General features: G+C 42.1%; 1 protein-coding gene across 2 annotated transcripts; it reads right to left on the bottom strand.

Annotated features, from left to right (window-relative positions):
* Positions 1–5774: 5774 nt before the first annotated feature.
* On the bottom strand, positions 5775–50956 carry bnip2 (BCL2 interacting protein 2). 2 transcript variants are annotated; one of them, XM_020040490.3, is made up of 11 exons: positions 49859–50956; positions 42818–42913; positions 36867–36943; positions 27597–27791; positions 22505–22687; positions 22274–22376; positions 21777–21908; positions 21365–21451; positions 16599–16697; positions 9975–10010; positions 5775–7847 (listed from the first exon to the last, which is right to left on the bottom strand). In XM_020040490.3, the coding sequence occupies exons 1-11, from the start codon at positions 50254–50256 to the stop codon at positions 7784–7786; spliced, it is 1470 nt and encodes a 489-aa protein (XP_019896049.1). In that variant the 5' UTR covers positions 50257–50956; the 3' UTR covers positions 5775–7783. The 2 variants fall into 2 exon arrangements, with proteins under 2 accessions (XP_019896049.1, XP_019896050.1); XM_020040491.3 differs by lacking the exon at positions 9975–10010.
* Between the last annotated feature and the right edge of the window lie 9992 nt (positions 50957–60948).

The following is a 60948-nucleotide window of genomic DNA, read 5'->3' as shown; positions in this document are numbered from 1 at the left end:
AGTTGAAGACTGGAAGAATGTTGCCTGGTCTGATGAGTCTCGATTTCTGTTGAGACATTCAGATGGTAGAGTCAGAATTTGGCGTAAACAGAATGAGAACATGGATCCATCATGCCGTGTTACCACTGTGCAGTCTGGAGGTGGTGGTGTAATGGTGTGGGGGATGTTTTCTTGGCACACTTTAGGCCCCTTTGTGCCAATTGGGCATCGTTTAAATGCCATGGCCTACTTGAACATTGTTTCTGACCATGTCCATCCCTTTATGACCACCATGTACCCATCCTCTGATGGCTACTTCCAGCAGGATAATGCACCATGTCACAAAGCTCGAATCATTTCAAATTTGTTTCTTGAACATGACAATGAGTTCACTGTAGTGAAATGGCCCCCACAGTCACCAGATCTCAACCCAATAGAGCATCTTTGGGATGTGGTGGAATGGGAGCTTCGTGCCCTGGATGTGCATCCCACAAATCTCCATCAACTGCAAGATGCTATCCTATCAATATGGGCCAACATTTCTAAAGAATGCTTTCAGCACCTTGTTGAATCAATGCCACATAGAATTAAGGCAGTTCTGAAGGCGAAAGGGGGTCAAACACAGTATTACTATGGTGTTCCTAATAATCCTTTAGGTGAGTGTAGATGACAGTAATGAAATAGGACTCGCCAGGAGAATTTGAAAATACCAGATGTGATGTTGATGAAAATCTCTTGCCAGACCAAGAAGAGCGACAGGATGTCCACCAAGAAGATGGGCATTTGTAGTGTTATGTACTGTGAGGAGGTGCAATTTGTTGGTTTTTATAGAACTACCGCAGTAGCAGTTTTTTGTTTTCATGGATGTCATTTTGTGGTGAATTTTCAGTTCAATATACAGCTCTGGAAAAAATTAAGAGACCACTCCTAATATTTCTTAAATCAGCATCTCTACATGTATGGCAGCCATTCCATTCCAGTGTCTGTTAAATTCCGACACAGGCACACCTCATTTTACTTAATGAGGTACTGATTAGGTGATTACTTGAACCAAATCAAATTTAACAAGGAAAAGTATAAAAATCACTGCTCACTATCCTCTTGCAATAGGACCAGCTGGATGGCAAAAACATAAATATTCAGCATGAAAAAGAAAAGAAAAGCTTTGAGTGAGGAAAAGAAGGGTTAAATTCTGGCTTCACTGGCAGAGGGATACAGTGAGTGTCAGGTTGCTTCCATCCTGAAAATTTCAAAGACGGTGGTTCCTAAGAACAAGGTCAAGCAACAGACATTGGGGACAACAAAGCTGCAGAGGGTGAAAACGATTGTCCACTGACCGAGATGACCGTCAACTCATTTGAATGTCACTCAACAACCTTAGGATGACATTAAGTGACCTACAAAAAGAATGGCAAACAGCAGCTGGGGTGAAGTGCACGGTGAGGACAGTTTGAAAGAGGCTCCTAGGGACAGGGCTGAAGTTGTGCAAAGCCCTTTGTCACGCACACCTCCCGGAGGAGAGAGCGCAACACCCCGCTACACGTAAAGCACCCTAGGACTTGACAGAATGGGTATGGGGTCGTGGGTGCGAGTATGGACGACAGAGGCAGGACTACCGTTTTCAGGACTATTTAATTAACGTAACGGTAATTCAGGAAAAAGGGGCTGGACGGAACCAAAGCAAAGAACATAAAAGTAAACCCAAACCCTCTAATCCTACCTTACCTGTCAAACCGAGATCTAACCTAACTACCACCTCTTGCGCTGGTACTCTAACCAAACTACAGGGGGTGGTTCGGCCAGGTCTGACCTAGTGGTTTTAGATAGAGTAAAGCTACGGGAGGTGTATGCCCCAGGGCCTCTTGCCTAAAGCACAATGGCTTTCCCCTTCCCCCTGGAAACAAATGAAAAAGAGTTGAACACAAACACCTGCCACAACACACAATGTACTTAATCATTAATCACAAATGTTCTTTCTACCTCACAGACTGAAAGCAACAGCAGGTGTGACTCTCCCATGAAATACCAGAACTGTGGCTTATATGCAGGTTAAACCAGCTGTAACCACTGACGAGCTGGCGTAGGGGCTCTCCAATCAGCCCAAAACCGACCAATCAGCTACAACTGGCGACCAGGAAGCCAATTAGCCTGCAACCACCACATAGAACACCAAGGGACAAAAACACATACGAACACAGAGCAAAAGAAAGCACTGGGGACGTAACACCTTCGTCAATGAGAAGCAAAGAAGAGCCAGGCTGAAGTTTGCAAAAGACCATAAGCATTGGACCATAGAGGAATGGAGTATGGTCATCTTGCCTGCCAAGTTTTCAGCTTTGCCCAACACCTGGTCGTCTAATGGTTAGACGGAGACCTAGAGAGGCCTACAAGCCACAGAGAGGCCTATTTCACCTACTGTGAAATTTGGTGGAGGATCAGTGATGATCTGGGGATGCTTCAGCAAGACTGTAAATCTGTTTAAAACTTAGGAGGAGATCAGGTCTTGGCCCATACCTCTGGAGTACCAAGGTCGAGAGACTCGTTGCGGTCTCTGTCCAAAGTCCTCCTGGTTGTGTTGCAGATCGAGATGATACCTGATGATTCCAGCTTCCACTCTGTTGACCATTCCCCTCCACGGGTTGTCCCTGTCCTTGTCCATCTGATTATGCTTCTGACCTGGATGAGGTTTTATAGACTCAGGACACAGCCCCAATGCATTTATAAATTATTACAACTTGTACTCTTAAAATGTGGACCCGGGACATACAGAAGAGGATTGGTCACCCCTCCGAGCCTGGTTCCTCTCTAGGTTTTGTCCAACATTTCGGCCCTTCCAGACCTGTCACGCACTGAAAACATTTGGCGCATTATGAAACTAACCAAACTGTTGAGCAGCTCAAATCCTAAATTTAAATAAAGAGAGAAATTATTTGCACACTATTGCATTCTTTGTAAAATGTTCTCAATGGGTGACAGGCCTGGACTGCAGGAAGGCCAGTTTAGCACCCAGACACTTTTACTATGGAGCCATGCTGTGTAATACAAAAATTGAGAAAGGGCCTGCACATACAGCTCCAGAAAAGAGACAACTGCACCTTTCCAAAAAAGTCGAAAAGGAAGGTTTTGAGTGAGGAGCAAAAGTGTTACATTTGTAGTGGTCTCTTAATTTTAACCCTTCTGTTCCTCACTCAAAACCTTCCTTTTCGACTTTTTTCTGAACTCCATAGTCAACCTCACCCTGTCTCTAGTCCCTTCCTTCTTTAAACAGACCACCATCATCCGTGTACCGAAGAAACCTTCCATTACCTGCCTGAATGACTACCGCCCTGTAGGACACCATCATGAAGTGCTTCGAGCTGCTGGTCAGAACCCACATCTGGTCCACCCTTCCTGACACTTTGGACCCCTTTCAATCTGCATACTGCCCCAATAGATCTACGGACGATGCCATCGCCCTGACGACACACGCCCTCTCCCTCCTGGAAAAAGGCAACACATAGTTGTATGTTATGCACCACTCATGAATCTATAATATTCAATAACTCCACCAATTGCTGCTAGTTCACACTTATGTATATTACTGCCATACTTGCCATTTCTAAATGTTCAAACACTACCCAGATTGCTGCTATAATATTACCCAAATTGCTGCTATTTACAGTACTCTTTGTTTAAACTGCTGCTAGTTTACAATGTTATGATTATTGTTGCTTTATTTTATTATTATTTTCTGTCTAGCTATATCTTTGCATATTTATTCTTCTTAACTCTCACTACGTAGTTGTCGGGTGCCAGGTCACAAGAATCTCATTTTGTGCAGGATGACTCTGTGTTGTTTGGTGCATGTGACAAATAAACCTAAAATCTTGGAACTTTCATATGCATTTTACCCAGTGTCCCAAATTTTAGGGAAACAGGGTTTTAAATTATTCAAAATTTGTTGTCCAGAATGAAATTCAGAATGGGCCTACACATATAAAACTGAGAATGGGCCTAGGCATATAACCCTAACCGCCAGGCCTTTCATATCCCCAGTATCCGCCATTATGACATTGGTCATTAGCATACCAATCATCCCTATTAGCATGGACATTCTCCCCCACAGCATCACCTTCTAGCCAGAGCATCAGTTCATCTACTGGGTCGTTTTCAAACAATATAGCAAATATAGTAAACTATATACAAACAATGAATTGCAGCATTAGTATTAAAAGTCTAATTTATTTGAAGATTACAATAATGTGGTTGTACTGAATGTCTTATCATTCGAATACAAATAAAACGACTATTTCAACTTGAGTATTCAAAATGAAAAGTAGCCTACGCCAAACTAATATTAACCACAGAATAATCCATTCAAATTGTGTTTTTACTTTAATGTTTTTTTGATGATGTTGAAGGTAAAATAAGAAACATTTTTAACCAATTTGCGAAGATCAGCGGATGTACGCATGATTAGCCGTATATAGGTATGAAACACGGAAACTTGATAAACATGATACATTTCAAAGGGTGAATAGCACAAAAATAGCCTAATGATATGCATGTAAACACATTATAAATATGCATGTAAACACATCAAAAATTATTCACAGCAGCCTTTATAAAATATACTGTTTCAGCAAAAAATTCAGACATCATAGGATTTTTTAAAAATTCTCTCTCCTATTGATAACAGTTTTGTGTGATACATTTGTTGAATTGTCGAGTAGCCTATATCGTTTGTATTACGTTTCAATAATAGCCTAATTAATTTGTAACGAGGGTGTAGCTTCCAGGATGGCAGTTTTTTTGGAAACACTTTATTTGAAGGGGTGTGCATAAGAGTGACATAATATTTTCATGATACTATCATAACCATGACATGCCACGTAAGAATCATTATGAACGTTTGTGAATGTTGTCATTAGTTGTCATTCGGTTGATTCGGTCGGTTAATTTTAATGCAAGGTTGACATTGTTTGGGATGTCTTTGTTATGACAACTTGACATTAACTGGGACAACATAACATGCCAATGTATTTTTTATGACAACTTGACATAAACTGAGACAACATAACCTGTCATAAACATGGGCCAGATTATCAAACTAGAAGAAACTATTTAGCCAGTATTCTGTCTGCCAAAAAAGGAACTTTGCTGATCCTGAGACTGGTGTTCATACTCAGCATATAGAGCATGCATGGCAGAAATACAAATTCTGCAGGACTAGTCTTGGTATCTTCATGTTAGCTAACGAACCCCACAACTACGGTGGGGATATAAACCAGAGTAGGGTTTGGGGAAGCTCTCCCTTACCTTTTCCTCACCTCTCCATGCATCTTTGCACTTGCAAACATCTTGAATCTCCAGAGAACTTTGATCTTAGATACTTGTACTGTAATTGTAATACTCTTGTTACATGTTAAATTAATTTGTTCAATTAATTCAGGAACAGAATGGTTAAAATCAAGAGACCACTCCAAATTGAACGCTTCTGTTCCTCACTCAAAACCTTCCTTTTCGACTTTTTTGAAAAGGAAAGAAAAAGGTGCAGTGGTCTCTTAACTTTTCCCAATCTGTACATCAATATGAAATGTTTTGGGTTTGTTCAGGTAATGTATTTCTGATGACAATCAATCAATCAATCAAATTTATTTATAAAGCCCTTTTTACAACAGCAGTTGTCACAAAGTGATTTTACAAAAACACCCGGCTTTAAACCCCAAGGAGCAAACAACAGTAGTGTTGAATTTCAGTGGCTAGGAAAAACTCCCTAAAAAGGCCAACATTTAGGAAGAAACCTAGAAAGGACCCAGGTTCAGAGGGGTGACCAGTCCTCTTCTGGCTGTGCCGGGTGAAATATTAAGAGTCCAATTGGAATAACTAACAAATGCGGGCTAAATCCAGATGCCCATTGTACGTGCTTTCCGCATTGGACAGGGGTCACATGGGCACCCTGACTGGTCTGCAGCTACGCAGCCCCATACGCAACAAACTGCAATGCACTGTGTGTTCTGACACCTTTCTATTAATTGCTATGTTATATGATATGTTTGTTTGTGCTAATGTTATTGTCCAGCAGCACCATGACAGGTCAGTGTCTGGACACAGTTGTAAACTTTACAGGCATAACATTTTATAGAAGTTCTGTAATCGGTGATCTACAATGAAAGGGTAAATGTAGAAGCAGCTAATTGTTCCTGTTTTAAAGAATGTTTGAGTAACACTAAGTGGTTGTGAGTTGCTTGTACATGTGCATCCAGTCATATTGTACCATGAATGTGCTTCTATAGTATGTCAGACACAATTTGGGAATAATACACTTACTAACAACATCTGGATTTGTAAATTTACTTGTGATAAATAATGTACAATGTCCCATCTAACAACAACATCTGGATTTTAGACAGACTGGCTTTACACATATGCTACCTCAACCAATGTCTTTAGATTGTCCTGTTTTCACATAAAAAGCAAAGACAATGTGCCCCCCCCTAGACAGACATTTCTATTCAAGGGGGCGGGGGAGGAGTTGGGACAGTGTTGTTCATGCAGGATTCTTACAAAGGCCTTTTATTACAGACTCCTTGCATCCTGGCATCGTTCTCCTTTGACTGTCTCCTCCAACGGGTTCAGAGAAAGAGGCCAAAGTGAAAGGAGAAAGAGGAATATGCAATTAAGAAAATACATCAGAAGTAAACTTTCCAGATTCTGGGAAACCTGCACTAAACAGTTTACAGGTCCAATGAAACCTGCTGTAAACTTTTCAGGTCCAGTTAACCTGCACGAAAATGTTTGTTACTGCAGTGAAACCAGGTGCTATGTAACATCTCTGTGAGGAATATGTGACCTAAAATAAGGATCAAATCAAAGCAACCATAAAAATATATTAATCTTTGTCTTTTACCACCTGTTTAATATAAATATATTTAAATGTAACATGCAACAACCCTTGATAACACAGTGCTTTAAATACATGCAGATGCAAAAGTAACCAGGGTTGTCAAAAATCTGGTCATTTTTCCCAAACTCCTACAACAACCAGAACTCCTATGTGAAAGATTTCCATAATCAAAAAGGAATAACAGGATTTCTGAAAAATCTGTAAATCTTAGGGAAGTTAAAGTAAATGACAAAGTCAACATTCTGGCTGGGTACAGAAAAGGTAAAAACAATGGAGAACTCTGGAGACCAGGAAGTTAAGGGATAAGGATAGGGATAGGGTAAATGATAGAGTTAAGGATAGGGATAGGGTTAATGATAGAGTTAAGGATAAGGATAGGGATAGGGTAAATGATAGCGTTAAGGATAGAGTTAAGGATAAGGATAGGGTTAAGGATAGGGTTAAGTATAAGGATAGGGGGTTAGCGTTGGGAAGGGTCAGGGGTTAGCGTTGGGAAGGGTCAGGGTTAGGGGTTAGGATTAAGGATATGGATAGGGTTAAGGATAAGGATATGGGTAGGGGGTTAGCGTTGGGAAGGGTCAGGGTTAGGGGTTAGCGTTGGGAAGGGTCAGGGTTAGGGGTTAGCGTTGGGAAGGGTCAGGGTTAGGGTTTAGCGTTGGGAAGGGTTAGGGTTTAGCGTTGGGAAGGGTCAGGGATAAGGGAGGGTGTAACAGGCTGAATGGTCTCAGGAAGGAACTTCTCCAGGACCTAGTTTAGGTCTGGAGAGTCACCACCATTAATAGCTGTGGATCTGAACATTATCAGTCCTCTTCTTCCACATTATCAGCCCTCTTTCTCCACATTATCAGTCCTCTTCATATCCAGGCAGTACAGAACAGAGGTAGCAGCCCAGCCGCCCTGCAGAAAAACACACCATCCTCACTCAGACTCTGGCAAGGGAGCAGCTGCCATCTCTACTTTACCATGGGTCTCCTTGTCGAGCCTGTGGAGAGAGGATATAATCAGGCTTTTGGAAGAAAACTAACCTCTACTGCCACCAAGAGACCACAAAGCAACCACTTCACCACAACTAACACCACAAGAACCACTCAACCACTACTAACACCACAAGAACCACTCAACCACTACTAACACCACAAGAACCACTCAACCACTACTAACACTGTGAGAACACAGCTACTCCATTAGAGCAACTAAGGACAATAAGTCTGTCAATAATTGGGAACAAACCATTGATTAACCAGATTAAAAAAAAACATTGAACCCAGGCACTGAATGAAGGTGTTTTATTGTAAAAGAAAAGAGGAATCCTTAAAAAGAAAATGCTCTAAAAACAGAAATAACATGGTTGAAACAGCATTTATACTGATTGTTTTCAAATGTACCCACAATTCCAATGTGTGATTAACACACCTGTAACATATAGAGACTACAGAGACCATCACTGAGAATCTCATAGCAGGCAGCAGTAACTGAAGCACACAAATATCACTGTTAGCATACATTGACAGAGGAGGCATTATTCTTCAAATTGCAGAGAAATATAGAATTTGTGAACTCTGGGATGATCTATAAATAAGAGTCAGTCTGTTAGGTCCAGTATCAATAAGAGTCAGTCTGTTAGTTCCAGTATCAATAAGAGTCAGTCTGTTAGCTCCAGTATCAATACGAGTCAGTCTGTTAGGTCCAGTATCAATAAGAGTCAGTCTGTTAGGTCCAATATCAATAAGAGTCAGTCTGTTAGGTCCAGCATCAATTAGAGTCAGTCTGTTAGCTCCAGTATCAATAAGAGTCAGTCTTTTAGGTCCAGTATCAATAAGAGTCAGTCTTTTAGGTCCAGTATCAATAAGAGTCAGTCTGTTAGGTCCAGTATCAATTAGAGTCAGTCTGTTTGGTCCAGTATCAATTAGAGTCAGTCTGTTTGGTCCAGTATCAATAAGAGTCAGTCTGTTTGGTCCAGAATGAATAAGAGTCAGTCTGTTAGGTCCAGTATGAATAAGAGTCAGTCTGTTAGGTCCAGTATCAATTAGAGTCAGTCTGTTTGGTCCAGTATCAATTAGAGTCAGTCTGTTTGGTCCAGTATGAATAAGAGTCAGTCTGTTTGGTCCAGAATGAATAAGAGTCAGTCTGTTAGGTCCAGTATGAATAAGAGTCAATCTGTTAGGTCCAGTATCAATTAGAGTCAGTCTGTTAGGTCCAGAATTAATAAGAGTCAGTCTGTTAGGTCCAGTATGAATAAGAGTCAGTCTGCTAGGTCCAGTATGAATAAGAGTCAGTCTGTTAGGTCCAGTATCAATTAGAGTCAGTCTGTTTGGTCCAGAATGAGTAAGAGTCACTCTGTTAGGTCCAGTATGAATAAGAGTCAATCTGTTAGGTCCAGTATGAATAAGAGTCAATCTGTTAGGTCCAATATCAATAAGAGTCAATCTGTTAGGTCCAGTATCAATAAGAGTCTTTCATTACTCAATTAATTACCCAATCATTTCTCAAACAAACACATTTTACTGGAGTTAGTGATTCCAATATTTTTACACTTAAAAGTGTGAGAAATGGACAGTGATTCCAATATTTGTCTGCATCAACGTAAGATAATTTTACACAAAATAACGACATTGAAACTCAAGACCAATCTGTTCTCTTTCGTTCCCTCCCATGAACACGAACACAGAGGCAGTACAGAAAATAATACTATGGATCAAAAACAGACACTGTATACAAGGGGAAAAAAACAAATATAGGGACAAATATAGGGTACCAGTGAGTCAATAAATCTCTTCTAATATCCTTTCATGGATACAAGCAGATACATGAGATGTTATATTGTCGTTGGTTAACCAGCTATTGAGGATTGGTCAAAATGACTTCTGTCACCACATCATCTTAATATCAGTGGTGTTGTTTGTTTCAGTTTCATCTGGCAAAGTATACCTTTAAATGAGTACTGACCTTATATTTTTACTTTCGTTTTGTAGTCTATACGATAATGTATGTTTCTCTAAACGTACCTAGCCTTCTCTATCTGATCCTAGCCTTCCTCAAAGCCAACCAACCAGATTGTTAGTTTCATGCCATGCAGCAAGCCAGTGCTCTTCAGAAAAGGGGCAGCTACCTTTTAGGTCTTTTCCTATTTTTTTCTTCGTCAAACCTTGGAAGGGGGAAAGACAGGAGTTAAAGAAGGTGCAATATAGAAATATAACAGACAGACAGCACTCAAACATCCATAAGAGATCTAGGAGATCTATTAGACAGATAACAGAATCTACATTTCACAATGCCATAGGAAAGCACAGACATCATCAAACACTACAGCCACCCAGGCTTTGGTCTGTTCACACTGCTGCCGTCTGGCAGACGCTACTGGAGCATCGGAGCACGTCCTTCCAGACTCACTAACTGATTTTTCCCTCAGGCCATAGGGCTAACACTGTAACACTGATCCATGATCATACTGATCATACTGATCACCCACACATTTTCCAGTTGCTCTAATGTCTTTTCAGGTACTTTAAAAGCACATTAGAATATTCCTTTGTATGTACCGTTCATAAGCATATTACACTAATATGTATCTATAATACTCAATACTTCTACCATACTGTACATATGCCCCATCCTACTCTTTCAAAAATTGATGCTAGTTTATTCAGCATTGTGGTTTTTTATGTATATTACTGCCATACTTGCCATATCTATAATATTCAGTACTAATACCAATATTGCTGCTAGTTCACACTGTTATGTATATTACTGCCATACTTGCCATATATAAATGTCCAAATACTACCCAGATTCCTGCTAGTTTACTCTTTTACTCTGATGTACTCTTTTTTTAAACTGCTGCTAGTGTACAGTGTTATGTTTATTGTTGCTTTATTTAATTATTATTTTTTATCTGGGAATATATTTGCTTATATACTCTTCTTCTTAACTCTCACTACGTAGATGTTGGGTGCCATGTCATAATAATTTCATTGTGCAGGATGACGCTGTGTTGTTGGGTGCATTTTACAAATAAACCTTGAAACTGAAACTGGTCTAGTGAGATCAACACTGCCTGAATGCAAAGCGCTACATCTTGTGAACACATGGTACTGCTTATCACCTGGCTAATATAATTCTTCCAGCGAAGAACCGAGTTGGGAGCAACATAGTTACTGTGTTACATAGTTACTGGGAGACAGGTGAGGATTGCAGGTGGATGAACTGAGCAAAACACAGAGAGGTTATTGAATAAAACCTGATCCAGGATGCACAGCACCTCAGACTAGCGTGAGGACTCATATTTCAGCAACAACAACCTGAAGCACACAGCTAAGACAAGACTGGAGTGACTTCAAGACAAGTCTGGGAATGTATTTTAGGGGCCCAGTCAGCACCGTGCATGGTGTGTACCGCGGTATCATCCGGTAGAAGGCGTCCGCATGCGGTAGAAGGCGTCCGCATGCGGTAGATTGCGTCCGCATGCGGTAGATTGCGTCCGCATGCGGTACATTGCGTCAAGCTGTGATCGCACTATTCCAAAGAATGGGGGAGCAAGAATGCTGAAAAGGCTACTTTTTATCGAAAATCGTTTACTGAATGATAGTTGCACACAGTGTTTACGATGTTCCAAACATTACAGCTCCTAACATAACCGGTTTAATTTACATTTAATTTAAAAGCAATTTTTATAAATAAACACTAATAGCCTACACAGAAATAAATTATTCAGAATAAATCCAATAGTGTTGTTTTAATTTTTCATTTATTTTGATGATGTTCACAGAAGTTGCTAAACGAGATTCCACAACCTCAAACATCTAGGCCTAATACTCAAGGACCGAAAATGCAGTCAAATGGCTTAACCGATTTTAAGAGCCCACACTCCACTCTAACTGACCCCTATATAATCTATTCCATTATGAGAATTGTGAATGGATGTTTTATATTGGAGTTTATTTAGGCTTCAGGTAAAATTGGCCAATACATTTCTTTGAATAAAGGTCTGATTGTCATAAATGACTGCCTTTCGTTTTAGCACAACACTCAAATTATTAAATGACATAAAAGCATTGAGTACAGACTACATAAAGTAAACATTTTCAACAACAACAAATAACTACATTGCATGAAGCCTAGGCCTATAACTATTTGTAAAATGATTTATTAGATACAGTGGGGAGAACAAGTATTTGATACACTGACGATTTTGCAGGTTTTCCCACTTACAAAGTCTGTAATATTTATCCTAGGTACTCTTCAACTGTGAGTGACGGAACACAAAAATCCAGAAAATCACATTGTATGATTTTTAAGTAATTAATGTACATTTGTATTGCATGACATAAGTATTTGATGCATCAGAAAAGCAGAACTTAATATTTTGTACAAAAATCTTTGTTTGCAATTACAGAGATCATACGTTTCCTGTAGTTCTTGACCAGGTTTGCACACACTGCAGCAGGGATTTTGGCCCACTCCTCCATACAGACCATCTCCAGATCCTTCAGGTTTCAGGGCTGTTGCTGGGCAATACAGACTTTCAACTCCCTCCAAAGATTTTCTATTGGGTTCAGGTCTGGAGACTGGCTAGGCCACTCCAGGACCTTGAGATGCTTCTTACAGAGCCACTCCTTAGTTGCCATGGCTGTGTGTTTCGGGTCGTTGTCATGCTGGAAGACCCAGCCCCGACCCATCTTCAATGCTCTTACTGAGGGAAGGAGGTTGTTGGCCAATATCTCGCGATACATGGCCCCATCCATCCTCCCCTCAATATGGTGCAGTCGTCCTGTACCCTTTGCAGAAAAGCATCCCCAAAGAATGATGTTTCCACCTCCATGCTTCACGGTTGGGATGGTGTTCTTGGGGTTGTACTCATCCTTCTTCTTCCTCCAAACACGGTGAGTGGATGAGACCAAAAAGCTCTATTTTTGTCTCATCAGACCACATGACCTTCTCCCATTCCTCCTCTGGATCATCCAGATTGTCATTGGCAAACTTCAGACAGGCCTGGACATGCATGCATAGTTGAAGTGTACCTATGATAAAAATTACAGACCTCTACATGCTTTGTAAGTAGGAAAACCTGCAAAATCGGCAGTGTATCAAATACTTGTTCTCCCCACTGTATGAGAACCAAATATAAAGTGTTTCAGATACACACAGCCTATCGGCTGCCAAGGAAATCTAGAGCTCATCATTTTTAGGGAACATTTTGCCTATAGCATGTATAAAATAAAATAGTAAATGTACTTGATTGGAATTAAGTTAAACAAAAAAGCCTTGTCACCATGCAACCAAAAATAAACAAAATATATATTACATTGCAAATAAGTTGCTTTCAAATATTAAATGCTTGCCATTTAACCAACTAATACAATGCACAAACACGGAAAGGCTGAAGAATAATAATGCAATTATATAGCCAGATCTTTTCCAAGTTTTATTCATAGAAGGACAATGTGCCTGTGTTTGTGGTTCACAGCGAATGCATTCCTTATTTTATGGGTATACAAGGCTTTTTATTCAGCATTGTGGTTAGGGTTATGCTGCTGCCATATTTTTCATCATTACACCTCTTCATTCTCATTGTTAAATGAATTACAACATAAATCAATATATCCGTCAATATATTTTCTCAGTGATTTCTTTTTATCGTCACGTTTCATCACATCTTAAACTCTTTATAAATTGTGTTCATTTGGCAGCATGTTCAGATGAGTTTGATGCTTTGAACATAACTCGCTCATCTGAAGCGAACTCTCTTCTGTAAATAGTAGCTAATGTCTCCATACTATCGGCCACCCCCATTCCCGGACATTTCTGGTGGTCGGAGAAGTAAATCCTCTCAAGTTCAAAATGTAAATGCACTGGAAGGCATTTACTAATCAATATACCCTCTTTTGCTAATCAATATACCCTTTCAGTTAGCCCACCTGCATTTTTATAGTAATGTATGGAAATTGTTTTCGACAAGTCGCGATTCGTGAAATGCACAACAGACCAGAAGTCATGTAATAACAATGTGACTAGTCTTTTTTTCTTCTTTGCCAAATGGCATGAAAGCTAACTTCCTAGTAGACACTTCAGAGAAGACTACGATCTGTCATTTACAAATAAAAAGCAATTATAATGTAATTCAACAAAATAGTAATGTGGCCAATAATTGGGGATGATGGCCGATAATAGGGGTTGTATTTTTTAGCTATGTCACTAACCACCTACGTGATATGCTGATAATAGGGGTTGTCTTTTTTAGCTATGTCACTAACCAACTACGTGATATGCTGATAATAGGGGTTGTATTTTTTAGCTATGTCACTAACCACCTACGTGATATGCTGATAATAGGGGTTGTCTTTTTTAGCTATGTCACTAACCACCTACGTGATATGCTGATAATAGGGGTTGTCTTTTTTAGCTACGTCACTAACCAACCACCTGATATGCCGATAATAGGGGTTGTATGTTTTTAAAATAAATAAAAATAATCAAAATGTTTATCGTGATTTAGATTTTAGGTCATATCGTCCAGACTTATAGACTACCATGGCCTTGTCAAATCCTTTTATTAAGTTAATAAAAAGAGGAGGGGAAATGCTCTGAAGCAGGATGTGACCTCTGCAACTGACTGCCTCTCCCAACCCCACACCCCTGTCCCTCAAACATTGTATTAGGCTACTTTACAAAATATTCCAACATCTAAATCACGATTCAGTAACGTCAGAGGTTGCGTAACAGTTGCGAGTTTATGGAATCAAACATATCAACATAGCAATCCATGAATAGGATTGTATTCCGCCGATTTGAAAGTTCTATTATGGCCATATACAAACAGACAGGCTTGATTTAAAAGCAGTAAATACTACATTGTTTCAATAACTGCAGTTTCAGGCGGGTGTTGACGTTCTCACAGATGCCCCCTGGTGGCCATTCTTATTTTATGTTTTTGTCCATGCAGCCATGCCACTGTAATGTGCCGGGGTATTCCGGGATCGCCCCCTTCGAGCTAGAACTCTTTAATACAGACTGATATAGTCATATAAATATATGGACCTACTCTTTAAAACAGACTGATATAGTCATATAAATATATGGACCTACTCTTTAAAACAGACTGATATAGTCATATAAATAAGGATCAACTCTTTAATACAGACTAATACAGTTATATAAATAAGGACCTACTCTTTAATACAAACTGATATAGTCATATAAATATATGGACCTACTCTTTAAAACAGACTGAAATAGTCATATAAATAAGGACCTACTCTTTAATACAAACTGATATAGTCATATAAATATATGGACCTACTCTTTAAAACAGACTGAAATAGTCATATAAATAAGGACCTACTCTTTAATACAAACTGATATAGTCATATAAATATATGGACCTACTCTTTAAAACAGACTGATATAGTCATATAAATAAGGACCAACTCTTTAATACAGACTGATATAGTCATATAAATATATGGACCTACTCTTTAAAACAGACTGATATAGTAATATAAATAAGGACCAACTCTTTAATACAGACTAATACAGTTATATAAATAAGGACCTACTCTTTAATACAAACTGGTATAGTAATATAAATATATGGACCTACTTTTTAATACAGACTGATATAGTTATATAAATAAGGACCAACTCTTTAATACAGACTGATATAGTAATATAAATATATGGACCTACTCTTTAATACAGACTGATATATAAATAAGGACCAACTCTTTAATACAGACTGATATAGTCATATAAATAAGGACCTACTCTTTAATACAGACTGATATAGTCATATAAATATATGGACCTACTCTTTAAAACAGACTGATATAGTAATATAAATAAGGACCAACTCTTTAATACAGACTGATACAGTTATATAAATATATGGACCTACTCTTTAATACAGACTGATATATAAATAAGGACCAACTCTTTAATACAGACTGATATAGTCATATAAATAAGGACCTACTCATTAATACAAACTGATATACTAATATAAATACATGGACCTACTCTTTAATACAGACTGATATAGTAATATAAATAAGGACCAACTCTTTAATACAGACTGATATAGTAATATAAATAAGGACCAACTCTTTAATACAGACTGATACAGTTATATAAATATATGGACCTACTCTTTAATACAGACTGATATAGTCATATAAATATATGGACCTACACTTTAATACAGACTGATATAGTAATATAAATAAGTACCAACTCTTTAATACAGACTGATACAGTTATATAAATAAGGACCAACTCTTTAATACAGACTGATACAGTTATATAAATAAGGACCTACTCTTTAATACAAACTGATATAGTAATATAAATATATGGACCTACTCTTCAATACAGACTGATATAGTTATATAAATAAGGACCAACTCTTTAATACAGACTGATATAGTAATATAAATATATGGACCTACTCTTTAATACAGACTGATATATAAATAAGGACCAACTCTTTAATACAGACTGATATAGTCATATAAATATATGGACCTACTCTTTAACACAGACTGATATAGTAATATAAATAAGGACCTACTCTTTAAAACAGATTGATATAGTAATGTAAATATATGGACCTACTCTTTAATTCAGACTGATATAGTAATATAAAAATAAGGACCTACTCCTTAATACAGATGACATAGTTATATAAATACATGGACCTACTATTTAATACAGACTGATTTGGTAATATAAATGGACCTACTCTTTAATGCAGTCTGGTACAGAGACATACTCCATGGGAACCAGTTCTGAAAGGTCATTCAAGCTGAACACAAACTGGATCTTCTGGCTGAACTTTGAGCTGAAAGAAAGAAAGAAAATCAACAGTAACAGATGGTTGTAAGATCTAATGAAGATAACACTCAAATGTATGCTTAAAACCCATATCACAGCCAGGAAGTAGTATATTTAACACTTAGACATAAAATCAGCGTGGTTGTATACTTAACTCCTACTGTAGATACACTCACCCAAAGGATTATTAGGAACACCATACTAATACTGTGTTTGACCCCCTTTCGCCTTCAGAACTGCCTTAATTCTACGTGGCATTGATTCAACAAGGTGCTGAAAGCATTCTTTAGAAATGTTGGCCCATATTGATAGGATAGCATCTTGCAGTTGATGTAGATTTGTGGAATGCACATCCAGGGCACGAAGCTCCCGTTCCACCACATCCCAAAGATGCTCTATTGGGTTGAGATCTGATGACTGTGGGGGCAATTTCAGTACAGTAAACTCATTGTCATGTTCAAGAAACCAATTTGAAATGATTCGAGCTTTGTGACATGGTGCATCCTGAAACAATGCTCAGGTAGGCTGTGGCATTTAAACGTTGCCCAATTGGCACTAAGGGGCCTTAAGTGTGCCAAGAAAACATCCCCCACACCATTACACCACCACCACCAGCCTGCACAGTGGTAACACGGTATGATGGATCCATGTTCTCATTCTGTTTACGCCAAATTGACTATACCATCTGGATGTCTCAACAGAAATCGAGACTCATCAACATTCTTCCAGTTTTCAACTGTCCAATTTTGGTGAGCTCGTGCAAATTGTAGCCTCTTTTTCCTATTTGTAGTGGAGATGAGTGGTACCCGGTGGGGTCTTCTGCTGTTGTAACCCATACACCTCAAGGTTATGCGTGTTGTGGCTTCACAAATGCTTTGCTGCATACCTCTGTTGTAACGAGTGGTTATTTCAGTCAAAGTTGCTCTTGTATCAGCTTGAATCAGTCGGCCCATTCTCCTCTGACTTCTAGCATCAACAAGGCATTTTCGCTCACAGGACTGCCGCATACTGGATGTTTTTCCCTTTTCACACCATCAGGGGCGTTGGACTGGGGGGAAAAGGGGTACTAAGTATATAGGGCCCTAATGTGTAGAGGGGCCCTCAAAAATGTTTGAATCTTGAATAAAGTGGGGAGGGGCCCTCAGCGACCGCCTATGTACAGGGCCCAGAATTTTGTGCTACATCCATGCACACCATTCTTTGTAAACCCTAGAAATGGTTGTGCGTGAAAATCCCAGTAACTGAGCAGATTGTGAAATACTCAGACCAGCCCGTCTGGCACCAACAACCATGCCACGCTCAAAATTGCTTAAATCACCTTTCTTTCCCATTCTGACATTCAGTTTGGAGTTCAGGAGATTGTCTTGACCAGGACCATACCATCTTCTTCCGCTTATCCGGGGCCGGGTCGCGGGGGCAGCAGTCTAAGCAGGGATGCCCAGACTTCCCTCTCCCCAGACACTTCCTCTAGCTCTTCCGGGGGGACACCGAGGCGTTCCCAGGCCAGCCGGGAGACATAGTCCCTCCAGCGTGTCCTAGGTCTTCCCCGGGGTCTCCTCCCGGTGGGACGGAACCGGAACACCTTCCCAGGAAGGCGTTCCGGAGGCATCCGAAAAAGATGCCCAAGCCACCTCAGCTGACCCCTCTCGATGTGGAGGAGCAGCGGCTCTACTCTGAGCTCCTCCCGGGTGACCGAGCTTCTCACCCTATCTCTAAGGGATCGCCCAGCCACCCTGCGGAGAAAGCTCATTTCGGCCGCCTGTATCCGGGATCTTGTCCTTTTGGTCATGACCCAAAGCTCATGACCATAGGTGAGAGTAGGAACGTAGATTGACAGGTAAATCGAGAGCTTCGCCTTGCGGCTCAGCTCTTTCTTCACCACGACAGACCGATACATCGACTGCATTACTGCAGAAGCTGCACCGATCCGTCTGTCAATCTCCCGTTCCATCCTTCCCTCACTCGTGAACAAGACCCCTAGATACTTAAACTCCTCCACTTGAGGCAGGCACTCTCCACCAACCTGAAGTGGGCAAGCCACCCTTTTCCGACTGAGGACCATGGCCTCGGATTTGGAGGTACTGATTTTCATCCCCACCGCTTCACACTCGGCTGCAAACCGTCCCAGCGCGTGCTGAAGGTCCTGGTTAGAAGGGGCCAACACGACAACATCATCTGCAAAGAGCAGAGACGAAAATGTGTGGTCCCCAAACCTGACACCCTCCGGCCCCTGGCTGCGCCTAGAAATTCTGTCCATAAAAACTACGAACAGAACCGGTGACAAAGGGCAGCCCTGCCGGAGTCCAACATGCACTGGGAACAAGTCTGACTTACTGCCGGCAATGCGGACCAAGCTCCTGCTTCGGTTGTACAGGGACCTGACAGCCCTTAGCAAAGGACCCAGGACCCCATATTCCCCAAGCACCCTCCACAAGATGCCGCGAGGGACACAGTCGAATGCCTTCTCCAAATCCACAAAACACATGTGGATTGGTTGGGCAAACTCCCATGAACCCTCCAACACCCCGTAGAGGGTATAGAGCTGGTCCAGTGTTCCACGGCCCGGACGAAAACCACACTGTTCCTCCTGAATCCGAGGTTCTACTATCGGCCGTATTCTCCTCTCCAGAATCCTGGCATAGACTTTCCCAGGGAGGCTGAGAAGTGTGATCCCCCTATAGTTGGAACACACCCTCCGGTCCCCCTTCTTAAAAAGAGGGACCACCACCCCGGTCTGCCATCCCAGAGGCACTATCCCTGACCGCCACGCGATGTTGCACAGGCGTGTCAACCAAGACAGCCCCACAACATCCAGAGACTTGAGGTACTCAGGGCGGATCTCATCCACCCCCGTTGCCTTGCCACCGAGGAGTTTCTTGACCACCTCAGTGACTTCAGCCCGGGTGATGGACGAGTCCACCTCTGAGCCCTCATCCTCTGCTTCCTCAATGGAAGAAGTGACAGCGGGATTGAGGAGATCCTCGAAGTACTCCTTCCACCGCCCGACGACATCCTCAGTTGAGGTCAACAGCTGCCCACCTCTACTGTAAACAGCGTTGGTAGGGCACTGTTTCCCTCTCCTGAGGCGCCGGATGGTTTGCCAGAATCTCTTCGAGGCCAGCCGATAGTCCTTCTCCATGGCCTCACCGAACTCCTCCCAGGCCCGAGTTTTTGCCTCCACAACCACCCGGGCTGCAGCCCGCTTGGCCTGTCGGTACCCGTCAGCTGCGTCAGGAGTCCCACAAGCCAACCAGGCCTGATAGGACTCCTTCTTCAGCTTGACGGCATCCCTTACTTCCGGTGTCCACCACCGGGTTCGTGGATTGCCGCCTCGACAGGCACCGGAGACCTTACGGCCACAGCTCAGAGCGGCCGCTTCGACAATAGCGGTGGAGAACATGGTCCACTCGGACTCAATATCTCCAGCCTCCCTCGGGATCCAGTCGAAGCTCTGCCGGAGGTGGGAGTTAAAGATCTCTCTGACAGGAGACTCGGCCAGACGTTCCCAGCAGACCCTTACAGTACGCTTGGGCCTGCCGAGTCTGTCCAGATTCCTCCCCCGCCATCGGATCCAACTCACCACCAGGTGGTGATCAGTTGACAGCTCCGCCCCTCTCTTCACCCGAGTGTCCAAGACATATGACCAGGACCACACCCCTAAATGTATTGAAGCAACTGCCATGTGATTGGTTGATTAGATAATTGCATTAATGAGAAATTGAAAAGATGTTCCTAATAATCCTTTAGGTGAGTGTATAAAACCAGCCGGACTATATATTTATCTCCAAGACATAAAACCAGCCAGGCTATATATTTAACTAAGATACAAAACTGGCATGGCTGTATATTTAACTCCTAGATATGGAACCAAGCAGGCTGTATATTAAACTCATAGATATGGAACAAGCCTGGTTGTATATTTAACTCAGATTTAAACTAGCATGGCTGTATATTTAACTCCAAGATATGGAACCAGCCAGGCTGTATATTTAACTCCTAGATATGGAACCAAGCAGGCTGTATATTAAACTCATAGATATGGAACAAGCCTGGTTGTATATTTAACTCAGATATAAAACTAGCATGGCTGTATATTTAACTCCTAGATATGGAACCAGCCAGGCTGTATATTTAACTCCTAGATATGGAACCAGCCAGGCTGTATATTTAACTCCTAGATATGGAACCAGCCTGGCTGTATATTTTACTCATAGATATGGAACCAGCCTGGCTGTATATTTAACTCATAGATTTGGAACCAGCCTGGCTGTATATTTAACCCATATCTAAAACCAGCCTGGATCTAAATTTAACTCTTAAATATGGAACCAGCCTGGCTGTATTTTTAACTGTAGATATGGAACCAGCCAGGCTGTATATTTAACTCATAGATCTAAAACCAACCAGCCTGTATATTTAACTCATAGATCTAAAACCAGACAGGCTTTATATTTAACTGCTAGATATGGAACCAGACAGGCTTTTATATTTAACGCATAGATCTAAAACCGGCGAGGCTGTATATTGTCAAGGATTTATAATCAACCCACCTTCATTATGAAGGATTATAACAACCATCCATCTACATTATGCTATTACACATAACCAGATGCATTAAGGGTTATAGGACATGACACCCTACAGTACGAAAGGTTATAACACCCAGTAATGTACCTTATGAATGGCTTGGTGAGGGCCAGGAGAGTGCGGATGAACCAGGAGGGGTGAACAATAATTAATGACTTCAAATTCTTCCTTAATCTGAAAAAAATATTTATAAGAACATGGAAATATTTATAAAAAACATACGTATTTTAGATGGGGTAACCACATGCAGGGTAACAAGGTAACATGCTTTAACCAGCAACAAGTTAACAGATTATTTTAGAAGGGGTAAGAGATTATTTCATAAAATGTAAAGGATTATTTCAGAAGGGGTAAATGATTATTCCAGACGGGGTAATTGATTATTTTAAACGGGGTATGTGATCATTTCATATGAGGTAACTGCTAACGGAGCAACAATTTTTCTGAGATTGGGGAAGTTGCACAACAGCAAAAGAGTAACTGGTCTACTCTGACTTGCCTGCGGTCGATCTGCTGGTAACACTTCCTGAGCCAGCCCACGCTGGGCATCTTTTTCCTGGATGTGGCCCCATTCAGATATACTATCATGTAGTTCTCTGCCACGAGCAACTCCAAGGTGCCAATCACATACCTGGAGAGAGGAGGCGAAGTGACTGGATGTAGGGTTTTACATCACATGAAACAAAGGAAACTACACTAAAGAGACACAGGAAACCGAGGTCCCAGAGTAAGACTAATATCAATCAGGAAATACAAGTTAGGCTTACAGAAACTAGGTAAAACGAGTTGGACTATTATAAACCAGGTAAAACGAGTTGGACTATTATAAACCAGGTAAAACGAGTTGGACTATTATAAACCAGGTAAAACAAGTTAAACTAATTTAAACCAGGTAAAACAAATTGGACTATTAAAAACCAGGAAAAAATTAATGAAAAATAAATGAATAACGCCGGTAGAAAGTTATTGTATTTCACTTAAAGCAGGTCTACTCACTTGAAGAGGTTGTCCATGATGTATCTGTAGTTGGGCTGGTCACTCTCAGGCATATAACACACCGCAAACACTATGATGGCATTCAGACCATCTCCATAGTAACCTGCAAACCAAAAAGGGATTTCAACTGTATTGAAGGACTAGGGTTAGAGGTCGGAGGACAGCTGATGATAGGGTTAGGTTTAGAGGACAACTGGGGTCAGGTCAGAATGGTTGGGGGTCAGGAGTTACCTCCGTGACTGATAACCCTCTTGTACGGTTCAATGGCCTTCATGTCCACTCTGTGCTCCTGGTCTCCAATTCTGAACACCCTCCAGCGCCGGCCCTCCTCCCGCTCCTCATATGCGGAGTATTCCGGGACGGAACCCACTCCCTTCTGCAGCACCTCAGTCCTCTTGGGCCTAGGCAGGTCATCTGAGAGAAAGCAGTCACTTTCCTTTAGCCACCAACAAACTGGGCTCTTCCTTGTTGACTAGTACAACAGTACATTCACAAACACCTTTTTAATGATTAGGAATCATAACATGCTGAGTGAAAAGAATATAGTTATATACTCCCTAATGAAACAGTGAACAACCATAGGACTGTTACAACCGACATGATCATTCAATGGCAGACAATTACAAGGCTTTGGTGTTGAAATGATGTAAAGACAATCACATGTTCTGGTGTTTCCATGGCATGGCACACAAGCACTCCAGTAACTTCACATGTTCTGGTGTTTCCATGGCATGGCACACAAGCACTCCAGTAACTTCACATGTTCTGGTGTTTCCATGGCATGGCACACAAGCACTCCAGTAACTTCACATGTTCTGGTGTTTCCATGGCATGGCACACAAGCACTCCAGTAACTTCACATGTTCTGGTGTTTCCATGGCATGGCACACAAGCACTCCAGTAACTTCACATGTTCTGGTGTTTCCATGGCATGGCACACAAGCACTCCAGTAACTTCACATGTTCTGGTGTTTCCATGGCATGGCACACAAGCACTCCAGTAACTTCACATGTTCTGGTGTTTCCATGGCATGGCACACAAGCACTCCAGTAACTTCACCAGAAAGTTAAACCCTTAAAACATCAACCCTCATACAGGGAATTTAACACAATTCAAAGACAGTGTCTACCTGTTCCAGTTTCAATCAATATAACAGGCAGATTGGATACAGTTGTGCTCATTATTTTGCATACCCTGGCAGGAATTGTGAACATTTTGGCATTGATTTTGAAAATATGACTGATCATGCAAAGAACATTTTTATTATTTAAGGATAGTGATCATATGAAGCCATTTATTATCACAGTTGTTTGGCTCCTTTTTAAATCATAATGATAACAGAAATCACCCAAATGGCCCTGATCAAAAGTTTACATACCCTTGAATGTTTGTTACAGACACACAAAGTGACACACAGGTGAAAATGGTAATTAAATGTGAATTTCCAACAATTTCCCCTGTGGCTTTTAAAATTGTAATTAGTGTCTGTGTAAAAATAGTCAAGGAGTTTGTTAGCTCTCACGTGGATGCACTGAGCAGGCTAGATACTGAGCCATGGGGAGCAGAAAATAACTGTCAAAAGACCTGAGTAACAAGGTAATGGAACTTTATAAAGATGGAAAAGGATATAAAAAGATATCCAAAGCCTTGCAAATACCAGTCAGTACTGTTCAAGTGGAACATTTGGGGATATCTTGATACCAATCCAAGGTCAGGTAGATCAAGAAAGATTTCAGCCAAAACAGCCAAAAGAATTGTTCAATATACAAGATAATCCCACAGGTAAGCTCAGGAGAAATACAGGCTGCTCTGGAAAAAGACAGTGTGGTTGTTTCAAGGAGCACAATACGACGATACTTGAACAAAAATGAGCTGCATGTTCGAGTTGCCAGAAAGAATCCTTTACAGTGAAGCATGGTGGTGGCTCACAGATGTTTTGGGGGTGTGTGAGATCTAAATGAACGGGGAACCTTGTGAAAATATATGGCAAGATGAATGCAGCATGTTATCAGAAAATACTGGGAGACAATTTGCACTCTTCTGCATGGAAGCTGCGCATGGGATGCTCTTGGAAATTCCAGCACGACAAGGCCAAGTTGACCCTCCAGTGGTTACAGCAGAAAAAGGTGAAGGTTCTGGAGTGGCCATCACAGTCTCCTGACCTTAATATAATCGAATCACTCTGGGGAAATCTCAAACGCGCGGTTCATGCAAGACGACCAAAGACTTTGCATGACCTGGAGACATTTTGCCAAGACGAATGGGCAGCTATACCACCTGCAAGAATTCAGGGCCTCATAGACAACTATTACAAAAGACTGCACACTGTCATTGATGCTAAAGGGGGCAATACACAGTATTAAGAACTAAGGGTATGCAGACTTTTGAACAGGGATCAGTTAATATTTTTATTTGTTAGCATGTTTTGTTTTATGATTGTGCCATTCTGTTATGTCCTACAGTTGAATGTGAGTCCCACAAGAAATAAAAGACGTTACAATTCTCCAACGGTAAGCAAACTTTTGAGCACAACCGTAGGTAAATAACAACATGTTGATTTGAATGATGGATCGAGGAAATGATGCGTTGAAAAAAAAAATAACTCAGAGTACATAACCCAAAGTAAAAAATCACTAAACCAGTTCACAGAAAAGGTGATTATCAAATCGTATGGAGTTGAGCTGCAGGCTAGGGAAGAATACGAGCAGTATCACCAGTAGACCTTACCACACACTGATCTGTGGTTGCCCTGGGAACCCCTGCCAGGACAACCAGAGCAACAATCCATCCAGTCAGCCGAGAAGAAGGCAGAAAAGTGGAAACAGAAAAAAGACAGCGCCAGTCAATAAATCTTACTGGAGTTAACCAGACCTCATCCAATGGTCAGGGTAGACCATATAAACAGTACTGGAGTTAACCGACCTCATCCAATGGTCAGGGTAGACCATATAAACAGTACTGGAGTTAAATGGCCCCATCCAAAATGTACCCATGAATGATATATTAGCCTTAGGAACACATTTGTAACTTGACAGGATACCTTTTATACCAAGAAAATGCAATTCATGTGTCTAAGAAAAAGTTACTGTGCTGGCCAATATATGGGTGCATCCCTAGTTACAGGTCCATACCTCCTATCATGTAAAAATAGACGTAAAGTTACAGGTCCATACCTCCTATCATGTAAAACTAGACATAAAGTTACAAGTCCATACCTCCTGTCATGTAAAACTAGACATAAAGTTACAGGTCCATACCTCCTATCATGTAAAACTAGATGTAAAGTTACAGGTCCATACCTCCTATCATGTAAAACTAGACGTAAAGTTACAGGTCCATACCTCCTGTCATGTAAAACTAGACGTAAAGTTACAGGTCCATACCTCCTGTCATGTAAAACTAGACATAAAGTTACAGGTCCATACCTCCTGTCATGTAAAACTAGACGTAAAGTTACAGGTCCATACCTCCTGTCATGTAAAACTAGACGTAAAGTTACAGGTCCATACCTCCTGTCATGTAAAACTAGACATAAAGTTACAGGTCCATACCTCCTGTCATGTAAAACTAGACGTAAAGTTACAGGTCCATACCTCCTATCATGTAAAACTAGATGTAAAGTTACAGGTCCATACCTCCTATCATGTAAAACTAGACGTAAAGTTACAGGTCCATACCTCCTATCATGTAAAACTAGATGTAAAGTTACAGGTCCATACCTCCTATCATGTAAAACTAGACGTAAAGTTACAGGTCCATACCTCCTATCATGTAAAACTAGACGTAAAGTTACAGGTCCATATCTCCTATCATGTAAAACTAAACGTAATGTTACAGGTCCATACTTCCTATCATGTAATACTAGAACGTAGAACATAATGTTACAGGTCCACACCTCCTATATATGTAATACTAGAACATAATATTACAAGTCCATAGCTTCTATCATGTAATACTAGAACATAATGTTACAGGTCCATAGCTTCTATCATGTATTATTAGAACATAGTGTTACAGGTCCATAGCTCCTATCATGTAATACTAGAACATAATGTTACAGGTCCATATCTCCTATCATGTAAAACTAAAACAATGTTACAGGTCTATAGCTTCTATCATGTAATACTAGATACATAATGGTACAGGTCTATTCATTCTGTAACATTATATTAATAGATAATGTTACAGGTTCATACCTTATATAAGATTTTTGCAGTGTATGTTATGTTTAGTTTACAACAGACCTGTTTATCTGTACACAAAAAATAACGTTTATTCCAAGCGCGACAGTAATTAGCCAATGTGCTTACAGTACTGTGATGTTTATTCCAGGTTGTGGTGTCTATAAGTAGAAGACAACTAAAGTTTCTCTGAGATTGAACATAACCTGCAATCATGAACATAAGTTGCAATAAATAATTGAATTACTCTCACCCTTGACAACCGGGTACGCAATAATTATTTCAACCACTATACGAAACGGCTGGTCCATACCTTCTGTAGCAGTATATTAGTGCATAATGTTACAGGTCCATACCTTCTGTAATAGTATATTAGTGCATCATGTTACAGGTCCATACCTTCTGTAATAGTATATTAGTGCATAATGTTACAGGTCCATACCTTCTGTAATAGTATATTAGTGCATAATGTTACAGGTCCATACCTTCTGTAATAGTATAGTAGTGCATAATGTTACAGGTCCATGCCTTCTATGATGTTATATTTGTAGATAATGTTACAGGTCTATTCCTTCTGTAATAGTATATTAGTACATAATGTTACAGGTCCATACCATCTATTATGTTATATTATTACATAACGTTACAAATCTATTCCTTATATAATATTATATTAGTAGATAATGTTACAGGTCCATACCATCTATAATGTTACATTAGTAAATAATTTTACCAATACATACCTTCTATAATGTTATATTAGTAGATAATGTTACAAATCTATTCCTTATATAATATTGTATTAGTAGATAATGTTACAGGTCCATACCATCTATAATGTTACATTAGTAGATAATGTTACAAATCTATTCCTTATATAATATTGTATTTGTAGATAATGTTACAGGTCCATACCATCTATAATGTTACATTAGTAAATAATTTTACCAATCCATACCTTCTATAATGTTATATTAGTAGATAAGGTTACAAATCTATTCTTTATATAATATTATATTAGTAGATAATGTTACTGGTCCATACCTTCTATCTCATATTTGAAAAATGTTACAGGTCCATACCTTCTAAAATGATATATTAGTACAGGTTACAGGTAGATTCCTTCTGTAATGTTAGATACCTTCCCATTCAAACTCGTTGCTGTTATCAGATGGGGTGTCTATATCATCCAGGTCCAGTTCTGTGCTCTCCTCATCTAGATCGTCAGACAGCAGAGATCCATCACTACGGTCCAGTGTCAGGCTGATGTCTGGGGCTGCTAGCTTCTTCTTGGCCTTCTTTCCAGCACTCAGTCCAGGATAGCCTTGTGCTGAGACTGGAGGACAGGAGAAACACTCAGTGGCCTGGTTCTGAGGTACCATCAAATAGCAGGTCAGACCCCTTTGCCTCCAGAAGCACATAGTTGTTGTTTTGGGCAGGGAGGAGAACCTTTACAGGGTGGAGATCTTCTACATGGTGGAGAACTCCTACAGAGTAAAGAACTTCTACAGCGTAAAGACCTTCTACAGGGTAAAGAACCTCTACAGGGTAAAGACCTTCTACAGGGTAAAGACCTTCTACAGGGTAAAGACCTTCTACAGGGTAAAGAACTTCAACAGGGTAAAGAACTTCTACAGGGTAAAGAACTTCTACAGGGTAAAGAACTTCTACGGGGTAAAGACCTTCTACAGGGTAAAGACCTTCTACGGGGTAAAGACCTTCTACGGGGTAAAGAACTTCTACGGGGTAAAGACCTTCTACGGGGTAAAGACCTTCTACAAGGTAAAAAAAACGTAAACGGGGTAAATAACCTTTACAGGGTAAATAGCCTCTACGGGCTGAAGCACTGCTACTAGGTAAAGAACTGCTACAGGGTAGAGAACAGGCTGGAATTATTATTATTATTATTATTATTATTTTAAGTTTGTTCCATCTTAACTTAATGACTCTTTATTGATCTATTGTGACAGTGTTCTTCAAGGCCTTTGGTGTCAGGCAAACCTGACTCTTCAGAGAGGATCAACAATGTGCAGGCTGCCCAAAAATATAGGTGAAAACGGAGCTGCACTTCCTAAACTCCTGCCAAATGTGTGACTACATTGGAGAGATGGGAGAGTATGGATGGACAGAGTCATGACAGCATGTAGATGGGAGAGAATGGATGGACAGAGTCATGACAGCATGTAGATGGGAGAGAATGGATGGACAGAGTCATGACAGCATGTAGATGGGAGAGAATGGATGGACAGAGTCATGACAGCATGTAGATGGGAGAGAATGGATGGACAGAGTCATGACAGCATGTAGATGGGAGAGAATGGATGGACAGAGTCATGACAGCATGTAGATGGGAGAGAATGGATGGACAGAGTCATGACAGCATGTAGATGGGAGAGAATGGATGGACAGAGTCATGACAGCATGTAGATGGGAGAGAATGGATGGACAGAGTCATGACAGCATGTAGATGGGAGAGAATGGATGGACAGAGTCATGACAGCATGTAGATGGGAGAGAATGGATGGACAGAGTCATGACAGCATGTAGATGGGAGAGAATGGATGGACAGAGTCATGAAAGCATGTAGATGGGAGAGAATGGATGGACAGAGTCATGACAGCTTGTAGATGGGAGAGAATGGAGAGATTCGATCACTCTTTAAAAAAAAGTAACTGAGCTTTTAAATATTTTGCTTATGATGTCCTCAAAATAAATAAGGTAACCAGGGTTAAAAGCTGCTTGCATAATCATACACATCTTCCTGTTTTTATATAGCACATTAACAGCTTATAGCTAAAATAATGTAAACTGTCATCAACCTAGTTGTAACCTCACTGCCGTCTCTGTGCTCCCTTTGTCTATTGCTTCTTAAAATAAGTTTTAAAAAACAAAATCAACCTGGAGAAAAAAAATCACATTGAATACGGACACATTTGTCTTTCATCTGACATTGCATGAGTGACTATCCAGGGAGATAGGACAACGTTTGCCAAATGTCTGTGTTTCTATATCAATATAACTGAGAATACAATTGTGGCAGCAATATTGATACATGGTAAATTTGGTGAGAAGGTGTAATGTTAACTAGCTTGTAAAAGAGCTAATTCATGTCAAGAAGCAAAAAAGCTACTGCTTTTTGGAACGTGCATGTGACAGACATGCACTCCCCTATTTTGGTGTATATACCCTGAAGTAGTGTTCAACGAGGAAGTGAGAAGGAATGTTTGTCACGCTTATGGTGTGTATAGACTGATGGCCGGTATGGTCTGGTGGTGTGTAAAGAGCGATGGTCTGATGGTCTGATGGTGTGTATAGAGTAATGGTCTGTATGGTCTGATGGTGTGTAAAGAGTGATGGTCTGTATGGTCTGATGGTGTGTAAAGAGCGATGGTCTGATGGTGTGTATAGAGCGATGGTCTGTATGGTCTGATGGTGTGTAAAGAGCGATGGTCTGTATGGTCTGATGGTGTGTAAAGAGCGATGGTCTGTATGGTCTGATGGTGTGTAAAGAGCGATGGTCTGATGGTGTGTATAGAGCGATGGTCTGTATGGTCTGATGGTCTGTATAGAAAAGTGCTGGATTAATTTGATGGTCTATATAGAGTAATGGTCTGTATGAATGATGGTCTGTATGGTCTGATGGTGTGTGTATAGAGTGATGGTCAGTATGGTCTGATGGTGTGTATAGACTGATGGCCTGTATGGTCTGGTGGTGTGTAAAGAGTGATGGTCTGTATGGTCTGATGGTGTGTAAAGAGCGAGGGTCTGTATGGTCTGATGGTGTGTAAAGAGCGATGGTCTGTATGGTCTGATGGTGTGTAAAGAGCGATGGTCTGTATGGTCTGATGGTGTGTAAAGAGCGATGGTCTGATGGTGTGTATAGAGCGATGGTCTGTATGGTCTGATGGTCTGTATAGAAAAGTGCTGGATTAATTTGATGGTCTATATAGAGTAATGGTCTGTATGAATGATGGTCTGTATGGTCTGATGGTGTGTATAGAGTGATGGTCTGTATGGTCTGATGGTGTGTATAGAGTGATGGTCTGTATGGCCTGATGGTGTGTATAGAGCGATGGTCTGTATGGTCTGATGGTGTGTATAGAGTGATGGTCTGTATGGTCTGATGGTGTGTATAGAGTGATGGTCTGTATGGTCTGATGGTGTGTATAGAGTGATGGTCTGTATGGCCTGATGGTGTGTATAGAGCGATGGTCTGTATGGTCTGATGGTGTGTATAGAGCGATGGTCTGTATGGTCTGATGGTGTGTATAGAGTGATGGTCTGTATGGTCTGATGGTGTGTATAGAGCGATGGTCTGTATGGTTGGATGGTGTGTATAGAGTGATGGTCTGTATGGTCTGATGGTCTGTATAGAAAGTGCTGGATTAATTTGATGGTCTATATAGAGTAATGGTCTGTATGAATGATGGTCTGTATGGTCTGATGGTGTGTATAGAGTGATGGTCAGTATGGTCTGATGGTGTGTATAGAGTGATGGTCTGTATGGCCTGATGGTGTGTATAGAGCGATGGTCTGTATGGTCTGATGGTGTGTATAGAGTGATGGTCTGTATGGTCTGATGGTGTGTATAGAGTGATGGTCTGTATGGTCTGATGGTGTGTATAGAGTGATGGTCTGTATGGTCTGATGGTGTGTATAGAGCGATGGTCTGTATGGTCTGATGGTGTGTATAGAGCGATGGTCTGTATGGTCTGATGGTGTGTATAGAGCGATGGTCTGTATGGTCTGATGGTGTGTATAGAGCGATGGTCTGTATGGTCTGATGGTGTGTATAGAGTGATGGTCTGTATGGCCTGATGGTGTGTATAGAGCGATGGTCTGTATGGTCTTATGGTCTGTATAGAATGACGGTCTGTATGGTCTGATGGTGTGTAAAGAGCGATGGTCTGTATGGTCTGATGGTGTGTAAAGAGTGATGGTCTGTATGGTCTGATGGTGTGTATAGAGCGATGGTCTGTATGGTTGGATGGTGTGTATAGAGTGATGGTCTGTATGGCCTGATGGTGTGTATAGAGCGATGGTCTGTATGGTCTTATGGTCTGTATAGAATGACGGTCTGTATGGTCTGATGGTGTGTAAAGAGCGATGGTCTGTATGGTCTGATGGTGTGTAAAGAGCGATGGTCTGTATGGTCTGATGGTGTGTAAAGAGCGATGGTCTGTATGGTCTGATGGTGTGTAAAGAGCGATGGTCTGATGGTGTGTATAGAGCGATGGTCTGTATGGTCTGATGGTCTGTATAGAAAAGTGCTGGATTAATTTGATGGTCTATATAGAGTAATGGTCTGTATGAATGATGGTCTGTATGGTCTGATGGTGTGTGTATAGAGTGATGGTCAGTATGGTCTGATGGTGTGTATAGACTGATGGCCTGTATGGTCTGGTGGTGTGTAAAGAGTGATGGTCTGTATGGTCTGATGGTGTGTAAAGAGCGAGGGTCTGTATGGTCTGATGGTGTGTAAAGAGCGATGGTCTGTATGGTCTGATGGTGTGTAAAGAGCGATGGTCTGTATGGTCTGATGGTGTGTAAAGAGCGATGGTCTGATGGTGTGTATAGAGCGATGGTCTGTATGGTCTGATGGTCTGTATAGAAAAGTGCTGGATTAATTTGATGGTCTATATAGAGTAATGGTCTGTATGAATGATGGTCTGTATGGTCTGATGGTGTGTATAGAGTGATGGTCAGTATGGTCTGATGGTGTGTATAGAGTGATGGTCTGTATGGTCTGATGGTGTGTATAGAGCGATGGTCTGTATGGTCTGATGGTGTGTATAGAGTGATGGTCTGTATGGTCTGATGGTGTGTATAGAGTGATGGTCTGTATGGTCTGATGGTGTGTATAGAGTGATGGTCTGTATGGCCTGATGGTGTGTATAGAGCGATGGTCTGTATGGTCTGATGGTGTGTATAGAGCGATGGTCTGTATGGTCTGATGGTGTGTATAGAGTGATGGTCTGTATGGTCTGATGGTGTGTATAGAGCGATGGTCTGTATGGTTGGATGGTGTGTATAGAGTGATGGTCTGTATGGTCTGATGGTCTGTATAGAAAGTGCTGGATTAATTTGATGGTCTATATAGAGTAATGGTCTGTATGAATGATGGTCTGTATGGTCTGATGGTGTGTATAGAGTGATGGTCAGTATGGTCTGATGGTGTGTATAGAGTGATGGTCTGTATGGCCTGATGGTGTGTATAGAGCGATGGTCTGTATGGTCTGATGGTGTGTATAGAGTGATGGTCTGTATGGTCTGATGGTGTGTATAGAGTGATGGTCTGTATGGTCTGATGGTGTGTATAGAGTGATGGTCTGTATGGCCTGATGGTGTGTATAGAGCGATGGTCTGTATGGTCTGATGGTGTGTATAGAGCGATGGTCTGTATGGTCTGATGGTGTGTATAGAGTGATGGTCTGTATGGTCTGATGGTGTGTATAGAGCGATGGTCTGTATGGTTGGATGGTGTGTATAGAGTGATGGTCTGTATGGCCTGATGGTGTGTATAGAGCGATGGTCTGTATGGTCTTATGGTCTGTATAGAATGACGGTCTGTATGGTCTGATGGTGTGTAAAGAGCGATGGTCTGTATGGTCTGATGGTGTGTAAAGAGTGATGGTCTGTATGGTCTGATGGTGTGTATAGAGCGATGGTCTGTATGGTTGGATGGTGTGTATAGAGTGATGGTCTGTATGGCCTGATGGTGTGTATAGAGCGATGGTCTGTATGGTCTTATGGTCTGTATAGAATGACGGTCTGTATGGTCTGATGGTGTGTAAAGAGCGATGGTCTGTATGGTCTGATGGTGTGTAAAGAGTGATGGTCTGTATGGTCTGATGGTGTGTATAGAGCGATGGTCTGTATGGTCTGATGGTGTGTATAGAGCGATGGTCTGATGGTGTGTATAGAGCGATGGTCTGTATGGTCTGATGGTCTGTATAGAAAAGTGCTGGATTAATTTGATGGTCTATATAGAGTAATGGTCTGTATGAATGATGGTCTGTATGGTCTGATGGTGTGTGTATAGAGTGATGGTCAGTATGGTCTGATGGTGTGTATAGACTGATGGCCTGTATGGTCTGGTGGTGTGTAAAGAGTGATGGTCTGTATGGTCTGATGGTGTGTAAAGAGCGAGGGTCTGTATGGTCTGATGGTGTGTAAAGAGCGATGGTCTGTATGGTCTGATGGTGTGTAAAGAGCGATGGTCTGTATGGTCTGATGGTGTGTAAAGAGCGATGGTCTGATGGTGTGTATAGAGCGATGGTCTGTATGGTCTGATGGTCTGTATAGAAAAGTGCTGGATTAATTTGATGGTCTATATAGAGTAATGGTCTGTATGAATGATGGTCTGTATGGTCTGATGGTGTGTATAGAGTGATGGTCAGTATGGTCTGATGGTGTGTATAGAGTGATGGTCTGTATGGCCTGATGGTGTGTATAGAGCGATGGTCTGTATGGTCTGATGGTGTGTATAGAGTGATGGTCTGTATGGTCTGATGGTGTGTATAGAGTGATGGTCTGTATGGTCTGATGGTGTGTATAGAGTGATGGTCTGTATGGCCTGATGGTGTGTATAGAGCGATGGTCTGTATGGTCTGATGGTGTGTATAGAGCGATGGTCTGTATGGTCTGATGGTGTGTATAGAGTGATGGTCTGTATGGTCTGATGGTGTGTATAGAGCGATGGTCTGTATGGTTGGATGGTGTGTATAGAGTGATGGTCTGTATGGTCTGATGGTCTGTATAGAAAAGTGCTGGATTAATTTGATGGTCTATATAGAGTAATGGTCTGTATGAATGATGGTCTGTATGGTCTGATGGTGTGTATAGAGTGATGGTCAGTATGGTCTGATGGTGTGTATAGAGTGATGGTCTGTATGGCCTGATGGTGTGTATAGAGCGATGGTCTGTATGGTCTGATGGTGTGTATAGAGTGATGGTCTGTATGGTCTGATGGTGTGTATAGAGTGATGGTCTGTATGGTCTGATGGTGTGTATAGAGTGATGGTCTGTATGGCCTGATGGTGTGTATAGAGCGATGGTCTGTATGGTCTGATGGTGTGTATAGAGCGATGGTCTGTATGGTCTGATGGTGTGTATAGAGTGATGGTCTGTATGGTCTGATGGTGTGTATAGAGCGATGGTCTGTATGGTTGGATGGTGTGTATAGAGTGATGGTCTGTATGGCCTGATGGTGTGTATAGAGCGATGGTCTGTATGGTCTTATGGTCTGTATAGAATGACGGTCTGTATGGTCTGATGGTGTGTAAAGAGCGATGGTCTGTATGGTCTGATGGTGTGTAAAGAGCGATGGTCTGTATGGTCTGATGGTGTGTAAAGAGCGATGGTCTGTATGGTCTGATGGTGTGTAAAGAGCGATGGTCTGATGGTGTGTATAGAGCGATGGTCTGTATGGTCTGATGGTCTGTATAGAAAAGTGCTGGATTAATTTGATGGTCTATATAGAGTAATGGTCTGTATGAATGATGGTCTGTATGGTCTGATGGTGTGTATAGAGTGATGGTCAGTATGGTCTGATGGTGTGTATAGAGTGATGGTCTGTATGGCCTGATGGTGTGTATAGAGCGATGGTCTGTATGGTCTGATGGTGTGTATAGAGTGATGGTCTGTATGGTCTGATGGTGTGTATAGAAATGTGCTGGATTCATTTGATGGTCAATATAGAGTGAGGGTATGTATGGTCTGATGTTGTGTATAGAGTGATGGTCTGTAAAGAATGATGGTCTGTATGGTCTGATGGTGTGTATAGAGTGATGGTCTGAAATGGTCGGATGGTGTGTATAGAGCGATGGTCTGTATGGTCTGATGGTGTGTATAGAGTGATGGTCTGTATGGTTTGATGGTGTGTATAGAGCGATGGTCTGTATGGTCTGATGGTGTGTATAGAGTGATGGTCTGTATGGTCGGATGGTTTGTATAGAAATGTGCTGGATTCATTTGATGGTCTATATAGAGTGAGGGTCTGTACGGTCTGATGGTGTGTATAGAGTGATGGTCTGTATGGTCTGATGGTCTTTATAGAAAGACGGTCTGTATGGTCTGATGGTCTATAGATTGATGGTCTGTATGAATGATGGTCTGTATGGTGTGATGGTCTGTAGAGAGTGATGGTCTGATGGTCCGTAGAGAGTGATAGACTTGAGTATATAGAGAGTACATAGAATGACGGTCTGTATGGTCTGTTTAGAGTGATGGTCTATATGGTCCGATGGTCTGTATAGAGTGACGTTCTGTATGATCTGATGGTCTGTATAGAGTGACTGTCTGTATGGTCTGATGGTGTGTATAGATTAAAATGGTTTCGGGAAACTTTTCATTGTGATATTGCTAATCAGGTAATGGCGGACATTGGAGATTATTTGCATGACTTGCATGATTATATGAAGACAGCACCAATTTAATCAGTGGGACTAGATCATGAGAGATATGCCACGGACCAACAGGCATTCCTCAACGGACAGTGACTGTACCGTGGACCAGGGTGTGAACAAATGACACGGTTATTAAGACAGGCGACATCTCGAATGACTAAGACATGGTTATCATTATGATGGCAACACCTTAAGAAGTGTTTATTATTGGGACGGGTGACACCTCAAATGACAAAGAAGTGGTTATTATTAAAACGGGTGACTCCTCAAATGACAAAGAAGTGGTTATTATTAAAACGGGTGACACCTCAAATGACTCAGAAGTGGTTATTATTAAAACGGGTGACACCTCAAATGACAAAGAAGTGGTTATTATTAAAACGGGTGACACTTCAAATGAAAAGAAGTGGTTATTATTAAAACGGGTGACACCTCAAATGACAAAGAAGTGGTTATTATTAAAACGGGTGACACCTCAAATGACTAAGAAGTGGTTATTATTAAAACGGGTGACACCTCAAATGACTTAGAAGTGGTTATTATTAAAACGGGTGACTCCTCAAATGACAAAGAAGTGGTTATTATTAAAACGGGTGACACCTCAAATGACAAAGAAGTGGTTATTATTAAAACGGGTGACTCCTCAAATGACACAGAATTATTAAAACGGGTGACACCTCAAATGACTAAGAAGTGGTTATTATTAAAACGGGTGACACCTCAAATGACTAAGAAGTAGTTATTATTAAAACGGGTGACACCTCAAATGTTTAAGTAGTGGTTATTATTAAAACGAGTGACACCTCAAACGGGTAATCAAAGGCACCACTCAGACTGTGGCAACATGCTGTGAAATAACTACCTGACAGTGTACACGCAAAATTTGTTAATGAACATGTGGAAACTGCATCTTCAGAATTGTTTTGTGGGCTACATAAAAATTGGTTGTGAGCTACAAATAGCAGAAGATCAACCTGTTGGACACCCCAAATCCAGTTCCTTACCAGACTGCCTATCTTTGGATGTCTCAGGGAAGAGATCTTCATCTAGCCGAATGTCCTCCTCTTCTTCAGGAAGAGGTCTATAGAGACAAAGCAGACTGATATGTAACCTTTAATCATATGTAATCACTACCACAAGCCCAGCTGTTAGAGATAGATACAGTGGTGAGAACAAGTATTTGGTACACTGACGATTTTGTAGGTTTTCCCACTTACAAACCATGGAGAAGTCTGTAATTTATCATAGGTACTCTTCAACTGGGAGTGACGGAATCTAAAACAAAAATCCAGAAAATCACATTGTATGATTTTTAAGTAATTAAATTGCATTTTATTGCATAACGTAAGTATTTGATACATCAGAAAAGCAGAACTTAATATTTGGTACAGAAACCTTTGTTTGCAGTTACAGAGATCATACGTTTCCTGTAGTTCTTGACCGGGTTTGCACACACTGCAGCAAGGATTTTGGCCCACTCCTCCATACAGACCTTCTCCAGATCCTTCAGGTTTCAGGGCTGTCGCTGGGCAATACAGACTTTTAACTCCCTCCAAAGATTTTCTATTGGGTTCATGTTCTGGAGACTGGCTAGGCCACTCCAGGACCTTGAGATGCTTCTTACGGAGCCACTCCTTAGTTGCCCTGGCTGTGTTTTTCGGGTCGTTGTCATGCTGGAAGACCCAGCCACGACCCATCTTCAATGCTCTTACTGAGGGAAGGAGGTTGTTGGCCAAGATCTCGCGATACATGGCCCCATCCATCCTCCCCTCAATACGGTGCAGTAGTCCTGTCCCCTTTGCAGAAAAGCATCCCCAAAGAATGATGTTTCCACCTCCATGCTTCACGGTTGGGATGGTGTTCTTGGGGTTTTACTCATCCTTCTTCTTCCTCCAAACAAGGCGAGTGGAGTTTAGACCAAAAGGCTCTATTTATGTCTCATCAGACCACATGACCTTCTCCCATTCCTCCTCTGGATCATCCAGATGGTCATTGGCAAACTTCAGACAGGCCTGGACATGCGCTGGCTTGAGCAGGGGGACCTTGCGTGTGCTGCAGGATTTTAATCCATGACGGCGTAGTGTGTTACTAATGGTTTTCTTTGAGACTGTGGTCCCCGCTCGCCTCAGGTCATTGACCAGGTCCTGCCATGTAGTTCTGGGCTGATCCCTCACCTTCCTCATGATCATTGATGCCCCACAAGGTGGGATCTTGCACGGAGCCCCAGACCAAGGGAGACTGACCGTCATCTTGAACTTCTTCCATATTCTAGTAATTGCACCAACAGTTGTTTCTCACCAAGCTGCTTGCCTATTGTCCTGTAGCCCATCCCAGCCTTGTGCAGGTCTACAATGTAATCCCTGATGTAGGTTGGAGTCTGTTTGATTGAGTGTGTGGACAGGTGTCTTCAAACAGGTGCAGTTAATACAGGTAATGAGTGGAGAACAGGAGGGTTTCTTAAATAAAAACTAACAGGTCTGTGAGAGCCGGAATTCTTACTGGTTGGTAGATGATCAAATACATATGTCATGCAATAAAATGCAAATTAATTATTTAGAAATCATGCAATGTGTTTTACTGGATTCCGTCAAGTGTACCTATGAAAAATTACAGACCTCTACATGCTCTGTAAGTAGGAAAACCTTCAAAATCGGCATAATCTGTAATCATATAAAGAAAACATGAGCAGGCAAAACAAGTTTTTTATTTCTTATGGGATTCACATTCAACTGTAGGTCAAAAAAGAATGGCACAATCATAAAACAAAACCTTCACCTTTTTCTGCTGTAACCACTGGAAAGCAAACTTGGCCTTGTGCTTAGGGTCATTGTTGTGCTGGAAAGTCCAAGAGCATCCCATGCGCAGCTTTCGTGCAGAAGAATGCAAATTGTCTGCCAGTATTTTCTGATAACATGCTGCATTCATCCTACCATCAATTTTCACACGATTCCCTGTGCCTTTAGATTCCCCCGTGCTCACCCCCCCAAAACATCAATGAGCCACCACCATGCTTCACAGTGGAGATGGTATTCTGTTCACTATAGGCCTTGTTGAACCCTCTCCAAACATAGCGCTTTGGTCTCATCACTCCAAATTACAGTGTGCCAGAAGCTGTAAGGCGTGTCAAGGTGTTGTCGGGCATATTGTAAACAGGCCTTTTTGTTGCATTGGCACAGTAAAGGTTTCTTTCTGGCAACTCAACCATGCAGCTCATTTTTGTTTAAGTATCATCGTATTGTGCTCCTTGAAACGACCACATCATCTATTTCCAGAGCAGCCTGTTTTTCTCCTCAGGTTTTTCTATGTACCCCGAACAATCCTTTCAGCAGTTTTGGCTGAAATCTTTCTTGGTCTACCTGACCTTGGCTTAGTATCAAGAGATCCCTGAATTTCCCACTTCTTAATAAGTGAATGAAAAGTACTGACTGGCATTTGCAAGGCTTTGGATATATTTGTATATCCTTTTCCATCTTTATAAAGTTCCATTACCTCGTTACGCAGGTCAATCAATCAATCAAATGTATTTATAAAGCCCTTTTTACAACAGGAGTTGTCACAAAGTGCTTTTACAGAGACACCCGGCCTTAAACCCCAAGGAGCAAAGAACAGCAGTGTTGAATTTCAGTGGCTAGGAAAAACCCCCTAAGAAGGCCGGATTTTAGGAAGAAACCTAGAGAGGACCCAGGCTCAGAGGGGTAACCAGTCCTCTTCTGGCTGTGCTGGGTGAGATAATAAGAGTCTAATTGGAATAATTAATACATTTATCTGGGCTAAATCCAGAGTCTATTTAAAATTAGACTAGGTCAGAAGTATGACCAGATGGACAGGGACAGGGACAGCAACGGGCCCCCCAAACCAGGTACTCCGCAGGTGTGGACCAGGACCTCATGTCCTCCTAAAGTTTCAAACGGGAGAAGACTGGGAAAATTCAGAAAATGCATTCATCATATCAACAAAGATTTATAGTGGAGAAGGAGAACTTTGTGGGGAAGGAGAACTGACCCAATCCACCAGCACAATAGTATAGCAGCGTAAGGCCTTGGAACTGAGACAGGGGGGTCCGGCGACACTGTGGCCCTACCCGGGGGAGGCCCCGGACAGGGCCCAACAGGCAGGAAATAAATCCACCCACATTGCCAGGCATCAACCAAAGGGACACCCACCAACCACAACCACCCTGAATGAGGGCTGAGTATTACCAGTAGAGTACAGCCCAATTGCACAAGTGCGCAACAGAGAGTCAACAACAAGCCAGTGACTCTTCCCCCGAAAGGCATTGGAGGGAGGGCATCCCAGTGGTGACGAGAGCCCACCTGGCAAGACAGCAAGGGTGGACAGTATCAAGCCTACTGGTCACCTTCATGCCCCCGGGCCAGGCAACAACTAATTATAAACCGTGCTGTAGAGATGAGTTTTTAGTAGACACTTGAAAGTTTGCACTGAGTTTGCATTTCTAACCTTAATTGGCAGATCATTCCACAGTAGTGGAGCTCTATGAGAAAAGGCCCTGCCTCCAGCTGTTTGTTTAGAAATTCAAGGTACAATTAAAAGGCCTGCATCTTGCAATCGTAGGTTACGTGTAGGTATGTATGGCTGGATCATTTCAGCAAGGTAAGTAGGAGCAAGTCCATGTATTGATTTATAGGTTAAGAGTAAAACCTTAAAATCAGGCAGCCAGTGTAAGGACGCTAGGACAGGAGTAATGTGTTACATTTTTTTTTGTTCTAGTTAGGATTCTAGCAGCCGTGTGCAGCACTAATTGAAGTTTATTTATTGATTTGTCAGGGTAGCCAGAAAGAAGAGCACTGCAGTAATCTAGTCTGGAAGTAACGAAAGCATGGATTAATTTTTCTGCATCAGTTTTTGATAGAAAGTTGATAGAAAGTTTCTGTCTTTTGACAGTTCTTTTCTGCTCCCCATGGCTCAGTATCTAGCCTGCTCAGTGCATCCACGTGAGAGCTAACAAACTCCTTGACTATTTATACACAGACACTAATTGCAATTTAAAAAGTCACAGGGGAAATTGTGGGAAATTACCATTTTCACATGTGTGTCACCTTCTGTGTATGTAACAAAGCCAAACATTCAAGGGTATGTAAACTTTCGATCAGGGCCATTTGGGTGATTTCTGTTATCATTATGATTTAAAAAGGAGCCAAACAACTGTGATAATAAATGGCTTCATATGATCACTATCCTTAATTTTTATTAAATTTTTCCATGATCATATTTTCAAAATCAATGCCAGAATTCCACAATTTCTGCCAGGGTATGCAAACTTATGAGCACAACTGTATTTAGTCAGTTTATGTCTCGATGACTGCAATTGAAAAAGAGGTGTTAAAAAACAAAAAAAATCACTATTTTGTTGACGAAATAAACACTGGTTCAATATGTTGACACGGGTAAGAAGCAGGCTTGGAATTTGGTCATTTTCGGGGCGAGGCCATTTGGCTTTCGGTTTCACAAAAATGTTTTGGACAAAAAGGCCACATGGCAGGGCACAAAGACCATTGGGTGAAATAAGAAGATTTGGAGCTTACAAATAAATAACTTGAATTGTTGATAGGAAAAAACATGCCTGGCATAAAAACATACATTATTCACTTGTTTAATATCATATTTGGAATAATAACTTATAACTGATGTTTTAAATTATAATTGTCATGTTTTAACCCTTGACATCCCCTCCCCCCCAACATTTTTATAGATTCTGGAATCTGTTTCATTTCAGAAGTTTCAGTTGGGAGCTTTAACATGACGACAACAAACAGGCTACGGAATTGATGGTTAAGTAACGTTAAGGCAAGTTAACCAAAGGCATAACATTACCTCAGTTACCCAAAAGTAAAACGCAAAGTATCATTTAACATCACAATCACCTGCGCTAATGAGTATGACCTAAATAAAAACATATACTGACTTTTTTGTGGGCAGAGCAAGTCATTCTTATTTTCTAATCTTTCACCACAAACGCTGTCATGTCGAGTAATGCCAAACCTAACGCTACTTGGCAGAGTTTTCCAAAGCGTTCAGGTGTATTCTCCCACTCGGAGGTCGGAACTTTCTCACCTCCCAGTTGCTCATGAACGCACCTCCCAAAACCAAGAGGTTTGATTAAGATAATCACTAAATGAGTCAGCTATCTATCGATAACTAGCAAGCTTGTTTACCTGCATGTAGTCCGTTCTTGTGGTTATTCTCAATGCGAACTACAAAACAAACTTTCGAACAAACTGTTGACCGCAGGTATTTCACAAAGGCCATAGTGGCCGTAGGGCGTACAATGATTTTAGGGGCATCATGGCCAGAGCGAAGGGCAACGACAGCCATGGCCATTGTGAAATTCCTACGCTGGTAAGAAGACTTTAAACAAAGTACAGTCTGCAAGCATTGCTTTGCCACTGTCAGCTACTCCACTGGAAACAATTCTAACTTGATGACGTCATTCATACCGAAACCGTACTGTTTACCATGAACCACAAACCATGGTACGTACCAAATCGTGGGCCCACTGTACCACTGGATCCCTAGAAGAAATCTATTCTTTAGATTGACAATAACAAATTAAATGAAATTATTTGGGTGTGAATCGTCTTTGAAGCCCCCCCCCATGTAAATCTAAGAAATTTACTCTCTAAATGCGCCCCCCCCATATCCATCTGGATGATCATGTATAGACTCTGCACACATGCATTTATTAATTTTTCTTCATAAACTTTGTCCCCTTTTGGGGAGTTCTTCCTAGCCACAGTGTATCAAGGGTTGTTTGCATCTTGGTGTTTCAGGCTAGTTGTTTTGTAAAAGCACTTTGTGATAACTGCTGATGTAAAAAGGGCTTTATAAATAGATTTGACTGATTAATTGATTTGCACATATCCAGCTAAGAGCTTCAGGTAGTTACAGCAGCTAAACAGGGGTTGGTGGGCATGGTTTTCAGACCGTGTGTGGTTACCTGGGGAAGTCCTCATCTTGCCACTCCTCTTTAAGCTCCACCCCCTCCATGCGAAGCCGAGCCTCGGTGGTCGCCACGGACTCCTGGCGCTCCAAACTACAGAGAGAGAGACATGTCAGAACAGTTTAATGTTCCAGAGAGAAAGACAGCTCTAAACAGTTGAACCTTCCAGAGAGAGAGACAGGTCAGAACTATAAAATGTTCCAAAGAGAAAGACAGGTCAATAATGTACCAATGTCCTAACACTAATGAACCACTAACCATAACCCCAGAACTAATGTACCATTAACCCTAACACTAATGAACCCCTAACCATAACCCCAGAACTAATGTACCATTAACCCTAACACTAATGAACCACTAACCATAACCCCAGAACTAAAGATACCATTAACCCTAACACTAATGAACCACTAACCATAACCCCAGAACTAATGTACCATTAACCCTAACACTAATGAACCCCTAACCATAACCCCAGAACTAATGTACCATTAACCCTAACACCAATGAACCACTAACCATAACCCCAGAACTAATGTACCATTAACCCTAACACTAATGAACCCCTAACCATAACCCCAGAACTAATGTACCATTAACCCTAACACTAATGAACCACTAACCATAACCCCAGAACTAATGTACCATTAACCCTAACACTAATGTACCACTAACCATAACCCCAATACTAATGTACCACTGATGTACCATTAACCCTAACACTAATGAACCACTAACCATAACCCCAGAACTAATGTACCATTAACCCTAACACTAATGTACCACTAACCATAACCCCAATACTAATGTACCACTGATGTACCATTAACCCTAACACTAATGTACCACTAACCATAACCCCAAAACTAATGTACCACTATGGTACCATTAAGCCTAGCCCTTACGTTTTGGCTATGGACTATTAAAAGCAGGCTAAGGTAGGGTATGTAAACAAAGGTTTCAAAAAATAATGCTTGGGTGTGGACTCTTCAGGCTGATTACAGCTCACTGTTGTTCCTCATTGTCCAAATATGTGGGTTGCGTCATTCAGGCTAGTGGAATCTGACTTTCTGACTATGGAATCTACACTGCTCAAAAAAGGTAAAGGAACACGTTATCATCACAGTATAACACCAAGTCAGAAAAAACAACAAGTGCCCTGAAAAGGCAACAGCAAGACAACCCCCAAAAGGGAATGGTTTTGTAGGTGGTGGCCACAGACAATAGCTCTCTCCTCATCCTTCCTGACTGATTCTTCTCAAGTTTTACGTTTTACTAGTGTCCTTGTCACTACTGGTAGCATGAGGCGGTACCTGCAGCCCATTCAGGTTGCACAGGCAGTCCAGCTCCTCCAAGACGGGACATCCATTAATGCCGTCGCAAGGTTTGCTTTGTCTCCCAGTACAGTCTAAAGAGCATGGAGGAGATACCAGGAGATGGGCCGTTACACAAGGAGACCTGGACAGGGCCGTAGAGGGGCATCAACCCAGCAGCAAGACCGGTACCTGCTCCTTTGTGCGATGAGGAACAGCAGGAGCACTGCCAGAGCCCTACAAAATAGCCTCCAGTGGGCTACCCAGTCATGTTAGTTATGTTACTAAGAGGTCAGGTTTCTAAATGTAAAATTACAAAGAATTTGGCCATATCATCATCTACAGTACGTTATATCATTAAAAGATTCGGAGAATCCAGAGAAATCTCTGTATGCAAGGGACAAGGCCAAAAAACTACACGATTCTGTAGTAGAAATCACTGCATGGGATTGGGAACACTTCCGAAAACCTGTCTGTGAACACAGTACATTACTGCACCCGTAAATGCAAGTTAAAACTCTACCATGCAAAAAAGAAACCACATACAGTATCTCACAAAAGTGAGTACACCCCTCACATTTTTGTAAATATTTGATTATATCTTTTCATGTGACAACACTGAAGAAATGACAATTTGCTACAATATAAAGTAGTGAGTGTACAGCTTGAATAAGAGTGTAAATTTGCTGTCCCCTCAAAATAACACAACACAGCCGTTAATGTCTAAACTGCTGGCAACAAAAGAGAGTACACTCCTAAGTGAAAATGTCCAAATTGGGGCCGAATATTTTGTGCGGCCACCAATTATGGATGCCCCACAGATGCTTAATAGGGTTTAGGTCTAGAGACATGCTTGGCCAGTCCATCATCCTTACCCTCAGCTTCTTTAGCAAGGCTGTGATCGTCTTGGAGGTGTGTTTGGGGTTGTTATCATGTTGGAATAATGCCCCGCGGCCCAGTCTCTAAAGGGAGGGGATCATGCTCTGCTTCAGTATGTCACAGTACATGTTGGCATTCATGGTTCCCTCAATGAACTGTAGCTCCCCAGTTCCGGCAGCACTAATGTAGTCCCAGACCATGACACTCCCACCACCATGCATGAGGGGTGTACTAACTTTAACTAATAACTGTATAAACAGTATCTCCCTACGCCTACAGGTTGTGGGGGGGAATCTCAGACTGTTCTTTCTGCATATGCCCTGAACAGCATTTCTGAGTATTTGGCCTTCTTGGAGACCCTGAATGGAGTCCTGTTGGGGGACTTCAACACATAAGTGGGCAATGATGGAGACACCTGGAGAGGCGTGATAGGGAGGAACGGCCTCCCTGATCTGAACTCGAGTGGTCGTTTCTTGTTAGAGTTCTGTGCTAGTCATGGATTATCTATAACGAACAACATGTTCGAACATAAGGATGCTCATAAGTGTACGTGGTACCAGAGCACCCTAAGCCGAAGGTCGATGATAGATTTTGTGATCGTGTCATCGGACCTGAGACCGCATGTTTTGGACACTCTGGTAAAGAGAGGGGCGGAGCTGTCAACTGATCACCCTCTGGTGGTGAGTTGGGTCAGGGAGTGGGGGAAGACTCTAGACAGACCGGGAAAACCCAAACGGGTAGTGCGGGTGAACTGGGAACATCTGGAGGAGGCCCCTGTCCGAAAGATCTTCAACTCACACCTCCGGCAGAGCTTCTCTGGCATCCCTGTGGAGGTTGTGGGCATTGAACCTGAGTGGTCGATGTTCAAAAACTCCATTGCCGAAGCTGCGGCGGGGAGCTGTGGTCTCAAGGTCTTAGGTGCATCAAGGGGCTGTAACCCTCGAACACCCTGGTGGACACCGGTGGTCAGGGAAGCCGTCCGACTGAAGAAGGAGGCCTTCCGGGAAATGTTATCCCGGAGGACTCTGGAGACGGTTGCAGTGTACCGACAGACCTGAAGGGCTGCGACCTCTGCTGTGAAAGAGGCAAAACAGCGGGTTTGGGAGGAGTTTGGGGAAGCCATGGACTTTCGGTCAGCACCAAGGTGTTTCTGGAAAACCATCTGCCACCTCAGGAGGGTGGCAGAAGTCACTGAGGTAGTCAAACAACTCCACAGTGGCAAAGCTCCGGGAATTGACGAGATCCGTCCCGAAATGTTGAAAGCTTTGGGTGTGGAGGGGATGTCTTGGATGACACGCCTCTTCAACATTGCGTGGGAGTCGGGGAAAGTGCCTAAGGAGTGGCGGACCGGGGTGGTGGTTCCCCTGTTCAAAAAGGGGGACCAGAGGGTGTGTGCCAATTACAGGGGTATCACACTTCTCACCCTCCCTGGAAAAGTCTACTCAAAGGTACTGGAAAGGAGGGTTCGGCAGAGAGTCGAACCTCAGATTGAAGAGGAACAATGCAACCGACCAGCTCTTTACTCTTGCAAAGATCCTGGAGGGGGCCTGGGAATATGCCCATCCTGTCTACAGGTGCTGCGGGAGTGTGGGGTGAGGAGGTCCCTTTTGAGGGCTATCCAATCCCTGTACGTCCAAAGTGAGAGCTGTGTTCGGGTTCTCGGTAGTAAGTCGGACTCGTTCCAGGTGGGGGTTGGCCTCCGCCAGGGCTGCGCTTTGTCACCAATCCTGTTTGTAACTTTTATGGACAGGATATCGAGGCGTAGTCAGGGTGGGGAGGGGTTGCAGTTCGGTGTCCTGGGGATCTCATCGCTGCTTTTTGCGGATGATGTGATCCTGATGGCATCAACGGTCTAGGTAGGGAATGAGGCGTTACCCCAAGTAAAGGAGTTCAAGTATCTTGGGGTCTTGTTCGCGAGTGAGGGGCATCTGGTAAGGATGCCCCCAGGACGTCTCCCTAGGGAGGTGTTCCAGGCACGTCCAGCTGGGAGGAGACCTCGGGGTAGGCCCAGGACTAGGTGGAGAGATTATATTTCGACACTGGCCTGGGAACGCCCCAGGATCCCCCAGTCAGAGCTGGCAAATGTGGCTCGGGAAAGGGAAGTTTGGGGTCCCCTGCTGGAGCTGCTGCCCCCGCGACCCGATACGGATAAGCAGATGAAGATGAGATGAGACTGTATAAACAAGATCCAAAAATGCTGCTGCCTTCTCTGGGCCTATGCTTATTTATGATGGACTGAGACGAAGTGGAAAACTGTCCTGGGTCTGAAAAATAAAAATCTGAAATTATTTTTGGGGAATCATGGACGCCGCATCCTCTGGACTAAAGAGGAAGGACCATCCGGCTTGTTATCAGCACACAGTTGAAAAGCCAGCATCCGTGATGGTTTGAGGGTACTTTAGTGCACATGGCATGGGTGACTTGCACATATGTGAAGGCAACATTAATGCTGAACTACATATACAGGTTGTGGAGCAACATATGCTATTTTTCAGGGAAGGCCTTGCTTATTTCAGCAAGACAATACCAAACTACATTCTGCATGTATTACAACAGCATGGCTCAGTAATAAAAGAGTCTGGGTGCTAAACTGGCCTCCCTGCAGTCCAGACCTGTCACCCATTGAAAACATTTGGCGCATTATGAAACAAAGAATATGACAACTGGTCTCCTCAGTTTCCCAAACACAGAGTATTGTTAAAAGAGGCGATGCAACAGAGTGGTAAACATGCCCATGTCCCAAATTTTTAAACGTGTTGCTGGCATCAAATTCTAAATGGGCATGTATCGTTTCAACATTTGATATGTTGTCTTTGTACAATTTTCAATGAAATACAGGGATAAATGATTTGCACATCATTATATTCATTTAATTGCTGCACTTGTCCGATTTTCACACCTATCTCATTTGTTAAGTCTTTAACCCGATCAGACTGTAGGCTTTTGTGTTTCCATGTTGTTCCAGCAATATTGATATTGGTGTCACCATAGAAATGCCAATATGTTTGATGTGTTAGAGCTGAGTAGGCTACTTTTGTCAAGAAGCGGCAACATTCAGGGCAAGTTAACATTAAGCTACGTTCTCCAAGACAGGTCGAACAAGACTCAAGAAGCAAGGTTGTATTGTAGTGTAAACTTGTAGATATCGATAGCTCCACCACATGTTCGATAGACCCCCCAGATGTTTTGCAAGAAAGAAGACAATTCTATCAGAACTGTATCAACTTTCTGTGCAGTGCACACGCATATTGCTTGATTTTCTTGCGACTGACGGCCACAATCCCACATCTCGAATATGCTGGTGTAAATTAAAATGCTATTGAAATGATTACGCAAACTAAGATTATTCTATCTAGTGTTTTATTCTCTCTTATAATATAAACAGGTCAGTTAATGTTGTATCAACAACTCTGTCCATCACCATTGTGGTCCACTAGAAAACCAAAAGGCAGCTAGCTTGAGATTAAACAAAGCTGGAGTTTTATCAGTCAGACCACTTGCCACTGTACAGAACCAGCCAAGTACGGCTCACCCAACAAGTTTGAGAAGTGCCATCAATAATAATTTTGATTACGAAATGCACAAAGGCATTTAAACAGAATAGCCTAAAAAAGTATTATTTTTTACAGTTTGTTCATTTGGGTTCACAGTATGCATATTGTAAAGAGGCACCCATACCGAATATGTACTTTTAGAGCCCTTTAACAGATAAAGGTTTGGAACCTAATTTAAGCCAGTCAGCTTGTAGGTATCGGTTTCTACAAGCTATTACAAAGGGTAACAATCAGTCCTAGTGTTATACACAGAGTGATAACCAGGCCTAATGTTATACACACAGAGTGATAACCAGTCCTAATGTTATACACAGTGATAACCAGGCCTAATGTTATACACACAGAGTGATAACCAGTCCTAATGTTATACACAGTGATAACCAGGCCTAATGTTATACACACAGAGTGATAACCAGGCCTAATGTTATACACACAGAGTGATAACCAGTCCTAATGTTATACACAGTGATAACCAGGCCTAATGTTATACACACAGAGTGATAACCAGTCCTAATGTTATACACAGTGATAACCAGGCCTAATGTTATACACACAGAGTGATAACCAGTCCTAATGTTATACACACAGAGTGATAACCAGGCCTAATGTTATACACACAGAGTGATAACCAGTCCTAATGTTATACACACAGAGTGATAACCAGTCCTAATGTTATACACAGTGATAACCAGGCCTAATGTTATACACACAGAGTGATAACCAGTCCTAATGTTATACACACAGAGTGATAAACAGGCCTAATGTTATACACATAGAGTGATAAACAGGCCTAATGTTATACACACAAAGTGGCAACCAGGCCTAATGTTATACACACAGAGGGATAACCAGGCCTAATTTTATACACACAGAGTAATAACCAGGCCTAATGTTATACACACAGAGTGATAACCAGGCCTAATGTTATACACACAGAGTGATAACCAGGCCTAATGTTATACACACAGAGTAATAACCAGGCCTAATGTTATACACAGAGTAATAACCAGGTCTAGTGTTATACACACAGAGTGATAACCAGGCCTAGCGTTATACACACAGTGATAACCAGGCAGTGTTATAACATAGGAGCCAATGGTACACTGTTGAGAGGGATCTGAAGCTATGCAAATAATTTGGTGTTGATGTAAAACACAACATATTAACTCAGTAATATTGACTTGGTGAGAATAACAAGGAGCTCTAAGTATTTGTCTCTCCCAGCGTATTTTGAGGTATCCACACTTGTGTAGACATGAACAATGTACAGGGACGCACATTGGTGCACATACCTTCCGTTGTGTCCAGAGTTTGAGTGTGTAAGGGACATTCTGACCGAAGCGGAGCAACCAGCCCCCTCCACCTCCGCAGCTTGTTTTCTTCCATTGTCTGGAGTCTCCGTTTCCTGCGGTGGTTCTCCTGTTTGGGTTGGCCCCTGTACTGTTGCTGCGGTATCTTCATTTTTCAACGAAAGTTTTGTTCTTCTGTGTTGCAGTTCTTCTAACTCTTCCTCTTCTTCGCCTGACACTCCAGAAGACGAGGGGCTCGATGTGTCCCTGATATCTCCTCCCAGACTTTCATACGTGCTGGGTGTGTCTAGCTCTGGGCTTGTATTGTTCAGACTTATAACATTAACGTTATCACCCGCATCCTTCAGACCCACCTCACTCTCCATTACATCGGTAGCCATAACAGTTGACCCACTGCCTTTCAGAGTATCCGGACCCGAGACTAGCTAGCTAGATAAAATGCCTCAAATCAAGATTTTGTTGGTTTGTTGGTTGATGAAGCTAAGTAGTTAGAGTACAATTAATTGTTACGTTACCGGTAATTAAACAAGTAGCTATCTAATACACGTATACTTATTGTTTTTGACGCTGCTATTTGTCAAAACCAACTACAAACAATCAGTTAGCTGGCTTGCGTACGTTCTAACTTCAGCTAGGGATCAACAAGTGACTTTTTTAGATAGGAAACTAGCTCAATAACTAGCCAAAAGTGTGACTTCGCTTTGCAGTATGTAGCAGATTTTTCCCTTTTCTTCCTTCCTAGGATGGACTCCTGTAAAAGCTAATGCTAACCAGAAGGTAGCTAGTTAGCTTACTGTTATTAGCCACCGCCAACTTAGATTAAGTGGAATCGCCGCTGTCTGGCGAGTAGACAGCATCAAACACATTATATTGATTTCCGTTAGTTTTCAAGAATGCCTGGTTAACTTTATTTACCTTACGTTCATAATAAATCTCACTTTTTTCGTTTGAGAGGTCCTATTCCAACAAAACTTCAACATCTGTCAGAGCTCTTTTCCTCTCCCCGTTATTCGGGTACACGTCGTCATCTCCCTCCTCCGACCTGCCAAATTCTGCGACCATGCCCTCTGTTGGTTACGGCCAGTGTTTCCCGCATTTCTGCTGGATTACAGTACCCTCCGTCAAGCGCAATCATTGAATCGAAATAATTAGAAATGTTAAATCTTAGCTACAGACGTCCAGAGTAAATGATGCTGTTGGTGCACTCATAGAAAACACCAACACATTATTCAAATGGTCAACTAATCATTGTATATTTGTTGAATGTAATTCATTTTGAATAACCAGGCCTAATGTTATACACACAGGCTTTCCCTTGCATAGGCTTCGATTAGTGAGTATAATTCGGCAGCATCTTTTCATTGTTATGTTATTGCTTGCTTTTTAAATATGAATTTATTTAGTTAATTATATAATGCTGTAAAGTATAGTTTATTTTAACTTCACTGTCAGGTGAAATAAATACAACTATTTGTAATCGCACTAAATATAGAGGACAATATATATTTTTCATATTAATTTATGTTGTTAGATTTGTTGCCCCAAGGACGTTTCTCTGCAGCTGACCAAATACAGTATACAGTAGACTATATTACATGTCCCAGGTATGTAAACAACATGCAACAATTGACATGTCAATATGTTAACCACACACTGTATTTTACATGTCCCAAGTATGTTAACCACACACTGTATTTTACATGTCCCAGGTATGTTAACCACACACTGTATTTTACATGTCCCAAGTATGTTAACCACACACTGTATTTTACATGTCCCAGGTATGTTAACAACACACTGTATTTTACATGTCCTAAGTATGTTAACCACACACTGTATTTTACATGAAGTTGGGTTGCTGCATAAAATGCATATGAAAACTGAATGCAATGATGTGCAAATCATTTATCCTTATATTTAATTGAGAATAGGACAAAGACAACATATCAAATGTTGAAACAGATCTTTTTTTTGGAAGAATATGTGCTCAGTTTGAATTTTATTCCAGCAACACATTGTGACAGGGGCATGTTTACCACTTTGTTGCATCACCTCTTCTTTTAACAATATTCTGTAAGCGTTTGGGAACTGAAGAGACCAGTTAAATGTTTTCCCTTTCTCTCTTGATATTGGATTTTAGCTGCTCAACAGTTCGGGTCTCCTTTGTTGTATTTTTTGTTTCATAATGCGCCAAATGTTTTCAGTGGGTGACAGGTCTGGACTGCAGGCAGGCCAGTTTAGCATCCAGACTCTTTTACTATGGAGCCATGCTGTTGTAATACGTGCAGAATGTGGTTTGGCATTGTCTTGCTGAAATAAGCAAGGCCTTCCCTGAAAAATACATTGTCTGGATGGCAGTATATGTTGCTCCACAACCTGTATATATTGTTCAGCATTAATGGTGCCTTCACAGATGTGCAAGTTACCCATGCCATGTGCACAAATGCACCCCCATACCATCACGGATGCTGGCTTTTGAACTGTGTGATGATAACAAGCCGGATGGTCCCTCTCCTCTTTAGCCCAGAGGACGCAGCGTCCATGATTCCCCAAAATAATATCACATTTTGATTTGTCTGACCACAGGACAGTTTTCCACTTCACCTCAGTTGATCTTAAATGAGCTTGGGCCCAGAGAAAGCAGTGGCATTTCTGGATCTTGTTTATGTATGGTTACTCCTTTGCATGGTAGAGTTTTAAAATGCATTTGTGGATATAGCAACATACTACATTCACAGACAATGGTTTTCAGAAGGGCTCCAGAGCCCATGCAGTAATTTCCATTACAGAATTATGTCTGTTATTAATGCAGTGCCGCACAATAACCTACAAAGCACGGCCATTGAATATTGGCCTTGTTCCTTGTATACAAGGATTTCTCTGAAGTGTTTCTCTGAATTGATTCTGAATCCTTTAATGATATGATGTACCGTATGAAGAGATCCCCAAAGCCAGTGCAATTTTACATTGAGAAATTGTTTTCCTGTATTGTTGCACAATTTGCCGCGCAGTCTTTCACAGAGTGGTGAACCCCACCCATCTTTACTTCTGACAGACTCATCCTCTCTGGGATGCTCCTTCTAGACCCAATCATGTTACTGACCTGTTGCTAATTGTTGTAATACGTGCAGAATGTGGTTTGGCATTGTCTTGCTGAAATAAGCAAGGCCTTGTCTGAAAAAGATATTGTCTGGATGGCAACATATTTTGCTCCAAAACCTGTATATATAGTTCAGCAGTAATGTTGCATTCACAGTCCATGATTCCCCCCAAAAAAATTCATTTTTGATTTGTCAGACCACAAGAAAGTTTTCCACGTCATCTTAAATTAGCTCAGGCCCAGAGAAGGCAGCAGTGTTTCTGGATCTTGTTTATATATGGATTCTTCTGTGCATGGTAGAGTTTTAACTTGCATCTGTGGATGCAGCGATGTACTGTGTTTACATACAGTGGTTTTGAGAAGTGTTCCTGATCCCATGCAGACTTCTTCATTATACACTGTCAATGTTTAGCCACCAGATGGCAACATATTTCCACAAGTTTTAACAGTCCTGAGATCCCACTAATACTAATACCTAGATTCATAAGGTATGGGTAGATGTATGTGTGGATAGATCATGCTGATGTGTTATCAGCTTCGATGTCTAACAGATAACTCCATTTTAATTAATTCAAATTTTGACAGCATCTGGTTTGATTTTAATAAAACAATCAATATTTATTTTCAGAAAATGCATATTTTGACCATAATGCCAAAACATTCAGATAAAGATAATAAAGTTGGCCCCTTTAACACAGCCGACTATACCAGGATACAACATGGCTTCATCAATGGAAAAGTACAAATGATTATGTTTTTTTTATATACACTGCTCCAAAAAATTAAGGGAAAACGTATTCATCACAGTAAGTCAATTAAACAGGGATCTGTCCATTTAAGAAGAATAAGCGATTGTGAATCAGTGTCACCTGTTTTGGTGCAAATGACAGTGACAACAGGTGCACTGGAGAGACAACAGCAAGACAACCCAGAAAAAGGGAATGGTTTTGCAGGTGGTGGCCACAGACAATTGCACTCTCCTTATCCTACCAGACTGATTCTTCTCTAGTTTTGTGTTTTGCTAGAGTCCTTGTCACTCTGGTAGCATGAGGCGGTACCTGCAGCCCAATCAGGTTGCACAGGTAGTCCAGCTCCTGCAGGATGTCACATCCATACATGCCGTCCCAAGAAGGTTTGTTGTGTCTCCCAGTACAGACTCAAGAGCATGGAGGAGATACCAGGAGACGGGTTGTTACACAAGGAGACCTGGACAGGGCCGTAGGAGGGCATCAACCCAGCAGCAGGACCGGTTTCTGCTCCTTTGTGTGAAGAGGGACTGGAAGAGCACTGTCAGAGCCCTACAAAATGACCTCCAGTGGGCTACTGGAGTGCATGTTTCTGTCTAAACTGTCATAAACAGACTCCATGAGGGTGGGATGAGGGCCCAACGTCCTGTAGTGGGACCTGTGCTCACCGCCCAGCACCATGCAGCTCGATTGGCATTCGCCAGAGAACACCAAAAGTCTGCCACTGGCGCCGTGGTGAACATTATGCTGCCTGCAACATCCTCCAGCATGACCGGTTTGGCGGTGGGTCAGTGATGATCTGGGGAGGCATATCCTTGGAGGGTCACACAGACCTCCACGTGCTAGCCAACGGTACCCTGACTGATGTTAGGTACCGGGATGAAATCCTCAGACACATCGTCAGACCTTACACTGGTGCAGTGGGACCTGGGTTCTTCCTGTTGCAGGACAATGCCCAGCCTCATGAGGCCAGAGTATGTAGTAATTTCCTGGATGACGAAGGAATTGATGCCATTGACTGGCCCTCATGTTCCCCAGTCCTGAATCCAATTGAGATCCTCTGGGATGTTATGTATTGGTGCATCCGACGCTGCCAAGTAGCGCCACAGACTGTCCAGGAACTCACTGATGCCCTGATCCAGGTCTTGGAGGAGATCCCCCTGGACACCATCCACCGTCTCACCAGAAGCATGCCCAGACATTGTCGGGAGTACATATAGGCATGTGGGGGCCATACACACTACTGAGTCACATTATGATTTGCCATGATGAAATTCACACAAGTTGGAACAGCCTGTAATTTCAATTGTTTATTTAGATTTTTGGTGTGAGTTTAAATCCAATTGGTTGGTGATTTTGGTTTCCGTAGACCATTGTTAAGTCATTTTGTTCTCAACAAATTACACAAAGTACAGTAAAGATTTGGATCTTTAATATATGTCCTTCATTGAGACCTGATTTGTGATTTGTGTTCTCTTAATTTTGAGCAGTGTATATAAAAATGTAAAACCTATTTAATGTAAGCAAGCAAGCAAGTTTATTCATATAGCACAATTCATACATCGAAGCAATTAAATGTGCTTTACAAAGAAAAATATATAAAAGTACAATAACATAAAAACAAATTCACAGATGAAAACATCAAAACAAATGAAAACATCATAATAAGAAAAAATTGAATAAAAAAATATAAAAAGAATAAAAACGGGATAAAAACATAGGAAGCTATAAAGCTAAACAGTGTGGTTAAGTTTAAGTGCTCAGTCAATAGGCAGGTGAAAAGATAAGTGTTTTTAACCTGGATTTAAAAATGTATATGTTTGAGGCACATCTAACATCTTCTGGTAGTTTATTCCAGTTTTGTAAAGCATAAGTGCTAAACGCAGCTTCTCCATGTTTAGTTTGGACTCTGGGCTCTACTAGCTGACCTGTGTTCATGGATCTAAGAGCCCTGCTCGGTTTATATTCTTCAAACATATCAGAAATGTATTGAGGTGTCAGGCTCGATTGTAAATGAGGAGCAGGAAAACAAAGTCATACTTTCACTGTATTTAATAGGTAGATAAATGGCGTAGCCTGACAATGGCTCTAGGTAAGTGAAACAATAACACACAAAGACAGGGGAAGCAGAGGGAACATATATACTGGGGGGAATGATGAGGATGAGAACCAGGTGCGCTAAACAAGACACAGGTGAAATGCATAATGAGATGGGCGGTGGTGTTAGAAGACCGGTGACGTCGACCGCTGGAGCCCGTTTGCTGCAGGGGGAGGAGAGGCAGCAGAGGGCGCAGTCATCACATCAGGTCCTAAACCATTCAGAGATTTATAAACTAAAAGCACCACTTTAAAATTTATTCTGTAACTGACTGGAAGCCAATGCAAAGATTTAAAAACTGGAGTAATGTGCTCTGTTCTCTTGGTCCTGGTTAACATTCTAGCAGCAGCATTCTGAATGTAAGAAATGTAATGTTTTTTGTCCCTTATTCATTTTGTTCTAAGACCCTGTCAAATAACTGTTGAAATAAATTGTTAGGACAGTGGTCTTTTCTATGTCCTGAAGCTGCTGGGTGCTGCAGGTCATGATCTGGAGAGCCATCCAGATGAACACCTGTTCGCGCCATAGCCCCGGTCCGGGACCACCCCTGGGCCGGGACCGCCCTCGTGTTACTCAAACCCTACCACTTGACTCGGTTGTCTCCAGATGGACACCGTTTCTTTTCCCATGAAGGTCAGCTAAGAACAGATTCTTATTTACAGCAACAACTTCAGGGTCAACAACAACAGGGTCAAATGTCAGGTTCAACTATCAGGGTCAACAACATCAGGGTCAACAACGACAGGGTCAACAACATCAGGGTCAACAACATCAGGGTCAACAACGACAGGGTCAACAACATCAGGGTCAACAACATCAGGGTCAACAACATCAGGGTCAACAACGACAGGGTCAACAACATCAGGGTCAACAACATCAGGTTCAACAACATTAGGGTCAACAACGACAGGGTCAACAACATCAGGGTCAACAACATCAGGGTCAACAACATCAGGGTCAACAATGACAGGGTCAACAACATCAGGGTCAACAACATCAGGTTCAACAACATCAGGGTCAACAACATCAGGGTCAACAACATCAGGGTCAACTATCAGGGTCAACAACATCAGGGTCAACTTTCAGGGTCAACAACATCAGGGTCAACTGTCAGGGTCAACAACATCAGGTTCAACAACATCAGGTTCAACAACATCAGGGTCAACAACATCAGGGTCAACTATCAGGGTCAACAACATCAGGGTCAACAACATCAGGTTCAACAACATCAGGGTCAACAACATCAGGGTCAACAACATCAGGGTCAACAACATCAGGGTCAACTGTCAGGGTCAACAACATCATGGTCAACTGTCAGGGTCAACAACATCAGGTTCAACAACATCAGGTTCAACAACATCAGGGTCAACAACATCAGGGTCAACTATCAGGGTCAACAACGTCAGGGTCAACAACATCAGGGTCAACTATCAGGGTCAACTGTCAGGATCAACAACATCAGGGTCAACAAGACAGGGTCAAATGTCAGGTTTACCTGACAGGGTCAACTGTCAGGGTCAACTGTCAGGGTCAACAACATCAGGGTCAACTGTCAGGGTCAACAACATCAGGGTCAACTATCAGGGTCAACTGTCAGGGTCAACAACATCAGGGTCAACAACATCAGGGTCAACAACGACAGGGTCAAATGTCAGGTTTACCTGACAGGGTCAATTGTCAGGGTCAACTGTCAGGGTCAACAACATCAGGGTCAACTGTCAGGGTCAACAACATCAGGGTCAACTATCAGGGTCAACTGTCAGGGTCAACAACATCAGGGTCAACAACATCAGGGTCAACAAGACAGGGTCAAATGTCAGGTTTACCTGACAGGGTCAACTGTCAGGGTCAACTGTCAGGGTCAACAACATCAGGGTCAACTGTCAGGGTCAACAACATCAGGGTCAACTATCAGGGTCAACTGTCAGGGTCAACAACATCAGGGTCAACAACATCAGGGTCAACAACGACAGGGTCAAATGTCAGGTTTACCTGACAGGGTCAACTGTCAGGGTCAACTGTCAGGGTCAACTGTCAGGGTCAACAACATCAGGGTCAACTGTCAGGGTCAACATCATCAGGGTCAACTGTCAGGGTCAACAACATCAGGGTCAACTGTCAGGGTCAACTGTCAAGGTCAACAACATCAGGGTCAACTGTCAGGGTCAACTGTTACACAACCTTTTTACCCTATTACACAACACTGCCATCCTATTACACAACACTGCCATCCTATTACACAACACTGCCATCCTATTACACAACCCTGCCACCCTTGATCATTACACAAACCTACCACCCAATTACACAACACTGCCATCCTATTACACAACCCTGCCACCCATGATCATTACACAACCCTGCCACCTTATTACACAACACTGCCATCTTATTACACAACCCTGCCACCCATGATCTTTACACAACACTGCCACCTTATTACACAACCCTGCCACCCATGATCATTACACAACCCTGCCACCTTATTACACAACTCTGCCACCCATGACCATTACACAACCCTGCCACCTTATTACACAACCCTGCCACATTATTACACAACCCTGCCACCCATGATCATTACACAACCCTGCCACCCATGATCATTACACAACCCTTCCACCTTATTACACAACACTGCCATCTTATTACACAACCCTGCCACCTTATTACACAACCCTGCCACCCATGATCATTACACAACCCTGCCACCCATGATCATTACACAACCCTGCCACCCATGATCATTACACAACCCTGCCACCTTATTACACAACACTGCCATCTTATTACACAACCCTGCCACCTTATTACACAACCCTGCCACCCATGATCATTACACAACCCTGCCACCCATGATCATTACACAACCCTGCCACCCATGATCATTACACAACCCTGCCACCTTATTACACAACACTGCCATCTTATTACACAACCCTGCCACCTTATTACACAACCCTGCCACCCATGATCATTACACAACCCAGCCACCCATGATCATTACACAACCCTGCCACCTTATTACACAACCCTGCCACCCATGATCATTACACAACCCTGCCACCCATGATCATTACACAACCCTGCCACCTTATTACACAACCCTGCCACCTTATTACACAACCCTGCCACCCATGATCATTACACAACCCTGCCACCCTATTACACAACACTGCCATCTTATTACACAACCCTGCCACCCATGATCATTACACAACCCTGCCGCCTTATTACACAACCCTGCCTCCTTATTACACAACACTGCCACCTTATTACACAACCCTGCCATCTTATTACCCAACTATGCCACCCTGTAATCTATCCTCCTGTATTTCTCCCTTCTTCACTCCCATTTCTCTGTTTTCTCTCCTTATCTGTTCTCAATTTCAATTTGATTTAAATGAACTAACAGTGCACTAAATTAATAAACAACAGTGCCTGGGCACTGAATGAATAGAATCAGAACGCAAAAAATCTACAGGCTTTCCTAGGTGCCTCAGAAGTTGATCCTAAAACATGCATAGTTTTGCTGCCCTCTGGTGGGAAGCGGGTCATTACACCCTGAACAAAGCTGCATAGTCTAAACTTGAACCAGTGCTCCAAACGTGAACCAGGTTTATGAGTTAGGGTTAGTATCCAGTACACAGTTCAGTTCTCCTCCAAAAATGGTTTCAGCTTTGGTGTTCTCAGATTCTGGATGATAGGACTGAGTGAAGTGGAACTTTGCCTGGCGTGTGTTCAGTTGCCTTGTTGTCCATTTGTTCCGGTGGTTGGTGTGTATGAGAAACGGTTCCATGATGCCCTCAAGCCAGTGTCTCCACTCCTCCAATGCCAACTTCACTGCTGAGATCTCTGGATTGCCGAAATCATAGTTTCTCTCTTTGGGAGACAGTTTCTTTATAATGTAAGCACATATAATTTTGTGGTTTACCTTGGTTTTGTGCTCCAAATCACATTTGGAGTAGCGTTGGATCCAAATGTTTCAGCAAGAGGGTGGAGGTGAAATGTCTTTTCAGCAGACAGAAGGTCTCCTCTGAGAGGGCTTAGGTGAAATGTCTTTTCAGCAGACAGAAGGTCTCCTCTGAGAGGGCTTAGGTGAAATGTCTTATCAGCAGACAGAAGGTCTCCTCTGAGAGGGCTTAGGTGAAATGTCTTATCAGCAGACAGAAGGTCTCCTCTGAGAGGGCTTAGGTGAAATGTCTTATCAGCAGACAGAAGGTCTCCTCTGAGAGGGCTTAGGTGAAATGTCTTATCAGCAGACAGAAGGTCTCCTCTGAGAGGGCTTAGGTGAAATGTCTTATCAGCAGACAGAAGGTCTCCTCTGAGAGGGCTTAGGTGAAATGCCTTTTCAGCAGGCAGGAGATTTCCTCAGAGAGGGTGGAGGTGAAAACGGTGAAAATGGTGTTGAGAGCTCTGAGTCAATGTGTGGGCGGGGTGTAAAGGTACTTGATGGTGACGGTGTTGAGACCTCTGGGTCGGTGTGTGGGCGGGGTGTAAAGGTACTTGATGGTGACGGTGTTGAGACCTCTGGGTCAATGTGTGGGCGGAGGGTAAAGGTACTTGATGGTGACGGTGTTGAGACCTCTGGGTCGGTGTGTGGGCGGAGGGTAAAGGTACTTGATGGTGACGGTGTTGAGATCTTAGAGTCGTTATGTGGGCACATACATCTGTTCTTCTTTGCCACAAAAAAGAAGCCCACAGATGCAGGGGAGTTGGATGGAGGGATGGACCTCCTCTCTTAGCCCTATATAAATAATAAGGAGCGCCGGCTCCACTTCACTGGAGTGGACGACATTCCAGAAGTGTAGCCTCTCACGTCCCCCTCTGCCGTAACCCACCCAAGTACCGTTCAGTCAGCAGAGAAATGAACATGGCAATCTTGGAGCTCTTGGTGGTAGGGGCTTCTTTCTGATAGGTGAAGTACAGGGAGCACTGGAGTAGGAAGGCGTGGCTTGTTAGAGGTGGATCCTTTTGGGTGGTGTTGAGGAAGTGGAGTACATGTAATACCTCATCCATAGCTAGATCCATTTGATCATGGTGTTGGTGTGGAAGATCTCCCTGTTGACTGACTGTCTGGGCTATATTATTTTCTATTGTTGTTTCCATTGAGGCAATATTATGTAAC

The sequence above is a fragment of the Esox lucius genome, chromosome 19 (assembly GCF_011004845.1).
Source record: "Esox lucius isolate fEsoLuc1 chromosome 19, fEsoLuc1.pri, whole genome shotgun sequence".
Lineage (NCBI taxonomy): Eukaryota > Metazoa > Chordata > Actinopteri > Esociformes > Esocidae > Esox > Esox lucius.
The sequence above is the reverse complement of the archived record's forward strand: the minus strand, read 5'-3'. Positions and strand labels throughout refer to the sequence as shown.

Excerpts from the sequence above, each read along its gene's own strand:
- bnip2 (XM_020040490.3), bottom strand. The coding sequence starts at position 50,256 with ATGGCTACCGATGTAATGGAGAGTGAGGTGGGTCTGAAGGATGCGGGT. Across the intron at positions 27,792-36,866 it reads ATCCAAAGATAGGCAGTCTG|TCTCAGCACAAGGCTATCCT; the intron begins GTAAGGAACTGG and ends CCTGTCCTCCAG. Across the intron at positions 22,377-22,504 it reads GAGGGTTATCAGTCACGGAG|GTTACTATGGAGATGGTCTG; the intron begins GTAACTCCTGAC and ends TTTGGTTTGCAG.